Source organism: Psammomys obesus, unplaced genomic scaffold (assembly GCF_907164565.1).
Source record: "Psammomys obesus unplaced genomic scaffold, mPsaObe1.curated_primary_1811, whole genome shotgun sequence".
Classification (NCBI taxonomy): domain Eukaryota; kingdom Metazoa; phylum Chordata; class Mammalia; order Rodentia; family Muridae; genus Psammomys; species Psammomys obesus.
This window is the reverse complement of record NW_026594428.1, coordinates 14,443,674-14,507,907: the sequence shown is the minus strand read 5'-3', so window position 1 is coordinate 14,507,907 and position 64,234 is coordinate 14,443,674. Positions and strand designations below refer to the sequence as shown.

At 41.5% G+C, this 64,234-nt stretch overlaps 2 protein-coding genes across 3 annotated transcripts in view; one reads left to right on the top strand and one right to left on the bottom strand.

Annotated features, from left to right (window-relative positions):
• Positions 1-21,603: 21,603 nt before the first annotated feature.
• On the top strand, positions 21,604-46,317 carry Otulin (OTU deubiquitinase with linear linkage specificity). 2 transcript variants are annotated; one of them, XM_055619018.1, is made up of 7 exons: positions 21,604-21,851; positions 29,530-29,606; positions 33,010-33,104; positions 35,973-36,116; positions 40,736-40,861; positions 43,314-43,583; positions 45,772-46,317. In XM_055619018.1, the coding sequence occupies exons 1-7, from the start codon at positions 21,700-21,702 to the stop codon at positions 45,964-45,966; spliced, it is 1,059 nt and encodes a 352-aa protein (XP_055474993.1). In that variant the 5' UTR covers positions 21,604-21,699; the 3' UTR covers positions 45,967-46,317. The 2 variants fall into 2 exon arrangements, with proteins under 2 accessions (XP_055474993.1, XP_055474994.1); XM_055619019.1 differs by lacking the exon at positions 45,772-46,317 and adding an exon at positions 44,861-44,953.
• Positions 46,318-57,837: 11,520 nt separating this feature from the next.
• Positions 57,838-64,234, bottom strand: part of Ankh (ANKH inorganic pyrophosphate transport regulator) — a 138,715-nt gene continuing 132,318 nt past the window's right edge. The window contains exons 10-12 of the mRNA XM_055618989.1: positions 61,905-62,028; positions 61,282-61,381; positions 57,838-59,725 (exon numbers count right to left, since the gene is read on the bottom strand). Of these exons, the coding sequence (XP_055474964.1) occupies positions 59,612-59,725; positions 61,282-61,381; positions 61,905-62,028 (338 nt within the window). The 3' untranslated portion in view covers positions 57,838-59,611. The remainder of the gene's footprint in view (positions 59,726-61,281; positions 61,382-61,904; positions 62,029-64,234) is intronic.

Sequence of the window (64,234 nt, the reverse complement as noted above, 5' to 3'; positions counted from 1 at the left end):
TGTGTGTGTGTGTGTGTGTGTGTGTGTGTGTGTGTGTGTGTGTGTGTAATGAGCGCCCATGGAAACCAGAAGAGGGTAGATACCCTGGAGGTTATAGGCTATTGTGGGCTGTCCATTGTAGGTGATGGGAACCCACCTCAGGTCCTGTGCAAGAGAAGCAAGCTCAGAGGAGTTAAGCTCAGAGAACACACTTAACTGCTGACGTATTTCTCTATCTGTCTTATATACAGTTTCTCATTTTGATGTGGTAACTTTTACAGAAATATAAGCAATGTTATCTGGGGGATAGAATTAGCATATCTCTTATATTTTGTTGATGGGAACGGTCATATATAATTATACATAAAGAAGTTGAATCTGCAGTTTGGTTATTCAAACTCAGGATATAAAAGACTAAAGGCACAGCTGGTAATCTTTTTCATGTCCTTTAGAAACTTGGGAATTTGCATAAATCTGAAGCATGCCCAAGAGTCTCATTCTGGTAATAAAGGGTTTAAGTTTAATTAATCTTAGGCCTTGAGTATATCCAGGATACTTGTCTGTGTTTCTACTGTCACAAAAATATTTCCAGAAAAAAAAATTACCTAGTGACTTGTTCAAGAATTAAGTAACAAAAGCACTTCATTGATCACAGGTGATATTTTATATATGCTGTCTTATTTTATCATGTGTATGTAATCATTCACAAAGTTTTGGATGAGAAAATAATCCTAATAGAGGCCACAAGTAAATCTTGTTGTTTAAGTGAACTCCTGGCATATATTTGTTAAATAAATATATGAATGAGATTTTATAATAGATATTGTGTTTCCTAAGCATGTGCTCACAAAATGTACATAAGTCAATAATGACGACCATAACATGGAAGTTCTAAGAGGAAAAAAAAACATAATAAAATTTTCATTTTTGGAATACTTTAACAGGATTTGGTTAGCCATTCACATGCTTTTTCCAAGAGGACGGCAGTTGCTTGGGACCTGTCCGTGGTGCTGAAAAGGGATGAAAGATGTTCAAGGATGCCCTGAAACTGTGATGCATGTTTTCTTCTAGACCTCTGTTTCCAGTGACAACACTACAAATAAAAATTATTATTTGGTATATATTGTTTCTTTCTTAATAACTGGAAATAATTTAAGAATAACAGTTTCAGCAGTAGTTTGCATTACCAATGAATTAATTTTTTTTTTGTGAAATATATACCTCAGTAGACTTTAGTGAACTCATAAAGCTTTTGAGCTGTCATTTCTATCTAATTTTAGGATATTTTTACTACTAGAAAATAATTTTTATAACTATAAGTGGAAACTCAATATTTTTTTTCGTTTATCCTCTGATACTCATAGAACTACTTCCTATCTATGTAGATTTGTCTGTTCTGGATATATCATGTGGAGAGAATCATTCAATGTGGCCTTTCATGACTGGTTTCTTTCACAAATCATGTTTCAGGGATTGTATTTGGATTGATATGATTTGGGGCTTCACTACTTTTAATTGGCCAAGCGTTGTGTGATCACATTTTATTCATCTGGTCAGCAGTTGGTGGGCAGTTGAGTAGTTTCCACTGTTTGGTTGTAACTTTAACTGCTTCCATGAACATTCATGTGCAACTTCTTCTGCACATTAGTTTCAATATTTTAAAGTCTATGCGCAGGAGAAGAATTGTTGAGCTATATGATGCTTTTAACATCTAGTGTAATTCCCCCAAACCTCCCCCAAATAGCCATATCATTTTAGCTTTCTATTATCAAAGGATGAGGGCTTCAATTTTTCCACATCCTCACTGTGCTAGCTAGTTTTAACTGTCAGCAAGGCACAACCTATAATCAAATGAAAAAAGGCAAGTGGTGAATCATCTAGAACAGCTGGCCTGTAGGAGTGCCTATGGGAAGTTGTCTTGACTGAGAGCTGATGTATGAAGCCCCAGTCCAGGGTGGCTTGCATTCTTCCCTAGGTCAGATGCCAAAATACAAGTACAAGTGAGAATACAGTTAGTAAGCAGATGTAGTAGGCAGCCTGGGTACATTTGTTTCCTTCTACTTTGGGCTGTGAATGTGAGGTGACCTGTCGTCTCAAGCTCCTACCTCTGAACTTTCCTTCAGGATGTTACCTGGAATTACAAGCTAAATAAACCTTGTCCACCCCTATGTTGTTTTTTTTTTAATTTGGGTGGTTTTTGTTTGTTTGTTTGTTTTGAGACAGGGGGTGTGTGTGTGTGTGTGTGTGTGTGTGTGTGTGTGTGTGTTTGTGTGTGTGTGTGTGTGTGTGTGTGTGGTGTAGTCCTGGCTGTCCTGCAACTTACTCTGTACACCAGGCTGGTCTTGAACTCAAAGATCCACATGCCTCTGTCTTCCAAGTGCTGGGATTAAAGGTGTGCGCTACTACCACCTGGCTGATTTGGGTGTTTTTAACACAGCAGCAGAAAGGAAACTAAAACACATACCAATATTTGTGACTGCCTTCCTTACGTTGGACGACCTAACAAGTGTGAAGGTGTGTCTCATCTTGATTTTTATTTTACTTGCACTTCACTAATGACTATGATTTTGAGCACTTTTTTATTTTTGGTATTTACTGGCCATTTGTTATTTTTGTGGTGAGATGTCTGTTCAATCCCTTTACTCATTTTTAAAGTATTTGTTTTATCATTGTTAAAGTGAAAAAGCTTTTAACATAGGCTGGACACACCTTGCTTATCAGATATAGATTTCTCTACCATTTTATGGGGTTCTCTTTCTACTCTTTCATGGTGTGAAGGATCAATTTTTGCATCCTTCTTGAAATTTTCCAAATATCTGCTCCCTCAGTAACTGTTAAAGAGTTCATTAACCGAGTGTAAAAACAATTTCATGGCTCAGGAAGTGGTGCAGTCAGTGGAGTACTTGCTCAGAAAGCTCAAGGACCTGAACTTCTTCCTTAGCACCTAGATTAAAAGAGAGGCATGCTCAGCTGTGCACATCTGTAACCTGAGCACTGGGGAGGAGAGCCAGGAAAATCTCTTCGACTTGCTGGGCATCCAGGTTAGTTGAATCAGTGAAGTCCAGGTTTAATTTAAAATCCTTTCTAGAAAAAACAAAGGGGAGGTACTTTAGAAAAATACCTGACATTGACCTCTGACCTCCACTTACACATGCACACATATGGAAATGCACAAACATGCACACAAACAGGTATTCATGTAATTACTCCAATATCATTGCTTTGGATAGGCTGTTACAAAGCAGTGAGCTTAATTTGTAATTGGTGAATACTAAATGTAAGAAAATTCATAGTGGACTTATGGTAAATATGTACATTTGAGGCTAAGATGCGTTTGTAGCACATCTCTGTGCTTTGCTTTTGATTCTACTGAGCCTACTTGCTTCGCCACACAAAAAAATTTTATTTAAAATGAAAGTGAGGAATAAACAAAAACAGAAGCGTGAGGCTGTTTTATATGTGAAAATTTAAGTTTGTATTTTCATAATCTATTCTTTGGCAAGAAAATGTATTTATTTCACACACACACACACACACACACTTTTCAATGAAGAAAATTAAGAGTTATTCTGATCTAAATGAATGGCTGCATTGTAGAAGAATACAAATAAGCCCATATTTATCACCCTGCACAAAACTCAAGTCCAAGTGTATCAAAGACCTCAACATAAAACCAGATACACTGAACCTGATAGAACAGAAATTAGGGAATAACCTTAAACCCATTGGCACAGGAGACAACTTTCTGAACAGAGCACCAGCAGCTCAGGCTCTAAGATCAACAATTAATAAATGAGACCTTAAGAAACTGAAAAGCTTCTGCAAGGCAAAGGACACTGTCAGAAAGACAAAATGGCAGCCTACAGAATGTGAAAAGATCTTCACCAACCCTACATCAGACAGGGAACTGACATTCAAAATATATAAAGAGCTCAAGAAACTAGATATAAAAAAAAACAACAACAAATAATCCAATTAAAAATGGGTGACAGATCTAAACAGAATTCTCAGTTGAGGAATCTCAAATGACTGAGGAATACTTAAAGGAGTTTTCAATATCCTTAACTATCAGGTAAATGCAAGTCAAAACTGCATTGATATTCCATCTTACACCTGTCAGAATGGCTAAGGTCAAAACCACAAGGAACAACACATGCTGGCAAAGATGTGGAGCAAGGAGAACACACCTCCACTGCCGGTGAGAGTGAAAAGTAGTACAGGCACTATGGAAATCTATATGGTGGTCTCAGAAAATTGGGAACCAATCTACCTCAAGATCCAGCTATACCACTCTTGGGATACACCAAAAGAACAGTTCGTCCTACCACAAGGACGCTTGCTTAACCATATCCATAGCAGCTTTATACAGAATAGCCAGGAGCTGGAAGCAACATAGGTGTCCCTCAGCCGAAGACTAGATAAAGAAAATGTGGTATATTTACATAACCGAATGTTGCTCAGCTGTTGAAAAAAATGTCATCATGAAATCTGCACACAAATGGATGAGGCTAGAAAAATTATTCTGAAGCATGTAAACCAGACTCAGAAAGACAAACATGGTACATAGTCACTTACTGAGTGGATATTAGCTGTTAAGGAAAGAATAATCATGCTACAATCCACAAAACCAAAGAGGCTTAGTAACAACAGGGGCTCTAGGAGGGATGCATGGATCTCCCCTGGAAGGGAAAGTAGAATAAATTCTGTTGTTGGACTAAGAGCACGTGGAAATAGGAGGGATCAGACTGGGGAGGAGCGATGAAGAGAGAATACAGGGAAAGAGATGATTGGAATTGGAGAGCATTTGGAAGGCCATGTAAAAACTTCCTGGAATCTACATGTGTGACCCTAGTGAAGACTCTTGATCAGTGCTGGAATTTTTGTTGTTGTTTTCGCTTCATGGTAGGAAACTAAAAAACAAAACAAAACAAAACAAACAACAACAACAAAACGCTTTTTCTAGGCACTTTCTAATACAGAAAAAGATTTACCCTGGACTCTGCTAACTGCTGGGTTTTTAGAAACTAGCCCAGGAGAGGTCTTATGATGCCCCCTAGTGTCCAGGATTTGACTTACAAAGAGGTTATGTCTGTAGTCAGAAAAATAATTTATTCAAGGGAATTGCCATGAGCTAGTGAAGTCGAAAGTTATTTTAAGGTCATTTATTTAAAACTGGATATAACCGTTGTAAAGTAGAAAAATAAGTAGGTCTACTGCCAGAAGAGTCTGACCAGTTCAGGTCTGAACACAAAGGAACAGTGTACTAAAGATGCTTCATGAACTACAAAATTCTAGGCAAGTGTTTGGTAGTTATTATCTTACAAATCCTGGTCCAGATCTTTGACCCAGTGTTTCTGTGTCTCTGACTTAAGATGAAGGTGCTTCCCACCCTAACATGGAGAACTAAAAAAAAAAAAAAAAAAAAAAAAAGCTGCACTACTGAAGAGTGCCCAGTTGTTTGCATTTATTTTATCTCGGGGAGGGAACGGAACTGGCACGTGGGAGCCACTTCTGCTAACAAGCATTTGAATTTGGATCAACAGGTAAATTAGAAGCAGGATGGACACTGACATCTTTGCCTTGTTATGTCAGTCTTCTTTATTTTGGCTGAAGCCACATACATAAGTCATTGAGTAGCTGGTCTTTGCTACTTTGTGGGTTCTTCTTTTTCCATCCTTTGTCCCTCCAGTTTCATCCCCTATCACCAAATAGGAGAGAGAGAAGGAGAGAGAGGAGAGGTAGAGATAGAGATTCTTAAATCTCATTTCTTCCTTCTGGTTTCTTCTTTGAGCACAACTATCAACAAACCACCAACCAACCCTCTCAGGGCCCTAGCATTTATATAGCCTCTGAAAAGCTCCCAGAATTCCAAACATCACACAATAGCAGAAACTGTCTGCAGCTGGAAAAACAATGCCTCTGCTAGAGCATGAGGCAAATCATAGTCAGCTGCTATGGACAGTCTGGGAAAGCCCCATATCCCCATACCTGGGATTTTTTTTTTTTTAAAGAAACCAAATTCCAGAATTCTCACTACATCATTGGCCCTAACCCTTGTTCTTCAGTGACCTTGGATTATAAGAAGTATAAAGGCCCACAGGACAGAACCTTAGAGCCTCACCAGGATGAAAGCGGTAACTCCTGAGCATAAGGGTGCACCCCAGAGCAGTAGTCATCTCCTGAGAACCAGACTGAAGTTCTCAAGTGATGAAAGCCATAAGGGCTTCTCAGTTCTTAGAAAACTGGAAAACGAGGCTGCAATCAACCAACCACGCGTTTACCAGAACTGCTTAATTTGTCAGCTATGACCTCACATCTGAGCAGAACAGGAAGCAGAGAAGGGTGGATGATGGCACTCATCTGACATTTCTGCTCCTTTCCCTCTTTCATTCAGTCTACTCAACCTACTTTTAGGGTGGGCTAGAGTTCTGGCAGCTCTGAAAGAATAGGCTCAATTATCATTCCCAACACACACATTCAAGAGATGAGTAATGTTGAGTGGCAAAGGGAGAAAGTTAGGCCAGTGTCTTAGCGTTTCTATTGCTGCAATGAAACACCATGTCTGAAAAGCAAGCTGGGGAGAAAAGAGTTTATTCAGCTTGCACCTCAATATTACTGTTTATCACCAAAGGAAGTCCGAACAGGAACTCAAAGAAGGCAGAATCCTGGAGGTAGGAGGTGATGCAGAGGCCATGGTGATGCAGAGGGCTTGCTTCCCCTGGTTTTGTCAGATTGCTTTATTACAAAACCGGGGGACATCAGCCCAAGGATGGCACCACGAAAAATGGGCAGGGCCCTCCCTCATTGATTACTACTTTAAAATATGATTTACAGCTGGATTTCATGGAGGCATTTCCTCAATTGAAGCTCCTTCCTTTCTGATGCCTTTAGTTTGTGTCTAGTTGATACAAAACCAGCCAGCACAGTGACCATGGGATTAGAAGACAGATGAAAGGGTCTACTAACCTGTCTTTCTTCAGGTACCCACAGAAGCTTTGAATTTCAATGGAAAGGGGATTGAGGGAAGAGACGAGAGACATGTGTAATGGAGCCAGGGCTGGTTGCCTCGGTGATTCTTAGTTCTGGTCCTGAAAGGCTGTGTTAAGAAGTTTACTGTTTGAGGGGATAAAACTAGCTCTTGGAGAGTGATTGCTTTTGCCCAGGGTACAGCTTTAACCCTCATGGATAGTTCACCATATTTGGAGGATGGTGTGTGTTGGGAAAGGCTTGCTGTCCCAGGAGTCCAAGGTGACTTCAGTTTGGATCCATGGATGTGGGCCTTCATCTTTGAACTGTGATTAAATGGGCAGGATGGACAGATACTGAGGCTGAGGGATTGACACTCCAATGCAAGTGAAACCTGACCTAGCACAAGGGACCCCACAGAAGTTGAAGGCAGAGATGCCAGGTTTTGGTAGCCTTGCTTCCAACTGTTTGTGGGAATAAGATTTCAACCTTTAACTCATAGTTCATGTCAGTGTGTTGGGAAGAGAAAAACTTCCCAGTTCAGGACTGGGAGCATGTCAAAATTCTACCTGTGTTTCAGATACAGGTTCCTCAGATTTCACTAAAACATAAAGTTATTTCACTTTTTTGAGAAAACAATTTTTCAAAAGTCAGAATTTTTTTAAAAAATTAATAAAGATAGGATACATGGAGCATAAGGCAAAGATATGAAAGAAATCAGCATTGAATATATTTTTGATGAAAGAGATTAAAGAAAAATGTTTTATGTGAGAAGGAATTTTGTATGGTAAAATGAGATTTTGTTCTAAAGTAAAGAATTTTTACACACTGGAAATGAAATGTGAGGAAAACACTAGAAGATAAAAGTATTTCTTAAGGATTGTGAGAGATAAAAAACACAGTGTGTACTTAGCTATTTGTGGAGGTCACATCTCTAATCCTTTGGTGCTCAGGAAGCAGTCACAGGCAGATCTCTGTGACTTTAATCCTAGCCTGATTTACATAGTCAGGAAAGCCAGGGCTACATATCAAGACTTTGTTTTTATTAAATTTGGCATAATGAAAATTATTAGAAATTTCTTAGATCAAAGTTAAACATTAACATCAAGCTAAAACCTAACTTCCTGTCTAGTTAAGGTTGCTATAATGAAGCATCATGACCAAAAACAAGTTGGGGAGAAAAGGGTTTATGAGGCTTACACTTAGTCCTCTGAAGGAAGTCAGGACAGGAACTCAAGCACAGAAGGTACCTCAAGACAGGAGCTGATGCAGAGGACATGGAGAAGTGCTGCTTATTGGATTTTAAATCATGGCTTGCTCCACCTGCTTTCTTAGAGAGCCAGGACCACCTGCCCAGGGATGGCACCACCCACAATGGTCTGGCCTCTACTTACAAATCACTTATTAAGAAGATGCCCTACAGGTTTGCCTGCAGTCCAGTCTTATGGAAGCATTTTCTCAATCAAGGCTTCCTCCTCTCTCAACTCTAGCTTGTGTCAAGTTGACATTAAACTAGCCAGCACTCCTGCTACTTTAAGTGCTTACATTTTAACAACAGAAATAACAATAAAATCTGCCTTAGTGGTGTGGAAATATTAATATTTAATATTGATTCATATAATTATTAAGTCATATGTAAAATATATTAATTATTCTATTAGTATTAATTAAAGCTGGTTATTCATAAAAGAACAGTTATTCCTTTACCTGTCATTTTATAAATAAAAGACACAGAAATGTGTTAGATTTATTATAAGTCTCAAAACTAGAGCTGGACAGATATTAACCCTCTGAGCTATTTTGTCTGCTTCCCATCCAAAAACCCCATAGATACCTTTATGTTCCACTTGGGCTGTTCCTGTTTCAGAGCAAGCTGTTCTTGGCCATGTGCTTCTGATTATGCTAAGCCATGGCGACCTGCTTCTTCCGCCTTCCTCTCTCCTCCTCATGGTCCTTCCGGGAACCTTCACTCCACCTACATCTTTTACCATAGCCAGGCTTTAGTCAATCAGGGATAATTTGGGAGGCAAGGTTCTCACACCTTGTCATTTTGGATACATGAGAATTCACTTGTTGGACAGTAAGGATCTTGAGGTAAAGCAATTAACATTTGAATACAAACCCCAACAGAACAGGAATTCTGTTTTATCCTTTTACTGAATGATATGTTTATGATTAAATTTTGTCCAAATGATATTTTTTCTTTCAATTGGGTTGAAGTCTTCCCTTATCAGAACCATTCTTTAGCAGCAGAAATTTTCTGTTACAAAAAAACAATGCCTATCTGTGGCACTCCTGATAAATTACATAGTAATAGTGGACTATTTTAATAGAGAGATAGTCAAGCATATTTGTTAACATCTGGAATATGGTGTAGAATTTTCTTTACATCCCTGACCTGCGTTTAGTCTGAACTGGTGGTTAATTGAACAAATAGCATACTACACACACACAAACACACACACACACATACACATACATTTCTCTTAGTTTTCTAAATCTAAGAGCTATTCCACTTGAAAAACATCATTTACCTTTTCATAATTACTAGTAATTCAAGAAAAATAGAGACCTATATGAGCCATTTGTACTGAAGGGAAATATTAAGTTCTATAAGGAGAATTTTTAAAAGGATAATGAAATATTCAGAATTGGTAATGGTTAGAGTCCTTCCAAAGTCAGCTCCCAGAAAGTGACTGAACTCAGATTTCTGTCCACCTTACTTTGATACTATTAATTCTAAATCAAAACTGGGTCATTTTGTCAGTTTTTCAACCTAGATGTAAAGGACACCATCAAATACTTGTAGACACTTCTTGTGCTACAAGACCTCAAAAGACAAATTCTTGGATTCAAATTCTTCATCTCAAACTTGTGCTAACTTCTGAGGATATGTCCATGTGGACTTCAGAAATGCCGGGTGGTGCTCATCTTTCAACCAGTATTTTGACCATGGAGTACTCTGGTTCGCTGAACTCAAAACATGACATTTCTAATAACTCCCCCCAGTATTGCATTTTAAAAATTCTTTTATTTTTAAAGAGTCTAAAACTATCAGAGAAATTTAGAATTTAGTAAAATGATAGAAATAATATTGACCTGGCTTTAGGATGATGGTGTTAGGGCCTCTTATCATCATGTTTTTGTCATGAGTGTTGGTTTCTGCAGACTGCCTGACTTACTCAAAGAACACCTTCACAGTCTATTTATTTTTTATTTTGTTTTACTTTTTTTTTTTTTTTTTTTTTTTTGAGTTTTCAAGACAGGGTTTCTCTGTGCAGCTTTGGCTATCCAGGAAATTGCTCTATAGACCAGGCTGGTGTGGAACTCAGTGATCTGCCTTCCTCTGCCTCCTGAGTGCTGGGATTAAAGACATGTGCCACCATACCCAGGTCATCTTCATGTTCTAAAAAGACTCATTCTTTTTTACTACCAGTACAAACCAATTCTCATTAGTAAGTATAATTTGGAGAAAAGCCAGCTTTTAAATTTTCCAAATGGATCTTGGCAGTAACTTGACATTAAACCTAAACTCAGTGGTAAAATCAATAATCTTTCTTGCTAAGGAAAGAAGAACATTAAATAGGTCCAACCAGTTGGATTACCATGTTGCAATTGATGTTTAAGGGGCTAAGATAAAACAAATTAAAGGTTCTAGGAAGTCTTGCATTATGCTCATATTTCTGCCTATTATTGACTCTATTATTTCTGGTTTGAAAGAGCCAAAGTTTTACCCAAAAGAAATCTCTGATGACAATATAAATTTGTTTTTTCAATAAAATTGGCTTATTAGTCACTTTTCTGTTTTTATGATAGAACACCATGCATGACCAAGGCAACTTTCAGAAGGAAGGGTTTATTTTAATTTAGAATGAAAAGGGTAAGCGTCCATGATGGCTGAATAGAGACATAAAGGCAAGAGGAAGCCGACAGCTCACATCTTAAACCATAAGCACAAGCAGAGAAAGCAGGCTATAAATGGCATGAGTCTTTAACCTCTGAAAATGTTTCCTCAGTGACAAACTTCTTCTGGCAAAGCCATAGCTCCTAAACTTCTCCAAACAGCACACCCAGCTGGGGACGAGTATTCAATTACATGAGCCTATGAGGGGCATTCTCATTCAAACCACCAAAACTGGCAAAATACTCGAGACAAAAAGACCTCTCTGGAGGTATAGGTAGTGGGCTAGGAGTTTTAGGAGACTGAATCTGCTGGATATAATGAAGAAGACCATGGCTTAAAAGGGGACTCATGCTCAAAAACAGGAAGTATACAGAACATGCTATTTCAAAAAAGGAGCAAACTATACCAAAACAACTACATAACTTAAGAGCCCATGTTTACCAATTAAGTGAATTTGCAAAGTGGCTATGGCTCTTTCAGTTAGCTGCGCTTGGAAATATACCAAATATATTGGTTACTTTTGTGTTGCTGAGAGAAAGCGCCATGATCATGGTAACTTACAGATGAACTTATTTTGGCTTGTGATTCTGACTGGCAGGAGGCAACAGGCAGCAGGCATAGTGGCAGGCCCAGGAAGTTCACGTCTTTAATGACAGGCAGAAAGCAGAAAGGACTGGAAGGGGCAGGAGGCTCCTAATCTCAAGGCCTGCTTCCACTGAAAGACTTCCTCCAGCGAGATTGCACCGTGTGTAAACCTACCTAAACACTGCCATCCCCTGGGGACCCAGTGTTCCGGGGCCTGGGTCATTTCTCATTCAAACCATCATACCAGGCAATATTCATATTTTGCCAATAAATAGGTGAGTAATGTTACAAAAAAAAAATCTCCGTTGGATTCTTATTTCCCTTGGTGATTGTAAAATAAGAGATAAGATTTTAGAATCTTATCAAAAATAAAAAATCTACAATAAGATAATAGAATCCTGGTTTCCCACAAGTCTGGCCCATTACTAATAATTAGTAGGTGGGAAGTAAACTTCTTGTATGAAGAAATTTAAAATTACAGTTTGTTATTATCAGATTTTTTTGTTGTTATTGTTTGTTTTGTTTTGTTTTTTTGAAACTGGATTTCTCTCTGTGTAGACAGCCTTGGCTGTCCTGGAACTCTCTTTGTAGACCAGGCTGGCCTTGAACTCACAGATATTTGCCCTCTGCTTCCAGAGTGCTGGGCTTAAAGGCATGTACCACCACATCCAGCCTGATTTCTTTTGTAATGTGAATATGCGTTTACCTCAAATGTTGGAATTTGGCATAATAAACAAAATAATAGCAAAAATAAAACTATGAATTGCAAATAACAGCTACAATACTTTGACACTGGGACCTTCACAAAAATTCTAAGTAGACACTCCACTTGAGGTTATAGCTATAAAATCAAGCTGCCCAGAAGAAAACCTAAAATTAAAACAATAAGTTATTTCAAATACTCCAAGCATCCGTACAGCATTTAACAGAACATTAGCAGCTATAGAAATGGAAGAAACCAACAGCTAATCTGGTTAAACATTATGACCTTTGAAGGATGGTGATTAATGTGTTTTTCCCACTTCCACCTTCACTTTGTAGGCCATACTACATTTTCAACGTTTTAGCTTTAGGTATGACATTACCCAATCGACGTACAATTTATGCCAGATGAAACAGAGAGAGAGAGAGAGAGAGAGAGAGAGTCAGCCTCTGGGTCATGATGGCCATAATGATCAGTTTAAAGATCTCACTGGATATCTCTGCCTGTCCTGGAATTCAGAGAGATCTGCCTGCTTCTGCTTCCTGGGATTAAAGGTGTGCACCACCTTTGCCAGCTCAAGGACTTCTCAATGTCATAACCCTGATTTCCTTCTGGGGACTGCTTTTCTGGCTGCTCAGCTTTATCTTCATCAGATTCTAGGACTAAGCCTTCTCAGTGCTATGAGACATAAGGCAACATTTGTCCTTCCCATGTGAAAATATAATGCTTGTCCAAAAAGGGGAGGCATGCCTATGTTAAAGATTCTACAAGTCTGATCGACTGATTAGAATCCATGATTGTGGAGAGTTGGAATATCCCCGATTCAGACCAAATTACAACAGGTTGTTGTAGTTACCTGAACAGCCATTCATTGCTTATCTCTGAACAGTCTTTCAACTACCAGGTAAAACTTCAAATATGCTAACTTAGCAGATCACTAGTTTCCACCATGTCAGAAAGTAAGAACATTGTCAGCTAGCATCAGAAACCTGTTGCTGAGACTCCCTGCTTTGTTGCAATCTGCCTTTAGTATAGATGGAGAATGGCTTGACTTACAAAGTGTGTGTGTAGACCAAAGGCTAACTTCAAATGTACTTCCTTAAGGACTACCCATCTTAGCTTACTTGTTTGTTTGAGACAGAGGCCACTGGGATGTGGACTTGCTGATGAAGCTAGGCTGGACAGGCCGAAAGCCCCCAGGGATCCATCTCTGCCCCTCCAGTTGTATTTCAGGAAGCATAAACATGCACCTCCATGCCTACCTTTCCACTTGGGTTCTGGGCACTGAACTCAGATCCTCTCACTTCCATGGCCACCATATTATCAATGAAGCTATCTCCCCATGCTATGCCTTCTTTTGTTTTGATTATAAAAGTTAATGTAACCACTTACCTGTTGGAACATCTAATTTGGGGCACGTGAATTTTAGTTTTCAAGCTATGGTCATTCATATCTGACAGAATAAGCTGTATCTTATTCTCTTTGAGGGAATATATATTCAGCTATGTACTGATAAGGCAGTGGAACCATATTGTACTAACAACCCCCTTGCAACACACAACAATAGGAGTGAGGCTCTTGTTCATTCCATGTGTGTACAAAATGGGTTCCCAGTAGTTGACACCCAGAATGAGCTTTGTAAGGGTCTCTTCATTTATAAATACGATATAGACCTACTGCTGACATTATGACATCATAAGCATAATAATTGATTGTCTATTAAAAATTCTATAGACATCCCTAGATACTTAATTTTAAAACATGCAATTTATATGATATCATAAATGAATATTGGTATTTTTGTATTTGGAAAAATTTTATTACCTAAAATTTCTTGAAGGTTTTACTTATTGTAACAATGAATAGTGTACATTTCACCTAAACGACACACTGCAACCTTTCATAATTGCTACACACACATGAGAACCACTGACCTAATCCAAAGCTTCTTGAGAAGGTTAAGGTTAAGCAACAAAGATCTCCTCACCCTTATTTTCTTAGGAAATGGCTACAGTTTGCACCTCTAGCTTCTTCGGAGTTCTAGTGCACAGTATGAGTCATAAACTTCCTCACCACAGGAAACAAACGTCTCATCTTTAAAGGTACTGCATTGTGATACGGTTTTAGCTGGCTGGAGTTGCCCTTACACCCTCAGTGCTGTGGCCTGTAACCAAGACCAGGCTGACATTGTTTCTGGTAGGGGCTTTCTCCTTGATTTCAAGTGGAGACCACTCTGCTGTGTGTTCTCATGGCAGACAGAGTAAGCTCTGATGTCTTTTTCTCTTGTGGTAAGAGCAACAGCTTCATTGTATTACAGCCCCTGCACTGCCATACTTTCTAACCTCAGCTAAACTTCATTTCCTCCTCACACAGCCCTGCCTCTCAGCACAAAGTGTCAGGACGGTAGCATATGAATTCAGAGAGACACAATCCAGCCCGTGGCACATACTCAAATACAGGGGTAGGCAATTTCATTTTAAATTTTCAAATAAATCAAGATTATCTTCTGCTTGGATAACTTCTAGGAGGAAATTCTGTTTAGGTAGACTGGTTTAATGTTTTTAGAACCACAAGTCATGACTTACAATGGCATCATTCTCTCCTTTATATATGGAACTTTCATTTCACAATAAAATTAATTTCATTATGACCTATGCTTCTCCCAATAAAGACTCTTGGGGAAGTTTTGGGGTTTCCAAGTAAACCAATATTTTTGCAATGTATATTTTTAATTGAACACTTTCTTCTTACTTTTTCTCCTATATGATTTATTTCAGACTCAGAACTACAAAGGCACAAGTTTTTGTTTGGTCATTTAGTCCTGTTTATTTTCTTATATGAACATTCCATAATGCTGAAAAGGGAGGGGGCCTTTCAGATTAATGAACGGGAATTCCTAGAGCAGTTAATTTCTATGTGAAACTAAAAGTACTTCCTGTTAAGGATGAGTATTGTACATCAACCTGTGAAACAAGAATACACTGAAAAGTACCTTTTGGGTCAACACTTTAGATAGTAAAGTACAGAATACACTTAAGATCTATTTTTTCATTGCTGTGGCTTTGGGGAAGTCCATAGACTTCAAAAGAGAACTTTAACCTGGTTTTAAGAGTTAATGATATTGAAAAGGTGTGTGTGTGTGTGTGTGTGTGTGTGGGAGGGGGTTATGCATCCAATTCTTACAAAGTTAGAGAATTAAAAGCCAAAAGTGAGAACCTTGTAATGGCACAACAGTGTTATTTGTCAACAGTAATCATAAAGGTTGAAAACCTCAGTGAAAGATAACTTAAGATCTTTTACACATTAACTATTCTAAGCAAGGGTCCTCAAGTAGTTGGATTAATTGAAGGTGATTCTAAGTATTACCCACTAAGTAGTAACAAGTTATAATAGAAGCATGTTATCTACAGTTAATGCAATTCAAGGAGAATGCTGAAATTGGGGTCATGTCCAGCAGTGATGTTACACAGGCTTTTACTTATGATCACAGTATTTTTTAAATTATTTATTCACTTGGCAAAGAATAGGCTAGTTATTACATGTATAGAATTTTAAGATACTTTAAAATTACTTTAAATTTATTATATATGTGTGTGTGAAAATATGCTTGTGGAGCACATGTGGAACTCAGAGGACAACTTGTGGGGGTTGGTTCTCTCATTCCACCATATGGGTGCTGGGGATTGAACTCAGGTTATCAGATTGATGGCAGGTGACCTTAGCTGATGAGCCATCTTGCTGGTCCTAGCCTTTCTTCTCATGATGACTCATTTAGTCAAACACACATACAACCAATAGTTTTATAATAGTCAGTAAAAGATAAACTTATATCAGTTAAAAAAATTGTCCTTAACAATCATGCTGAAAAACCACATACATACTTTACACACACACAGAGAAGTAGTAGTATAGAAAAGGTGAAATGAAGTTGAAATAATTCACATTTAAGTTCTGAGCTTGGTGACTGAAATCCTAGCACTTTGGAGGTGGCGGCAGGACATTCCTTTCCAGGTCACCCTTGAGTTACACAGTGGAGTTTGAGTCTAGCCTGGGCTCCAACAAGTCCTCTCTCAAAAAGCCAAAAAATAAATAAGTAATTTAAATGAAATGCACAACAAGAACAATATAAATGGATAGGCTTCACTATTTTGGAAAGTTTTGGTTTTAAAATTTTATGGCACAGTGAGTTGAGTGTGACTTTTGAAAATATGACAGATGTGGGCCAGCAAGATGGCTTAGGGTTAATAAAGGTGTTTGCTTGTCACTGAGGACTAGACACCTAACATTGGTCCTTTGGGAGCTACATAAAGGCTGAGAGAATGGACTCCATTAAGTTGTTCTTTGACCTCCACGTACCTGTGTTTCCCTATACACACTACTATGTGCGTGCACACGCGCGCACACACACACACGCAAACAGTAAATAAAAATTAAAATGTAAAAATACAATAGAATCCAAGAGAAGCTTTTATTTACAAAAAAAAATGTATTTCACATAGTTCTCATAGGCTTTCCACCCATTTTGTTTTAATACTAAAATGTTCATGTTCACATGCGATGTTTACCATCATTAATGAACCAATATTTACACATAGAGTTCATGGTTTTCAGACTTCTCTTGTACAACTGGAAAGTCTTTTTGTGTTATATGGATACCATTGCATATTTAGTTGCTGTGCCCTTACACTACCTTTGGCTTTCTCAAATTTTTCCTTTTGATCATCTTGAGGAATTCTGTCAGTAGTTTCCTAGATTTATTTATTTTACTTTTATGTGTCTGAGAGTTTGCTTGCACAGATGTTAAATGTACCATGTGGGTGCAGTGCTGGAGGAAGCCAGAAGAGGGCTTTGATTCACTGGAGCTAGAGTTAAAGGTGGTTGTGAGCCATCATGTGGGTGCTGGGAAGCAAACCCAGGGCTTCTCCAAGAGCAGTGAGTGCTCTTCATTGCTGAGGCGTCTCTCCAGCCTGGTGAGATATTTTAGAGGATGCCCTTCTTCTAACTGTTGCCTGAATGACCCCCTCCCCCATCCTGTTACTCCGGGACTAAGGGTTTTGGGAAAGAAAGCCACAGAAGTGCAGCCAGATCATATCAACATTATTTACTGGCAAAATGACTTGTCACTGAGGTCAGACCACATAATGAACTGGCATCTATGTCCGAGTGCTCAGTTCTGACCAACATTCAGCATGAAACTAAAAACAGAGTAGTTTTCCACAGAGGATGTGGGGCTTTACTCCAAATGCTGAGTTTGTATTGTGATTCACCTGTGTGTGCCTGCCAGAGAGCAAACAGCATCTAAATCTGCCAGCATTACATCAAGCACAACTGGATTTGCTAGATCATATTACTCAAGTGGCACAGCGATATGCTTACTAGTCCAGACCTGCTGAGGTCTTCTCTTCTCCCACTGGGCACAGAGATTGCCCTCCCCACACCCTACTTTCTGTAGGAAGGGCCAGGTGCAACAACTGATCTTTCATTTTAGAAGTGACATCCAGACATCCACAAATTTCAGCTCCTTTCCCAACAATTCACTGAAATGGGAGTTTTGGGAGATGGTCCACATCCATGACATTGAAACAGTACCAATAGGTCTGGGGTGATTGCTACTGACAAGAACAGGAGAAACTGTTCAGGCAGTTTAGGAAGGGGCCTGGAAAAAGACAACTCGGCTTCTTGTCCTTGGCAAGCAGTTCAATTTTGGCCAGAAGCTGGGACTGCTAAAAGTAGTTCTGTCCTGGCTGGAGGCCAGGAATGCCAAAACAACTGAGGGGTCTTGGCTTATGTTCTGGTTTCTTACTTTTTTTTCTCCTTGTATATAATAGGGTGGTTCACTTTGTCAAGTTGGTACAATCTAGTATCTCCTGGGAAAAGAGTCTCAGTTACCGGCTGCCTAGATCATGCTGGTATATAAGAATGTTCAGGGGAATTGCCTTGACTATGCTAACACTATAGGGAAAGATATGCCTAAGTGAGGGCAATACCACCCCTTAAGTTTGGGTCCTGGATTGTATGAAATGTGATAAAGTAAGCTGAACACAGGTAAGCAAGCATTCATTCTTTCTCTACTTCTGAGGGTGTGGCTAGCTGCTTCAGTTTCCTGCTGACTTGACCATCCAGCAATGATGGAGAATTTTGGGCCAAAATAAACCTTCTCCCCTAAGTTTGTTTGTTTTGTTTCCTCTTTTTTCAGCAATGGGAATAAAACTAAGAGGAGTAGCAACGCAAGGAAAGAGATGTCCAGTAGCTATTTGTCCTGAAGGTGTGTCCCAAACTCCAACTGCACCAGGATGAATAAGCACATAAATAACTTATGGGTAGGCCAAGTGCCCTGATCAGCTGATTCCCCATGTTTCAACCCAACTTAGCCTTGCTAAGTTAGACCTCAGTGGCAGCCTTTCTTGGGATTCTCCTTTTGCTATATGAGTGCTGCTTTCTTCCTTTGTCTTGAATATATAACTCCTTTCTAATCTTCAGCCTTAAAGTCATTCTTTGAGTTTTCTGGAAACTGCTCAGCTTTGGGAGCCTTTGGTGACTGTTGGTTTTCCAGCATTCTAGCCCTCTGAGTTATGAATGCTTGAGATGAAACAGCCTCTGTTGAACTCGAGGATACCCCTCACTTTGCTCCCATTTCATTACTTCCTGCATATTTTCATCAGTGTAATGGAGAAGTATGAGATTGGTGGGAAGGAAAAGTGAACATGGAGGCTGCTATGGATTAGATTACAACACAGAGCTCAAGAGTTAATTGAGTTCCATTGGGGCAGTAAAGCTTCTTTCTGGTCTTGCTGGTTGAAAATAAACTCCTTCTGGCTTCCTTTTTTTTTTTTTTTTTTGTAGACCAGGCTGGCCCCAAATTCACAGAGATCCTCATGCCTCTGTGTCCCAGAGTGCTGGGATTACAGGCGTGTGACACCCCAACTGGCCATTTTCCTTTATTTCTAACAGGCATAGAGGGGGAAAAAAGCACTTCCTAAGCTCATGGTTAGCAATTGTTGATAGAAATATAAATGGAATGACCACATACTTGAGTTTGAGCCTTCAGTGTCATTGTCAAGGATCCACTTGTGTTCTGTAGATGCTAAATATGTGAGGAGGAAAGAGATATGGTAGGTAACACAACTGCTGCAAATTTCATGTCTCTGCCAGGACACTCATCTTTGCAATCCCTCCAAGAATGATGTTGCATCTGAGTTAGTTATCACCTGACTAGAATTTCCTACATTGCTCATCTCTTTTCTAAGCCTTTGGATACATTCTATGGTACATCCACGAAGTTCTCATTCTTCTACTTCCTTTAGCAGAAGGACTTCTGAGTGGATGAAGGTTAAGTAAGCCACGGAGTTTCGCTCAGGTCTTTCTCACAGTGGATCCCCAAACGAACCTTGTGGTTATTTTCCAAGTTTAACATAACAGAAAAAGATCTACTCTGTATCTAAACATACCATTAAGGTTTTTTGTTTTGTTTTGCCTTTGAAATAATAAAATACTGTATGCCCAATACAAACATATTTAGCATGGTAGAATTTTAGATATTTTCGTCTTGAGCCTTGTATTAGTTTCCTAGGATTGTTATAACAAAATACAACAAACTAGATGGCATACAACAAAAACTGAAAGTTTTGGAAGCCAGAAGTGTAATATTGCTGGCAGGGACAAGAGTTTTTTGATGGGTCTTTGGATAACCACTTTTTTTTTTTCTTCTTTTTTAGCTTCTGGTAACTTCTAGCATTTCTTAGCTTACAGCTGCATCCCTCCATCTTCCTCACATCCCTTATTCCCTCTGCCATTTATATGTCTCTGTAGCCTCTCCCCTCAGAACACCAGTCATTGTGCTCTACAGGACATCCTAATCCAGCATGACATCTCCTTAACTAATTTCACGTACAAAGATTCTTTCCTGGTAGTCACATTGTGAAGTTACAGGCATGAACTGGGTGACTTCTACAATCCCACTTCTTCAAAATCCACAACTAGTTTGCTTATAATTTTATGCTTTGAATTTCCAGCATGTGTGTTTCCTATATTTTAAAGAAAACAAAATTAAAAGCACACCTGTGAATTCTTTGTCTCCACAGACATTTTTTTCTGTAGTTTACCCTCTTATGTTAACATTTCTCTAAGTTTATCTGCCAGCTATCTTTACAAAGAAGGAAGAAAGAGATAGTTCATTCTAGAACCAAATAAATGTGAGGCACATGGTCTAGGAACATAAACTTGGGTTATCCCAAATGGAGGGTAACAGTTTCATAGTTTTTTTTTTTTTTTTTCATTTGTTTTTAAAAATAGAAACAGAATGAACAAAATAGCCAGTCAAAAGTACTTTGAAAATACGTCAGGTGATGGTAGAAATGTTTGCTATGGGTTTCAGGTGTCATCTGGTGACATTCTCCACTTTTGGGTTGGTAAAGTTAGGAATTTGCACATGTCAAGGATTTAGTTAATGTCCACAGCGAGGTTACCTCAGCACAGAGGTTGGCAATAAATGGCTATTAAGGAGAACTGAAGATAGCTCCAGACGGTGCAGCCTGTTCCTAATCTGTAACGCTGTAGCTGTCCTTAATCAAGGAAGTTTTAATCAGCCAATCAGCCTTGGAGGATGTCTAATACGAGTGTGCTCCCCGCCCCCTGATCATCAGTTGAGTCCTGTCCTTTAATATTTAACTGCAGGCAAAAGTGACCTTCCAAAATGATCTCAAGAGACCTCAACGAAGACCAAGTCCAAGCCTATCAAGCTAACTTGGCTTTTCATGATCTCACTTCCAATATCGTTCCATACAATCTACCCCTCCCTACCTACCCGTACTGCCCCTGAACCTCTTGCAGGCTTCTGAACTATCTCTGTCACGCCTTTGCTCCACACTCAGTTTCTGAGCTGGAGCCATCCCTATTCTCACTCACTTTGGCGTCTGCGCCTCCACTGTCAGATCTTGGAAGTCTGTTAATATCAGCCTTTTGTACTTATTCTTAAATAAAACTACCACATGAAATTATAACTCAAGATTACACACAGTGCTGCGCTTGCTCAACTGTGACCCCACAGCCGAGGCCAAGGCCAGGTGGGCTCTGGAGGCTGCGCTGCCACTCAGAAACAGGTGCCAGCCAGAGCTCTACAGGGACGGCGGGTGAAGTTCGGAACAGAGGGAGGTGCCATCCGGCATCCCAACTCACTGGGACCCTTCACTACCAGGACCTTCCATCTTCACACCTCCGCGCCGCGGGCCCCGACCAGCCTCTAGCACCCACTCCCCAGTCTGCACCGGAGGTGATAAGATGCGCCTGCAAGCCCGATCGGAACATGCGCAGTGCCCGCGCTGTGCACCCGCTTCAAGCGCTGCGGCTGAGTCCGCTCTGCGCAGGCGCACTCCCTCCATTTTCCCCGCCCCCTCCGTCACCCCGTCCGGTCGCCTCGCCTCCCGTCACGCCCCTCCCCGCAGGTCAAAGGTCGAGGGGCGGACCTCAGTGACACTCGCGGAAGTGCTCTGCGGACCTCGCGAGGCGCCGGGCAGCGCGGCCACGGCTCCGGGCGGCGGCACGGCAGGGCCCGGCGTGGCCGCGGATGAGTCGGGGAACCATGCCCCAGCCCGCAGCGTGGCCCGGAGCGAGCTGCGCGGAGACGCCGCCGCGCGAGGCAGGGGCCGCGGCGCGGGAGGGCGGGAAGAGGACGGCGGGCGCGCCGCCCGGGGCCGCGATGCGGTGTCCGGCCGAACAGTGAGTGAGCGGGGCGGGCGTGGGCGCCGGGCTGCGTGGGCTGGCCTCCTTGGGGCGACCGCGAGCAGTAGGAGACGGGTCTGACAGAGTCGGAGGACCAACCCTGTCACAGCTGGGTCACCCAGGCCGCCCCATTCCCGCTCTGACAGCTCACCACCTCTAAAGTTAGGAAAAGCTCTGGGAATTTGGAAAAGAAACCCGGAGAGGCTTAATGATCCTGTAGCTCTTTCCTCCAACCTCGCTGGAAGGAAGCCCCCAGCTCGCCCCTGTCACAGCCACACAACTGCCCCGCGACGTCTTTGCTCTGGGAAGACTAGTCACTTGAAGAGTTTCCCACCTGTTGGACAGACTTTGGCCACAGGCTGGCCCTCTCCTTTTACCCTGTCAGAGCCTGGCGAGACATGCCTTCCGCCCGCTGCTTTTAAACACACACACACACACACACAAATCAGTGCGGTTTTAGAGCAGTTCCTTATTGGGTAGGAAGAAAAACAGCGTTTAAGTTAGAAGCTTTTACACCGTGCAGGGTTTGGAGGTGTCTACTGAGCTCATAGGTCAGTTATATGTGCCTTTGAACTTACAAAATTAAAAGCTCAGGAAGTCAATTTGACTAATTTTTTTATTGACCCAAAAGATAAAGAATGGACTTTTAGAATTCTTTTAATTTTCTAAGAAAGGATCTTTTGAAGCCTTGTTAATGAAGATGTGATAAAATAGCTCATTTGCACAGTGCTTTGTGGTGGGGCTTTGAACGATTTCATTTAGCACCCCTATGTGATGGTAATGATTCGTGTAATGAGCTAATGGTTACTGGGAAAAGGTTTAGAGTAGGAGGCCTTAACCTTCTCCTGGAGCTAGGTTGGCAATTAGAGTTAGTGACATTGGGTGTTAGCTTTGGGACTTGGAGAGCTTTTAGCTCTTAATTTGGGTCAGCGTTCTCTAAGCTTCTGGCATAGTTGTTGGGTCTTCTGTAGTTAATGAATCTAGATATCCTTTCTTTTGCATGAAATGTCTTGATTCTTAAATAGGGACACTTATTTTTCTTCATGTTGAACTCCATATACAGGTTCGTGTGTGAATTGATCTCATCTATGTCTGCCTAGGTTAGAGATGTCTCTTGCCTCTGCTCTTCTTCCTGGTTCCTAGTTGATCCTGCTGACAGCCTTCCTATCCTGAGCCCTTCCCCAGATGCTGCGCCTTCTAAGTCCTGCACCTCATTGTTACCCTAGAAATTTCATATGTCTTGAAAATACCTGAACTTTTGAGGCCAGAACCACATTCCCAAGAATATGCACAGTTGCCTGGTAGGTTTTCTCATGTGGTGGTTCTCATGAATATCTTGGGAAATGGACCACAGAGGGAAGGAGTTTTCACCCTATTGCTAGTCAAAGCTGAAAGCCTAGGTTTGTCATCTCTTGAGGAAACACGTGCTGTGTAGATACAGCTTGTCCAGGGAGCCAGGGAGCCACAGGTAGATTTCAAGAGCAAGTTCTCACCCCACCCCCCTTCTTCCTGACCTCAGCAACACCAGACTTCTAGAGAAGCATGATTTATAAGGACAGCAAACTTTAACCCCCACCCTGTGTTTGTAATTTGTGGTTTTATTAGCTCAATTTCTTTTCTTTCTTTCTTTCTTTCTTTCTTTCTTTCTTTCTTTCTTTCTTTCTCTCTCTCTCTCTCTCTCTCTCTTTCTCTCTCTTTCTTTTTTAAACTGCCTCTGCTGCCTTTAATTACCTCATTCTCCTTTGACTCTTGAGGTGGGAAATGGGGGTAGGATAACTTGAAAATGTTACTGTTTAAGCATCACATAGCTTGCCTGTTTACCTCTCTGAATCAGCATTATATGAGTAGTTCAGTGGGTGGTTGGTTTCTCCCTGTGGGGCTTTCTTAGGGTCATGTATCGTAGAAACATTACATAGTTTACAGTATAATATGTGCACATGTGATATATGCAGCTCAATAGTTTTTGTGTAAATTTAAAATAATATTGTTAAAAGTGTGCTTTTAAAATCCATGTTAGGCCCTGGGGTCAGACCTTTCTTTCCACTCAGAATTATTGAAAATATTTGTACCTTAAAATAAGGAACACAATAAGACTAGATATGATTTGAGATAGTCTATGGAGTCATGTTTGCCACATTTAATGGGAAATTAATTATGAATACAAATCATAGGCAATCTCCTACAGCTGAATTATGTGTTTGGGATTTGAAGGGCATGATGGATGGCTCTGGTAGCCCAGGCTGTTCTGGCTTCTTTCTAATAAGCTCACTGCATGTCACACGGGAGAGAACCGGGGAAGAGGGACACACAAGCCACATGTATACACTGCTTACTGACCAAGCCTCAAGCATGGCTCACAGGACAACTTGGAGTACTATTTGAAGAGGCTTACATTAGACCTGATTAATTGGCTTCTGCAAGTTCTCTGGCTCTTCTCTCGTCTGCTCATTCCCTCATCCTTTCATGTTTGATTTCTGCTACATCTTTGGGGAACCTTTAGACAGGTATACCACACCAAAAGTGGTTAGGGGATTCACAGACTACCCCATGCACCTTCTCAGTCTACTTGAGGATGGAACTAGAGTGGAGTCTGGGATTCACGGTGGCTATGCTATGTGTGGAGGTATACAAGTAGTCTGTGAATCCCTGTGACATTGAGGGGAAGCTTTTGTTTCCAAGCTAAGGTACGGATTCTTAAAGGGTCTGTGAGTACCACCTGCTCTATAAATGTTAGGCTGTTTTCAGGGATTGCCCAGCCCACTTTTCTGGTGTTTTTCTGCCCTTGCCCAGCCTAGCTCCCAGAGAGGGGGGTGAGAATAGGCATAGTGGTGGCATACTAGTGCACTCCCTCTCCTTTCCTCACTCAGAGCCAACTTAAGGAATCATGTAGGATGTCTGCAAATCTCAATGTTGAAGGTGGCTATGTTGTCCCTAGCGCTTCTGGAAGTCACGTGGAGCAGCATGAGCTGGACATGGAAAGTCCACTTGTAGAAGGGGGTGGAATTTTGGCCTAGGTGCTGGTACTTTCCTGCATTTGCTGTATTGTTTTACCTCTTTCTGTAGTTGCTGAACAGTGGTAAAGGGCTAGGTTAAGTGGTCATGGTCTTTATTTTTCCTGTGTTTGTGTGGGAAGATGTGTTGGTGTCACATTGGTTGACTCTGTCTTACCAATACCGCCTGAGCCATTAGTCTCTGGGATAGGTGGAGTGAAGTATGAACTGCAGGGCTCCAGTTCAGACCTGAAAAGACCTGTGTCCTGGGTTCTTTTTCTTAGATTACTATTGCCTTGTCAAATGCTCAGTTGGTGAGTTAGGAAGATATTTTGAGGGCTGGAAAAATGGCTAATGGTTAAGAGTACTTGCTGCTCTTGTACAGGGTCTGGTTAAGTTTCTCAGCACCTACCCAGTGTGGCTCACAACATCGGTAACTCCAGTGCCAGAGGATCCTGCACCCTCTTCTGGCCTCAGGCACTAGGCATATATGTGGCATACAGGTGTGCTTTCAGGGAAACACTCATAAAATAGTAAAAATCAAAATACATATTTTTAAAACAAAAAAATCTTGTCTTGTGAGCTGTATATATAATTGATTGTTTTCATGTGTTGAATCAGAAATTGAAAATATGGCTTCACAGAAATCTGCTTCACTGAACTCTACCTTTAGTTTTATAGTTTTCTTGGAAATACTATAATTTGTTTGTACTAGTGAACATTTACAAACATGGATTTAGTGGTCCATTCCTGTAATGCTGGTACTACGAAGGTGAAGGCATAGGAGGATTAGGAATTCAAGGTGGGTCTTGTCTCAGCTTCATGAGACCATGTCTGAACCTCCTCCCAAAACGCACACACCTTAAAATTTGATATGGAAATCTCTGAGCAAAGTAAGAGGTACTAGTTATAATTTAGAAGTAGTTATAATTTAGGGTGCACTGGCTTACTCAGATTGGCATATTGGCTTCAAAATAAAATAGCTCATTAGAAAAAGGGTAAATAGTATTTAATGGGAACTTGAAAACAGATTATTTGAAAACACCATTTCAAATAATTCCATGGCGCTAAACTGGAAAATTTCTAGTTAGGAATTATTATCATTTTGGTTTTAAAATTAACTGCACAGTTTAAATATAACTAGTATGTCTGGACATTGAGTCAGTTTTATTTTCTAGCTGTCTTATTTTATAGGAGAGAAGCTTTGCTGTGGTGTTCATCTGAGCCTGTGGGGTTCATGGCCTCTGTTCTTTGCCAGAGTGGACACGTTTTTACAGTAAAAGTTGTCATCCTTTTAGAGCTGTCATCGTTATTGACTTTATCTTGATAATACCCCTTTCCTTGCATTGTTTTATTATCTTTCCTTTCCATTAAAAACAAAAAAAAGTCAGACCCCTAACTGCTTCACATTCCCAGCCTTAGCTATAATTTCCTTCTGTAGCTTTTTTTACCGTAATATTGTGACACTCAAAATATCAAGACAATAGAACAAAGCAAAGCTGAGTTTCAGCACCATGACAGAAGTTGAAGTAAAGCCATTTTATTTTATTATTTACAGTTCTAGGGAGTAAACTCCAGAGCCTTGGGCATACTAGGCAAGTGCTCCATCCTTAGAGCATTTTAAAATGTTTTAAAAAAATATTTATTTATCTTTATTTTATGTGCATTAGTGTGAAGGTGTCAGATCCCTTGGAATGGGCATTACAGACAGTTGTAAGCTGCCATGTGGGTGCTGGGAATTGAACCCAGGTCCTTTGGAAGAGCAGATAGTGCTCTTAACCACTGAGCTCATCTGTCCAGCCCCAGAGCATTTTAAAAATAATTTTATTTTCTCCCTTCCCTCTGCTTCTTCCTGATTGTCATAGGTGGGTGGATATTTCATTTGGGCTCTCACATGCTTTCCTTTCTGACTGTGTTGATCTTCATTACTTAAAATTGACATTTACCTGTTCTCCAAGGAGACACAGGTTTGGGTCATTTTTAACAGCCATTTTAACATTACAGCTCACCTTTGGTGGCCAAGAAAATGAACAAATACTGGTGCAAGGATCTGAGTGAAATCTCCCGTTGTTGAAGTTATCTGTAGATGCTGTGGGCTCCTGAGCAGCTTCTGCTTTGCCTTGCTTGTGAGAATTGTGTCCAGAGTCACTGCTTTTTATTTCCACCAATTCCCATGCTGTTTTGCCTTTCCTTTGCACTCAGCTCTCCTGTTTGTTTGTTTCAGTTCTTTTCTTATTGGCCCTTGTAGGAATTTATATTTGTAAAATGCTTATTTGGAGTGCCTCCTCTGGGCTCTGAGTTGTGATTATGCTTTTGCTTATTTTGTAAATTAAGAACAGAGAACCTAAGGGGAGCCAAATTTTCATGCAGCTAGCCACATAATTTGCCTGAAATGCAAATATATGACAGGCGGTTAGGACTTAGCTGGAAGAGGAACCACAGATCTTATAGATCTTACCAGCCTTTCACTGAAGCTGAGAAGACTGAGGGCAAGATTAGGGAAGTGTTGTCCAAACACAGCTTCTGAAAATTTAAGTATATTAAGAAAGTGATTTGTTTCAATGACTATTTTAGAGGATCAGAATTTCTGTGATAGGTATAATCGTTGGGTTTGACAGGAGGTATTATTAAATTTATGAGAGAAGAATGAAAACATGTTATCATATTTTATTTTTGGCCTTTGAGATCCGTTGTCCTCATGCATCTGTTTGCTTTTAACTTTGGCACAAGCTCTTTGGATGACAGCATGCCTGTTACTTGAAATGTCATTGCAACATATGATATTTGCTCTCTGGCTACCATACTGCTAACACATATCCATACCCACTAGGTATGGAGAAAACAAGGATCATTGGAACAATTGTTTATTAGTACTCCACATCAGTGGATATGTGAAAAATAATAGTAAGTAACTCTTAAGTACTCACTATTTTAAATACATCATTCTCACAACAGTCCTATGAAGTAAATACTCTAGTAACTGCTATACATAGACTCTGCCAGTCTTATTTGAATGCCCATAGTGACTGTTGCTCCCTGTAGAGGATGTGCCCACACAGCAAATGTCAGGATGTGTCAACAAAGAGGCAGTTCAGGATTCTAAACTGGACAAGAGAACACCTGTAGCAAATCACAGGTGTAAAAATGCAGGGCAGTTGTGTTTTAGTTTGGACTGAATTCTGGGTAGCAAGTAGGGGAATAATCAAAGCCATGATCCAGGGAAGTGGTGGGTAAGGATCATTCATATATATATATATATATATATATATATATGAATACACACACACACACACACACACACACACACACACACACACACACATACATACATACATATAAATGACGAGGTCTTTCTATACTCCAGGCTGGCCTTGATATCAAGATCTCCAGCCACAGCTTCTTGAATATTTGGATTATAAGCATGTACCACCACATCGGCAAGGTGCAGATGAAGACATTTGTTTTCCCATAGTTGGGAAACATTGGATGATTTCATGCGGTTCTTGTTAGTTTCCCTCTGTAGTTCACTCTCTTAGTACCCTTCTTCATCTGTCTCTCTTGATCTGTCTGCTAAGCCATGTCCAAGGATGAAGCGATTGGAAGCAGAAGTACCTTACTTATTTACTTGGTTCCTTATTTTGAGCCTGGTACCTTTTCCTTTCTGGATCCCATTGTGTTTGAAGCTCCTCCCTCCCCAATCTGCTGTGAGGATGGGGCACTATCGTGGGAAATACAGGGAGTTAGAAGTCTGTACACTCTGTATGTAGAATCTCCTGATTCTTAAGCTCAATGTGTTGATATTCCTTCAGAGGTACTTGCTTCTCCTAGTTCCTGAGCCTTGAACTTCCTCCTGGCTTACTAGCTTGCCTTGCATAGATGCCCCTCCAGAAGCCTCGGGCTTCCCTGCCTACACCATTTACCCCTCTGCTTCCTATTGGTCTTTCACATACATGTCTTTTGCTTTCAGGAAAGATAATTTGTATTCTTTTCCCTTTATTGTCAGTTTGGGGTTAATATTTATTTTCAAGGTGCTGGAATTAATACTAAAGCTGGAACATGCTGGGCAGCTCTAGGCAAGCCTCTAAATCTTCAAACAAATGGGGTGTTTTCAAAGTGGGAGCCATATTCATTAGGAAGCGATTATATTCTTGAAGTTGTTGATTAGTGGTAGACAATAAAGCTTGAGGGAACATAGCAGCATCTGGGTGGTTGATGATTGCTGGTGAGGGAATCCAGTTAGAAGCCTTGAGGATTTTTAGCTTTAGGGTTCTGTGATAATCAATTCTCTCTTTTCATGTCTTTAGAATAGTTGCTGTCATATTTGCTTGTAACATGTTATAAAGATCGACATTCTGTGTCAATGCTTCTATAGTGCTAGTCTGTCCTTAGAACATAGAATCATTCAGAGCCTCATTGATTAGGATGCATGCCAGTAGATTTTAGTTTAAATGGTCTTGGAGTCATGTATGGTAATGTATGAGTGGTCGCACTTAAAGGAAGCAATTCTGAAGTGGAAGAACATGTTGAGATAGACATGAGCATCCTAGGACCCATATTTTATTACAGTGGCATCCTATATGTGAAAACAGTTAAATTTTCATTTTGTAAGCTGCTATATATTGTCATACAATGGGAAATGTCAGTGCAACAAGAGTTTGAAAATATCTACTTTGGTGTGATTTCAGCGAGGAGGACATGTACCGTGCTGCAGATGAAATAGAAAAGGAGAAAGAATTGCTAATACATGAAAGAGGGATATCAGGTATGTTTGGAATTGTTTCGTTTGTAGACTTTCTTTGTGCATAGAAAATCCAGTTAGATTAGTATATCTGCTTTCATGAAATGCGGCATGTATTTCCTCTCATGCATACAGTCCTTTCTACATGAAATGCCCACTTTGTCAAAGTAGATTTAGGAAAGACTCTCCCTGCATCTCTTGACTCTGTCTACTCTCAGCTTGTTCCTTTAAATTCTTAGAAGAGTTTGGATGTGAATACATTCGTCATCTTCAATTGCAAGATGTTTTGAGAAGTTAGCTGTACACTATCCTTGAAGAAGGCCTTGTGCGTCTATTTAACTAGAGCCGAAGGACCGTGTGCTTGGTAGCACCAGTCATTGTGTGACTGTGCAGTCTGTGCTGTTCTGTCGGCCTTACTCGTCAGTCCCGCCAGTGCTTCTGGTGTGGACTTGGTGCTCCCCTGGCTTTTTGGTTAGTGGTGATCTTCTTTTGCAGGTAGGCCTGTGCAGAGGCTGAGTGGAAAGCTCCACAGAGTGTGTATGAATGTTACTACCTTTCTCACTGCTTGAATAATTCACATGTTCTGCTTTGAGAACTGGCTTCTATTTTCCTCATAGCTAACAAAAACACTATTGTAATTAGGATACATAGTGGTTTGATAGTGGTTTTTGATTTCTTCTTCAGAGCCGGTTAGCGCTTCCCTGTGTAGACAGCAGAGATATTTTATAATGGTCCTCCCTAGAACTTTATAGGATGCTCAGTCTCCATGGCTGTGTTGCTCCAAGTCACTCAGGGCACAGAATGCTGTTGGGTCTCATTTAGATATCAGGCTTTTCTGTGGTGTACCCATTGTTTGATAATGCTGTAGAATCTCCTGTTTTCCTCTTCCATTTTCTAGGCTGTGTTTTGGTTTGATTCTTTTCTGTCAAACATTGTTCCCCATACAGGCATCCAAGCTTTTTAGTGAGTCTTGCAAGGTGCAGCTTCAATCTAGCAGTACTCATCAATCTCAGTCCTGCTGAGTTTATTGCCCTTCCTGATTGTCCTGCCCTTATTGTCCTGTAGCAGCTCTGCCTCCTCCACAGCAGAGCACACACCAAGAGCAGTAAGAGAGTTGTTGTTCTAGTTGTGGGCGAAGAGACATCACTAGCTGGCTGAGCTCCACAATGGCTTTCCACACCCTGGCCTCCGATACAGCTTTGTGAATACAGTCCTGTTGGAATAATTTATGTATACACTACAGAGGCCATGTGCCCCTAAAACCCAAGTTATTTTCTACTAGACCTATTGTGGAAGAAATTTGAGATTCTAACCTAGTCTGTCTTCTGAGAGTCCCAGCTTCCTGGAGGAATCCCAGCTTTGTTTCCTATTATATTCGTCACTAACATGGTGCTTAAGGAGCAAAGCTTACTTATTTGTGTCTTCTTACCACTCTGGTTTTTACTTCCCTTATTTAATTTTTTTTATGGTTTTGCAATAGAAAAAGTCTTCTTCCTGGAAGCAGCAATAGAGCCTGTGTAGTTTATAGTTAGAAGGAAGGTATTGTACTCAGTGCACGGTGAGGTCAGGCACTGTGCCTTCGTCTCTCAGCCTAGTCAGCATGCGGGAACTGCTGGTATTCTTTCAGACACAGTAGCCCAGTGGAAGTCAGGCAACATTATGCTGTCGCTCTGCAAGTACTTCATTTTCCAAGCCTCTTGCCTCATACAGACTTCTGATTCAGGGCAGGATCAGGCTTCTAGCTTGGCTTCTGTTTATCATAAGACCCTTGGGCCAGCCCTACCTGTGATCTAAGATGGTAGGATTCCCCAGTCCTCCCCAGTGGTCAGGTCTTAGTGTGACTGGGAGTGAGGACAGCAGAGAGGAAGACAGGAAGGGAGACTTCCTGTCTGGAAGCACATTCTCTGCTGATAGCGTTCGTTCTTGCCAGGCTCACATCCCTCCCTGGCAAGAACTTATGGCCCTGAAAGGGTCCTGAGTGTGTATTAGCAGTTCTTGTTTGTGGGGGGGAGGTGAGTGGAAAGGCAGATTTATAGGAGTACTTCCTTATTCTGAGTAACCTCCTAACAAATATCTCTTGAATTTCAAAGATGAAGGGCCATTGTTTAACGGTTGGTTGTGCAACAGTAATATTTGTAGTCTCTTTCATTTCTAGGTTAATCATGATGTATTCCACACAGAAATGCAGCTGTGTTACCTGCATGGAGTATTTCTCCCTTTTTGTAAAAAGATTTATTTTTCTTTGACAAATGATAAGCAATGAGGCATTTTTTTGAATAGACAGTTTTTATAGTTTACTTACAAAACAAATTGCTCTCCCTAACTCTCAGGAGGTGTTGATGTTCCTTGTCTACTCTGGCTTCCACTGCGCTCTGGCTTGTAAGTGCTTGTGATCCATTCCTCTTCCTTCTTTACAGTGCACTGGGGCAGAATCTCTGTCCTCACTGTCTTCACATCCGTAGTCCTGGCACAGTGCTTGGCACGGTTAAGATCTTCACTGAGTGTTTGTTGAATTGGATGAAACACTTATTTCACGTAGAAGATACACAGGCTTTGTGTGTTCTGAAGTACTTCTGAGGTCTTCTCGTAAGATAGTGGGTATCTTATGGTCTATATCCGTAACAGTTTAAAAAAGAAGCCAAGATGAACCCAACATTTTTCCCAATTTTCCTCTTGAAATATCAAACTGTAATAGGCAAGCACACATCAAGAAGTCAAACTTCATCCATTAAATCAAGAAAATCTTACTTAAGGCCTTAGGTTTAATCTCAGGTACACACACATACACACACGAATAGGGGGAGAAGTGTATATAAATGCATTTTTAAAGAAACCTGTAACATTTGTTGGATGCTGAGTTGTAATTTTGGGGACATCAAAGGAAGTCTGCAAATTAACTAGCAGTGAGAACACTGATACTTTCTGATAGTCTTGGGGAAATAGCATATGTCACTTTTGTTAGTTGTTATCTCTGTCTGATAGATATAAAAAAATTACACATGGTGAAATTATTTTCTCATGCTTCATATGCTTGCCTCTGATTATTAAAGTATTCACAGACAGCTGTGGGTCAGATGAGTGTGAGCTGGGACACAGAAGCACCCCTCTGAGCACATGGAGAAGGGCTGCCACTTGACTCAGGATTTAAATGAACATCCTGACTAGGTGCTGTGTGGAGAATGGTCTGGAGGCTGTGGTGACAGGAAGACTCATTGAGAGACCACTCAATGGTTCCTAGAGCTAGCATGGTGGTGGCCTGGACTCCGGGGATTGGCAGCAGTGGGATTCAGGAGTTTTTTAAATGGAGAAAGTAAGGAGTGAAGAGTGGACTTCCCCTCCATCCTCAGTAAAGCAGTACCTTTATTTCCATTACTTTTTAGTCTATTATGTGTTTCGTTTTATTGTTGCCATTTTGATTTTTCAACAGAACCCAGGTTAAGTGTGGCTCCTGAAATGGATATTATGGACTACTGCAAAAAAGAATGGAGGGGAAATACTCAGAAAGCTACATGTATGAAAAAGGTACAGCCAAAGTGCACCTATTTGAGTTCTTCAAACCATCTGTCATAAGTTACATATCATATTATGTTTTTAGACATTGGTTGCGACAACTGCTATAATAAGACAATGCTGTAAATATTGGTGTTCTAAATTTAGAACTGAGGAAACAGACTGCAAAGATAAGGACTTGTTTGGAGTCATAGTATTAATATAGAAGCAGCATCAGTTCTTTAGTAACTTACTTTCTTTGAAGAACACATAACTGTTCTGTAGAGAGTTGAGTAAGCCATTAGTGGTTCTCTTTGAGACAGTTGGGAATGCCCATCTTAGCTGCTGTTGTAAAAGCCTCAAGGATAGGCAGGGGCGATTCTGCACCTCCTGCACATGCTGGCCAAGTCCTATGTGTAGACTCCCCTGTACTCTCTCTGTAGAAGGGTCTTGAGCCACTTCCTTCATTTAAAGTGTGCCGGGAGCTACTTTCACTTTGCTCCATTGCATGGACTGGCAACCCTAATATAGCCTCCGAGAGTGTGGGATGGTCCCAGCACTGCAGCATACCCTATGTGCTCGACCTACAGAATGTATCCCCATCCAACATTTCTTCTTAGCAGGGTAAACCCTGTGACGCTGCTTCTATTTGACCATTCCTGAGCTACAAAACTGGCAGTGACAAACTTCTACCATGTACAAGATTGTGTCTTCTGCTTATTTTTTTTTTTTTGGGGGGGGATTATTTACATTTTGAATTTGAATATAGTTCTTGTGTTTTGGAAATACTGACCAACCTTTTGTATTTTTATTATTTATTTGTATGTGTATGGGTATTTTGCCCTCATGTATGTGTTTATACCACATGTGTGCAGTATATGCAGAGGCCAGAGTTGTGTATTGGATTCCCTGAGGCTGGAGTATGATTGTGGGCCACCGTGTGGGTACGGAACCAGGAAGAACAGCCTTAGCCACTGAGCCATTTCTCCAGCCCATATTTGATAGAATTTGTTGGAATCATATTTGACAGGGTTTTAAAATTTTCAAAATTTAGTTAATTTCCCTCATAGCTTGTTTAATTTATTTCAGTTTTTTAGAAAATATTATTTGTCTTTCAGGGTTTACCTTAAGTTCACAAATGCCTTTTGTCCCCAGAAATCTGAAAGAAAATGTCAGCCTCAGCCTTAATTCTTGTAAATCAATATTCTCGGCCAAAATAGAATTCAGTCACAAGATACCTGGATTCTCAGTGCCTAAGTTGAAAGACTTACTTTTCAGAGGCTTTCTGCTGGCTATCAGCTACTTGGGGTTTCCAACTTTTTGCCCAGAATGCCACATTGAACCATGTGTATATTTTCTTACTTGTCCTAGAAATGCCTTCACTGACTAATAGTTTTATTCTGTTGCCTTAGTATCTTTTAAAGTTCTTTTTTAACAGTTGGCATATCCGAGTCCAATAATGAAGATACTCAGGTTACCCAAATATACCATTGTTTAGAACTTATGGGAAAATGATTTCTCCATGAGATTGGTTTCAGTAATCAAATCAAAACATCCCACTTAGGGGTGCAACTCTCTAAGAGCTGTGGTGTAATCTTGGCATTTCTACTGGCTGTTAACAACGTTGATTCTTGATTTTATTTTAGTCCCTATTTGCCAAATTTTTGTTTGTTTTCATTATTCTGTTGAAGGTGTTTATAAATCCACATTAATTTTTTAAAGAGTTAGCTTCATCTCTGAAGTAATAGACTTCATATGCAGTTATGGATCTATAAGACTGTAAGAAATCCGAAGCTTTTTTTTTTTTTTTTAATCACCTGATGATGTTGCTGTGGTGTGTGGGATTGTGGTGCATTACTGTAGTTTTTGTCATGATGCTGTTATGAACAAACTTGGACTGTCAGCCATGTAAAAGTATAGTGCATACAGTCATGAGGTCACAGCACTTGATAGCTAACTATCACTATTCTATGTAGAGCAGTGTGTGTCTTATGCCAGCAGCAACCTTATACAGCTCATGCTCACTTTATCTCTTGATTGTGTTGTTGTCTCATACTTGATCTCCTTTTTTTTCTCATTGTGGCTTGTTATCACACTTCCCCTGCTGACACTCAGCAAGAGAGTATATAACCCAAATATGTAGTAGGATATACCAACTAGGTTTGTGCAAGTGCACTTGATGAATGCACAATGATGACATTGCTTAGTGACATATTGTGAATGTATTATTATTACTAAGTGACTTATGCCTGCATGTATACACATACCTGTTGGAAATTCAGGATTTCTGTATGTTTTAAAATCTGGAGATAGAAATACTGCATGCCTCATCTGCTGTTCTTTTTATTAAAGCATTTGGGATCAATGAACCACAGATTAAACCAATCAGAATGTCACCAGTGAGTGTGTGAGTGAGTGCTCCCTCAGATGCTTAGGAAGGGATTTTGAGGATGACTAGTGCAGGTTCATTTTGTATGTCAGGTCTGCTGCATTTGTTAGATAGATCAGCAGTTCTCAACCTATGGGTCGCAACCCCCCTGGAGCTGGCATACCAGGTATCCTCCATGTCTGATACTTACATTACAATTCATAACAGGAGCAAAATTACAGTTATGAAGTAGCAAGGAAATAATTTTATGGTTGGGGGTCACCACAACATGAGGAACTGTATTAAAGGAAGGTTGAGAACCACTGTTATAGATGCTGAGATTTCATAAAGCATCACTATTTTAAAATTAATGGGGTTGTGATCAAAGATTGGAAATGTCTTACAAGAAAGACTGAACTGTTCTTTTCCATTTCCCAATGACTTAGGACCCCCCCTCCCCCTTAGGGATGAAACTTTTCTTGCTATCTCAAGCCAGTAACCACCATCTGAACTCTTTAATGTTTTCTCCCAAGGGCTATGAGGAAGTTTCTCAGAAATTCACTTCCATAAGGCGAGTCCGTGGTGATAATTACTGTGCACTGAGGGCCACACTGTTCCAGGCCATGAGCCAGCTAGCCAAGCTGCCCCCCTGGCTGCAGGACCCCGAGCTCATACTGGTATGTTGCTGCATGGATTTGTGGTGAGATGTTTCGTGAGACTTCTCTTTCCTGCTCTTGCTACCTGATGGTACTGTATGCAGCATGACTTCAGTGTATGGATTTATTGAATTTGCATGTGTAAGATGGTTTTATATTTTAAAAAATGACTAGAAATAACCAGTATTTTCCAGAAGAGAAAAATGACAAAACTTAATACAACTAAGCCAAATTAGAGACCAGATGTCTAAAATTCATTAAAAAACCCAGAGAAACAATTTGACTTTATATTAGTATTTCTATGAAGTAGATTATATAATTTTTATTAGGGTCTAGCCAGGGTTTTAGGTGCAGTTCAAAAATGAATACTCTTTCATGATGAGATGTTAGAGTTACATGGAGAGACCTTTCCTGGACCTGCTGTCTTTAGTGCTTTAAATCTGCCACATGATGGAGAGTTCCTGGGATCTGTGCCTCCAGGTGTCTCCATACAAAATGCTGACATTTTGTGTAGTGGTTTTTAAAAGGAAATTCTGGCACTATTTCACATGGCTTTGCTGTTGTTTATTTACATGTCAGATGAAGGTCTTTTGGGGGTGGGAATGGACAGTCTTAACTCTGTAGCCCAGGCTGGCTTCAAACCTGAGGTACTCCCTCTGTCTCAGTACCCTGCATGCTGGGATTACAGGTGTGAGCCAATATGCCTGGCTGATATAAACATGGCAATGATGTTACTTCTGTGTGGTCCAATACTTATCAGTGAGGACTACCTAGGAGTAGCAGGGTCACAGTGTCAGCTGCACTAACATGTGGCAGGTGTGATGAAGGAGTGACTGTATGCTGACTAACTCGTTCCTGCCACACTGGGGTTCTTACACAGCTATGGACTGTGTTTTCAACAGAGCCAGTAAATGAGTAAATGAGTGAATGTGTTCTACAGCTTATTACAAAGACATATAAGTGCTTTTTTATTTTTAGATGGTATTATTCTGAGAATACTTTGCCCACCCTACTTTAAAAAAAAAGTGTGTGCGTTCAAAATTATTATTAAGTCATATTGATACTTTTGAGCCTTTTCCTTTGTGGGACTCTTAGATTTCTGGGCTTATTCAACAAAAATTTAAATTTCTATATTTTTTTAAGAGCTGCTGATCCAAATAATGTCCTAAGTAATTAAATAAATAAATAAAGTGTACCCCAAAAGTAAAGCAACACCTCCTGCTAATGAGGTGCATTTGGATAAGATCATTACCATGTGGGAAACAGATGAGGTAAGCAAGGTGGGGTGGTGCATGCCTGTAATCCCAGCACTTTTGATGTGCGGGCAAAAGGTTTGTGACTTTTAGGCCAGCCTGGGAGATATATATATAGTGGCCTTTTCTCAAGAACTGTATAGCCCCCACCCCCAAAAAAAGTGGTGAATAGATAGATTGCATTTGATGTTGATCAGTATTAAAATGTGTTTGCTGTAGGAGTGATGAGGCTGTTGTGTGGTTTTCTGAGCCTAACTAGTAATGTACAAACAGCCATTAAATTCCCAGTGGCTGTGTTGTTTCCTCTTTCCCATAGCATCACATTTGCCTTTCTGAGGGCACGGGCACTGTGAATTCAGTGTTCACATTGACTGGATTTGTGTTTTGCTCAATCTCCACTGAAGAAATGGCTTTTGTTCTCATGCCCTCAGAAAATTAATGTGGTTTGGATCTCTCTTGACAGTTTGTTTTATTATTCCTAAGACTTGAGTGAAATGCCTGCCTCCAGCACTGCTTGAAGTACTAGGAGAGCAAGCAAGGATGTACAGATGCATGGTTGCACTGGAGATTTACTGAGTGAGCAAGGGTGCCTGCTTCCATTTGTAGACTGTGTGACCCTCACAGGATGCCGGGACATCAAAGGGGACATCTAGGCTCAGCAGTCCTCCTCACTTGAGACTGTTGCAGGGGACAGGCTTTTTCTACTGTGCTGCTGCTTAGCTTCTCCAACCTTGCTGTTCTTAGAAGCTGAGCTTTGTCCTCCTTGCCCCTCTTGACCTGCAGCTGTCCTGTTTATCCCTGCCTAGGCTTCCTGTTTGTTGGCGTCATTTCTGTCCAGATCTTGTCTTGACTGCAGGCAGATTATTTGACCCTAGCCCAGACCTAAAGAAAGCTGGCCAAAGCTGGGGTAGCTCTTCACCCACTGAAAAGGGACTATACTTTATATAGGGGCTTTTTAGTTTTTAAATGCACTGTAGTTTAAAAGATCTCTAAATTGCTGAGACCTGTGACAGTATTTGGTAGAGAAAGACACTAAAGGTCTTTGTGATTTCATTTTGGGGATGATGCTTTTGATACTTGCAGTTGTCATATTGTCAAGATCATAGATATTTGTTAGAACAGATCAGTCACAGATGATATTGTACTTAAGCTCTCTAGTGATCTTTAAACATCTACCATTATCATTTCTTGCATCAGTCTCTTCCTTCCTTCCTTCCTTCCTTCCTTCCTTCCTTCCTTCCTTCCTTCCTCCCTTCCTTTTTTCCTCCCTCCCTCCCTCCCTCCCTCCCTCCCTCCTTCCCTTCCCTTCCCTTCCCTTCCCTTCCCTTCCCTTCCCTTCCCTTCCCTTCCCTTCCCTTCCCTTTTCTCTCCATTCTTCCCTTCCTCTCTCTCTTGACAGTTTCTCTGTAGCCCTGACTATATTGGACCTTGGTCTTGTAGACCAGGCTGGCCTCAGACTCACATTCTCTTTCTTGCTTGCATCTCTTACTCCAACAGAAGGCAGGCCTGTGTACTTACTAGAAAGGAACAGTGATTTATGTGGACTCCATATGTGACCTGTGAAAGCATTTAAGTTATCTTCTTTTGAATAAATAAATCCAACTCCATTTCTAATAGTTTTTCTAATAGTTCCTTTAAATTTTTATTATTTGTATGTGTTTGTATGCCACAGTGACTGTATGGAGGTCAGAGGACAGCTTTGTGGAGTTTGCTTACCTTCTACATTTACGTGGGTTCCTGGGATTGAACTCAGGACAGCAGGTGTACATGGCCAGTGCTTTTCCACCACTGAGCTGTCTTATTGACCCTCTAATAACCTCCTAGTTTCTTTTCTATGTCTTATTTTTGGACTTTTCCCCCCAAGATTCCCGCATTTGGAAGTCTGTACTGGATAAACTTTTTCAACTGACTGATGAGTGAATGAAATGAGGAAATTAACTTGTTTATTCGGAAAGTAAACAACTTGACTGTTGTACCTATGTTTTAGATAACAGTCCAATGTGACAGAGTCCTCATTTGTTCTTCTGGGCTACCATTTATCTCCCTTTCCACCTTACACATCTTTGGGACAAGACAATATTTTCTGTTAGATTATAGTTCTTGGAGGCAGGTTGTAATTTCACTTTGTTGCCACTTGAGGGCACTTTAGATTCTGGTGATAAATCTGAAACTAAATTAAGAAATTGTCCATGGTTCAGCAGTACAGGACAGTGTGGGCACAGAGTAGGGCTGTTGCAGCTGTAGGGGAATGGTCACTTCTCATAGTAAGATGATGGTGTTTTTGCCCCTTGAGTGATGCACAGCACTGTCACTGTGGTTTTGATTTTTGGAGAGACAAAAGCCATCTTAGTTGTACATGATTATCATAGGCTGAGAAAGCACAGACAGACTTACTGTCTCAAAGTCTTAGGTTCCAGTGGAGCTGAATATGTCTCATTCTAAACTCTTTGTTACTGATAAACAAGTTCAGCATAGGACATTGGGGATATGATTTTTTTTTACTCTAGGAGTGAAATCTCTCTATTTCCAAAATTTTTAATTACGTGTGTGTGTGTGTGTGTGTACCTCTCCTGCTGAGCCATCTTACTGGACCCCAGAGGTGAAATCTTAGTGCAGTGTAGCCCAAGTCTATGGATTTCATCCTGACACACCCAGGATTGTTGGGAAGATTCAGTTTCTCATGCTGTAATCAATCTAATTGTGGCTCTCAGATTCCAGATTCTAATGGTATGTAGAAATAGGCCAGGAACAAGAACAAAAAATATAAGAACTATAATCATTACTTGTTGTCTGTCAATAAGTAAGAAAGGTACAGCTTCCTTATCCTCCCATTGCACCCTCCCATCTCAGTCATCTTTTCTATCTCATGGTGTTGATTGTGGGGCTAATACTGCTTAACAGATAACTCTTGTGCTTTTAGTGATCGTTTTTAAGAATCAGAAATTAGGTTTTACTGTCTATCAGGAAAAGGAGTATATAATCCATGTCTATCAGTCACCTTGCTGAGCCATAAACTAATGAGTGCTAAGGCTGCCAGTGTATCCAGAAGCCAGAGGTGGCTACTCTGAAGGCCCCATGTGGACACTTCCTTAGCTTTTCCTCACATTTGCATGTTATGTCCCTGCCTGTGGCTGGTGTCCTACAGGCTGCACTCCTGTGGATCTGAACTAAAAGCATTCAGCCTAGCAGCCCTCTCTGTGGCAATACTTTCTGAGTCTGTGACTTCCAGGTTCAGATTCTCCAACCTGAATCCATGCGATGGACTTGCAGGAATTAATTCTGGAAATAAAGTGGGTTTTATATGAAGGCTTGGTGCTGTCTTCCTTTTAGGTTGTGTCATAGATATCTTGCACTGTTGACAACTACCTCTGTTTCTTGATATTCCAGTTACCAGAAAAGCTGATAAACAAATATAGCTGGATCAAGCAGTGGAAACGTGGATGGAAATTTGATGGGAAGAGTGAGGACCTGGTTGAAAAAATTAAGGAGTCCCTGGTTCTGCTAAGGAAGAAGGTTTGATGCATGTAATTTTCTGTCTCTGATAAGTGCAAAGCTTTTTCTTTTGTTGGTCTAGCAGATTCAATTCTAGGCTCATTTATTTATTCATATTTATTTTTAAGTTTATAACAAATACTTTTTTGGTTCATGGTTCTCTTTAGGGGTCAGCATTTGCCGGTTTCAGACAAAATAATTTTGGGCTGGAGGAATTGTGTAGTCAGTAAAATACATGACAAGGAATTGATTTGTTTCCCCAGAACTAGTGTAAAAATACCAGATTTGCTGACATGTGATTGTAACCCCAACAATGGAGAGCGGGGTGCAAGAGGATCCCTGAGCCTCACTGGTCATCCAGTCTAGCCTAACTGATGAGTGTGAGACCCTAGTCTTTGCCTGTGTGCATATACATGTACATCCTTACACTGTGCACACATATACTTGCACATACATTGAAAAGAAAAATTTAAAAGATCATAAATTCCTCCCATGAAGTCTTTGTTAAAATGGAGAAACACCACCATTGTGTGTTCTTGGAGGTGAGAAACAAGTATCTCAGAGACCTTAATAAATTTAATTTTTATTCTGTCATATTCTTAAGTTTAAGGGTTATCATTTAGTTCATTTTCATTTTTAAAGATTTATTTTTTTATTTCTGTGTGTGTGTATTGGTGTGTGCGCATAAGTGCATGCACACACATGCATGTGGGTACCCGTGGACACTAGAAGAGGGTGTTGGATTCCTGGAGCTGCAGTTAGAGGTGGATGTGGACATCCTCTGCAAGAGAAGAAAGTGCTTTTAACCGTGAGCTATCTGTCCTATCTTTAGCCTATATTCATATTCTCAGTGACCACTCTGTGTCTATGAAGTTCTGTCCAGTTATTCTTATCCTTCAAGAGTCTACCCATATTCTTTGTATCAATAAGTGTCTTTTGAAACCATCCTGAGAGTTGTCTGAAACAGAGTTCACGGATAGGTTGATATTCTAATATGTTGTGGTGTATACAGTCCCGCCTTTCTGTGGTAGAGTGCCTGTTTGGAGTGGAGTGTAGCATTTAGGGGCTAGAAGCCTGCATCTCTCCAGCTGCTAGCCTGGTAGAGTGACGAAAGCAGGCTGCAGCTCTGACAGGGAGGGAGTGGTCAGTTTGTCAACTTAGTTGTAGGTGCAGTTTCTTTTTCATATTGTTTTAGGATCTGGTGAGAGTTAGTTTTGTTTTATTATGTCGACTTTAATTAGACCCTCCTTTCAGGAAATGTGTACATGATGCCAGTTTACAGTAAATTGGTCACTAGTAATCTGTCAGCAGCTGTCATACTTCTCTTTGCCATACTTGATGCTAAAAGTTACTTGGGTTGCTCTACCCAAAAAGTGGTATGGTTGTCTTGACCCCTTGTCTAGAGGAGAGAACTGCAGCCTGGAGGGTGACAGATCTTTTTTTTTTTTTTTTTTTTTTTTGGTTTTTTATTTTATTTTAATTTTTATTTTTAGTTACATTTTATTAACTCTGTATCCCAGCTATATCCCGCTCCCTCAGTCCCTCCCAATCCCACTCTCCCTCCCTCATCTCCTCCCTGCCCCTTTCCAAGTCCACTGCTTGGGGAGGACCTCCTCCCCTTTCATCTGACTCTGTTTTATCAGGTATCAAAAGCCAGATCTTAATTGTATCTTGACTCTGACTCTAGAGCCATGCTCCTTGCCAGCACCATAGCCTACTTCTAGAAGATACTGTATGTGTACATTATAGTGTAGCTATAAAGTACTGGAGAGAGTGCCATATAGTCATGGTCATTTCTCTCAGCTTTAAAGTCTAGACTGACATTTGAAAACAATGCTAATTAGTGCTTAAGTCATGAGGACTGGTGTTTATATTGACATCTCTTTCCATGGTAACTTAGCAGCACACATATTTATGTTTTCTTGTTCATTTGAAGAGTTTGCCTATTGTTTGAAAACCTTTATCTTTTTATTAGGAGTCAAGAATTCTTGATTGGATTTATTATTAGGCACTCATATATATTTTTAAGACATAGGGTTAATCAGTATTCAGGAGATCCATCAGTCTCTCTTGACAGTCTTCTGTTGGAGGCTTGTCTGTGTATGTCAGGGGTAACTTTCTGAAAGCTCCTCCATGTGTAGCAATCACAGCTGTGCATCACACCCTGACACATGTTTTCTGTCGGGTATCTCTGATTGTTGGTGTTGTCCTGTTGCTTGGAAAGTGAGAGTGAGCATTTCCACCCCCACCCCCATGCTTCCCCTTATGGTGGTGTACTTCTGTTTCACATTAACAAGGGAAGAAGCTAAATAAGGGCTTCATGTAGTTGTTTGAGGTGAGAACTTGAAGATCTTCACATTTGCATGTGGCTTATGGTCCCCTACTTTTGAAAATCATCTTGTAATCATGGCACAGAAGTATGCCAGGGATTTTCAGGACAAATTGTAATTGTGACACAACTTTCTTATTGCAGTGGGTGAGCCTGGCTGAAATGAAAACTGCTGAAGCAAGGCAGATAGCTTGTGATGAACTGTTCACCAATGAAGAAGAGGAGTACAGCCTCTATGAAGCTGTAAAGTTTCTAATGTTAAACAGAGCCATTGAACTGTATGATGATAAAGAGAAGGGAAAGGACGTCCCATTTTTCTCTGTGCTCTTGTTTGCTCGAGACACATCAAATGACCCTGAACAGCTACTGAGGAACCACCTAAACCAGGTGGGACACACTGGTGGCCTTGAACAGGTGAGTTGTACCTTCGGGAGTATTTTATCTTCGTGCTAGCCATCGAAGGGGTCTCACAGTTTGTAGGTCAGTTCAGTAGCGGCTTATCTAGGTGCTTCTGGGCCACTGCTTCGTGAGCTTGCAGTCATGGCATTTAAAGCTACAGCTTTGACTGGGGCTGGAGGGCTTTTCTTACTCGCCTGACTGTTGGCAGGAAATCTTTGTTCTTCATTGGTTGCCAGAGGACCATTCAATTCCTCACTGCACAGACCTCTCAACAGCCTCTCAGTGTAGAGTAAGCTGCACACTCTCGCTTATCCCATATTCTGTTTGTTATAAGCTAGTCACTAAATCTGTCACTTAATCAGGAGAGGGTGACATGTCAAAGACTTATGGACATAAGTTGTTACTCCTAGGATCCTAGTGGTCCTAGGATCACTTTTGCAAAGTGATGGATAAGGTTAGTTCTCTTTACTCTCTGGGAGGCTTAAATACTTTCTGAAATACATTTACATTCTGTGTAAATATATTTACTTACATGCGTGAGTGTGTGTGTGTGTGTGTGTGTGTGTGTGTGAATGAGTGATGAGCTAATGACTAAAGTAACATTAAGGCTCTGAATCTAACCTACTACCTTCTACTTGGACTACTGTGCCTACCTTCCCGAAAAGGCCCAAGTACCAGAACAGATGTTTCAAGGAATAGAGAGCCAAGTTGGGTTACTCTGAGTCTTTCTGGAAGATAGAAATCTATGAAACCTGTTCTGTTGTTTTGCTTAAAGTGTAAGATAACACAGAAGATTGGTTACTGCTAGGCCAGAAGTATTTATGGTTACTTAAAATAACTGTTTGTACTTAGAATGTAGGCTGTTCATATCTTCTGAACTGTAGCACAGATCTTGTGGCAGTCTAGGAGGACTTGTGCTACACGCTAGACTGAAGTTAGTCATTTCTGAGACACAGCAGGCTCTGCTGCAATGGTGAATCCTTTTTAAAACTGATCCTTTTGAAATGTAACTTAAACACCATTAACTCATCCTTTTAAACCACCAGTATAGTCTAATCTTAGACCATGTTGGAACTTCATAAAGAAATGCAATGCCTGTTAGCAATCTGGCTTTCTTTACTCCAGCCCTAGGCAGTCATCTAATTCTGGGTAAAGATCTACCTATACTGGACATTCTTAGTAAAGGAATCATACACTTTGCAGCATTTTGTGACTGCCTTTTTGATTTAGCATAATGTCTTAAAATCCATCCATGTTTTAGAATGTATTGGTACTTCATTCCTTTTTATTAGCAGGTAAACGGCATTGTACGACAATATCATATTTTACTTATTCATCAGTTTGGTGAGTATTTGGGTAGTTCCTGCTAATTGCTGTAAACATTTATTGAGAGTGTGTGTGTGTGTGTGTGTATGTGTGTGTGTGTGTGTGTGTGTGTGTGTAGACATGTGTACGTGCATGTATGTGTGTGTACATGTTACTCTTGGGTCCCAGAGCAGAATTGCTGTGGGCAGATGGTAGTGTTGTGATACTTTGAGGAACTACTGTACAGTTCTGAAATGTAGCTCAGTGCCAGAACACTTGCACAGCATGGACGAGGCCCTGCATTTGATCCCTTGAATTGCCAGAAGAGAAGCAGCTGCCCCACTCTACAGTCCCAGCAGCAGTTTATCAGTATCCCATTTTCATGTCTTCATGATGCTTTCACTGCCTTTTCAAAACTGAGGTGAATTTCACAGAACATAATTGAACCATTTGAAGTATGTGACTAATCGACAATTAGTATATTTTCAGTCTCTTTTATCACTCAGAAAGAAAAGTACTGCATTCATGTAACAGTCATCTTGTATATATTCCCATGAGCATGAAGTACTGGCTCATAGCTTTGGCTTGCTTTTCTCTAAGGGCTTATGATTTAATAAGGTTATTGCCCACTTATTTATCTTCTGTGGAAAAAATGCCTTCCAAATCCTTTGTTCAATTTTAAACTGGTATTTTATTATTTATGTTAGTACATTATAATAGTTATATACTCCAAGTATAAGTACTTTATTACCCTCCCTCTTGACTAGGTTTAAAGGGGAGGAGAAAAGTTAAGCTAAGCAACTGCCTCATTGTCTAGGATAACGGATGCCAGTTTGGTGCGAGGCCCCATCTTTCCCTGTGGGTCCCCTTAGAACACTCATTTGTTTTTCCTTCCCAGGTTGAAATGTTCCTACTTGCCTATGCTGTTTGCCATACCATCCGGGTGTACCGGCTGTCCAAGTATAACACCGAGGAGTTCATCACAGTTTATCCCACTGATCCCCCCAGGGACTGGCCAGTGGTGACCCTCATAGCTGAAGACGATCGGCACTATAACATCCCCGTCAGAGTGTGTGAAGAGACAAGTCTGTGAGAGACACACATATGAACAGCCAAGTGATGTGCACATGCAGCTCCTCCTCTGGGGACCTCAGGTCTGCAGATCTCCAAGGACAATCTAGGAGAACGCTTAGGCCTCTGGAGCCAGCTTTGGACTGTGATGTTCTGAAGACTACCTGCTGATAATGCAAATTAATTAGCCAAGTCTCCCCTCATTGTTCTCCCTGTTACACAGTGTGTTTCACTGGGGGCTTCAGCACGTGCCTTTAGAAGGTGCAAACTGTGTCTCTATAAGGCATTTGCTTTTGTGTTAGAGGAAACTGTTTGGAAGGGAATGTGTCTAATGAAAGTTCTGATGGTAAACTGGTTTTACTTCTCTTTTTAAGACAGTTTTGATTTTTATTCTTTTGTTGGGATGGTGGTGATGGGTCTCATGAGTGGGCTTCCTATGAGATATGCCTAAGTGGTAATGTCCTGGGTTAAATAGTTATGGTATCTTTTCATAGCTCATCTGCTTTTGGAGGGATGGGCAGTGAAATTAATACTATTTTAAGTAGATTATCTCTTAGAAGCCTAAGAACTGGGTCCTAGAGTAGACTTTGTGAAGGCTGGAAGAGGTACAGGTAAGAGTGCAGAGGACTCTAGACTTTGGGTTTTGAGGCTTGGTGCCCTGCACATGTGCTCTAGTGTTGGAGTTGTGGATCATTATAAGTTGTGGATTATTATTATTATTATTATTATTATTATTATTATTATTATTATTATTATTATGGTGCTATAGTCAGAACTGGGTTTATATCCACCTGTTTATAGAGTTGGAAATCAAAACTGTCAGAGGTGGGGCTGAGCTGGCCTCCTATGCCCCTTTCATGCTGTTGAAGATTTCTTGCACTGCTGAACCCATTTAACTCATTCTGTGACAGGATGGGAGACAGCCAACTATCTGGGATGGCTGATATTGCAAGTCAAAGCAGAAGCACGTGGTAAGCAAAAGTGTGATGGAGCTACCTGATTGGGCGGCTGAAAGGCAGCCATGCTGCGTTAGGTCTGTCTGTATGGCACAAGCCATGGTGCTGAATCAAGCAGAGGTGACTGGAGAGATGTGCTGAGCATCTTGGGGCCTTTGTTTCACTCAGAGGACATAGACTGTGGCCTTTGTTCATGGGGACCAGACACATCCTTCTTTAGGATTTTGTCTGTAACACCTGAATCAGTTCAACATTTGTTGGTGGTGTTATCCTGATGTGTTGAGCTTATTTTATGATTCTTAAAATCCTTAATTTGATTAGGTTTCATATAGATGTAAGCAACTTGTTTTGAGAAGAAAGACAACCCTTTAAAATACAAATTTTTGTTTTATTAAAAATTAAGTCTAGGTAAGAAAACTCAGGATATAAAAACCAATCAGATCCTTATAGTATTTCTTCCATTGCTTCAGGAGTAAAATCACCACATTTTGTTAACTATTTATTGAATAGAGTGCCGACATATCATATGCTGTTCTGAATGTGTGTGATGATGCCGAGAGGCTTTGTGGTTTCACTGTGAAATGCTGTGGAAGCACATAGCAGCAAGTTCATAATAATGACTTAGTGTTGACTTTGACACTTTATTTTGTTGCTTGTAATTAAATAGTTGCTTGTCATTCATGTTTGAACAGTTTTGGAAGCAGAACTTGAAATGTTTAGATAATTCCCAGCAGTAGTGATCTCTTGAGACTGACCATTGGGTGTCTATCACTGCTGATTTTAGTAATGCTCTTGGTACTACTCATGATTATCTACATTTTAAAGATAATTTTAGTAAACTTGAACTGGTTTTCTGGGGAACATTTTTATTTCTCATATTTCTTGTTCTTGTTTGGGATATTTTTGGATATAGTTTCCCTGTAGTATGTCCTATAGAATTAATGTTGGTTTTCAGGGTATTTTCAGATCTTCTTGCCCATTTTTGCTTGTTGAGGATGTGCAGCACCTGTTGGTTCACTCAGACATGGGCTTACGAAAACAGCATTAGTGCCCCTAACTTAGCATTTGGGTCTATGTGAGTGTGATCTGTCTGAGGTGGCCGCATCTCCTCCTGTGTGCATCAGGAAATCTTCTAAGCGCACAGGGAAGGATTCACCCTGTCTTCCTTTGTAGCTACCGGCGTTCGTTATACTGTAGAATGTCCAGCAATGTCTGATGAGCTTTCTCTTGAAGGAAGATGGCATTGCATGTCCTTTTGTTTATTTTTCCCTCCTAGTTTTAGGACTTACCAAGTAAGGTCTCAGACCATATACAGTGATAGAACTTGTGTTGGAAGAGCATGTATTGTTCTTACTTTAATTTAGTTGATTGGTCTTGACTTTTTCAGACATTCTCTGTTTGCCGCCATACTAGGTGAATTTCCACCATACATTTGTGAGTTTTATGTGCTTAGGTTTTTTTTTTTTTAATCCCTTTGTGGCTCTGTGCTATTTTTCCTGTCCCCTCCCAGTCACCATATGTGCTGTGTACCTAAGAAGTATTAGTCTTGTTTTTACAGTTCTTCTAGATGTTTTGAGGTGATGTAGCACTAACAATGAACCTCTAATGGTCAACACAGGTGCAGGACTGACACACTGCTGTGTTGTCTTATGGTATAAATGTTTAATTTGATCTGTTTCTTATTTTTTTTTCTTAAGCAGTAATTTGCAGGTATTCCCCTTTGAAGGCCAGAGAATATTTTTAGAAGCACAAACCATTGAGTAATCTTGCTTGTAGGTACACATAAAATAGATAGCTTTGTTTTAATACCTGTTGTTTCTTTAAAAAGCAGTAACTGCAGTAGAAACAGAAAATCTTCATCTGTGTGCAGTTCATTTGAAAGAAACACCAGATCCCCAGTTTGGCAAAGGCAGAGCACAATGTCAGTTTAGAGTATTAAGATGGTCTAAGGAACTGTGAGAAGTGAGCTGAAGGATGAACTGGCTTTCAGAATAGAAAAGATGATGTATGTCTTAGTTGCTTTCCTGTTGCTGTAATAAAAAAGGTCTGACAAAAACAATGTGAGGGGAAAAGGTTTTATTTTAGCTCACTGTTCAAGGATGTCCATTATGGCAGGGAAGTCAGGTAGCAGGACCTTGAAGTAGCTAGTCACATGACATCCACAGTCAGGAACAGAAAGCAGTGAATGCATGCTGTTGCCTAGTTCCCTTTTTCATTTATATAGGCCTAGATCCCAGCCAGGACGAGGTGCCACCACAGTGAATGGATGCTCTCTCCACCGTCAGGGCAGTCAAGATAATCTGCAGGTATACTCAAGATGTTCATTTCCCATGTGACGCTAGACTCTTGCGCTGGGAATTAACACTTAGCTACCACATTATATAAAAACAAAAGCAGTAGACACCGAACAAACATATGCTTAAATTACAAAAGAATAAAACTAAATGAATGTGAAGAGTTAATGAGAATATATTCTATCAATTCCTGTCTCCAAATTTAAGTCTCTTATTCTAAAGTAAGTGTACTACTTAACACCTAACTATTTTAGGACAGTGTGTGTCATCTTTTTAGAAGAATAGGGGTCTGGTACTTAGCTGCACAGCAGGTTAGTGGTGTGTGAGTAAGGACATTCAGAAGCCATGAAAAGCACCAAAGTCAGCTGCTTAGTATATAGTTCTATACCCTCCTGCTGGTTTTTCCTAAGTCAGGATGGCTTGACAATGATCAGGAAAAGGCTCTGCCTGCAGTATACATACAGCATTCTTCTCTGTATATGTCCTATAGCCGTACAGCTTAGGAACTAACCATTCTAAGATGGAAGCAACCTGACCAGGTGATTGTGATTTTTCACAGTAAATAGAAACTTAGCTATTAGAGGAGATAGAATGAGCCATTTTTTTTTTTTTTAAATTCAAAATGAATGTCCTTCAAGTTTGGCAACATTAATTGGATTGGCTGTCACATCTAGGCCATTTATTAGATGTGTCTGTTTTAGGCCTCAACAGTATCTGTAGTTCTGCATTTTGAATACTTACAAGAACATGTTGGGACGGTAATTGAGGAAGAAACTGACTCAGGTTAATATCTTGATTTATTGGGTTTAGTTTTTTATCAGGAAGTAAATTGTTGAAACATAAGTTAGTACAAGAAAAGGACATTGAGCTGAAAATATCTAGTCTTGGTCATCATTTTTTCTAGTAACCATGGGTGCTTGAGCCTTAATTTTGAACCTCAAAATAAAATTTTGTGATTAATTTTAGTTTTTATGTATCTACTGAGAATTGCCTTGATATGCATTCACATAAATGATGCTGAAAATGTGTTAGTCCTGTGAGGACGCAGCAGGCAGCACGATGCTGTGACTTCAGAGCAGCCAAGCTGAATGTGTGTAATGACCTCCCTTAATTTCCATTCTGTTTATGAAAAGGCTTTGTCTTGCTTTCCTATCTTGTAGCAGCTTGGAGAGGATGGCTGCCCAGCTTTAGATTCTGCCCGTGGGGAAGGTCTTTTCCTTCCCGGGGGATTATCATGACAGGAGACTATACTATGAACCTCTTGTACTCTTGCCGCCTTGATCAGAAAAGCCTGCTCTTAGCACACTATGACATGGCAATGTCGGTCAGATATTCACTGCCCTGAAAAACATAACCCTAAGCTGTGCGCGGTTTGGGGTCTTGCTTCCTATATGAGAACTCATCTCAGATGCCTGGCTCACAGGGTAAGGGGTTCCTGTCACCTGTCGTGTCTCTTGTCTTCACTGTTAAGAGGTCAAGCCTGCTCTAGGTCTTGGCTTCTGATTCCTTTGACATACTCAGATGCCAAGGATTGTGAAACACCTAAAAATAAACTTAGAAAACAAAACCCAGAAGCCTGCCCTGTTGCTGTGGTTAAATTCTGCTCTTAGGGACCTGTGCTTAAACTTCCAGCATCTTATTGTAGGCCTGTGTTGTGCTGAGGCCAACTCCTTGCTGCCTCTGTGGGCAGAAGGATTGAGATTTGGCGTGTTACTGGGCAGTGCTGAAATTAGCTGAGATGAAGTGATGAGTGTAGTGCCTATAGGTCCATATTTCTGGCCAAGGGTCTACGGTGAACAAGATGAGCAGCTTAGGTAAGTCACTGACCCTGAACCCTTCTCTGTTTTGACCCTGTAGTCTGTATTAGGCAGCGGGGTAGACCCTGAGCTGCTAGCACACCACAGATTTGGAGAAAGATGCTCTCCACTCTCCAGCAGTAAGCCTTAATGAGTTTGCTGACGAGAGACCTGCTCTGCACAGAACATGTTTCATTTGTGCTGACTATCTAGAAGTGAGATAGCAGGAACTACTGTAGGATTGTCACAGAGAAAGAGAAAGGTAATGGGGACCAGGGAGTTACTCTTTTTTTCAGTTGCATGCCTCCTGACCTTTTAGGAATGGAGAAAGAGCAAGCCAGTGGAGATCTTGCTTAGCTGAGGAACTAATAGGTTTTGTAGCCCTCAAAAGGCATGAGCAGTCTCTTTTACCAACAGGCAACAAAACCTTTTCTACCTTGAGTAAGAATCTACAACTCTTTGTTGAGCTCTGGCTCTCTAAAGTTGGGATCTGAGGAAGGAGGCAAGAGATAGAGCCAAGATCTTATAACATGTACTGCCCTTAACCAGCCTCACCCCTGGGCCTGGCCAAGGCTGAGCTCACGGTTTCTAATTGGGGTACATTCAGAGACCCCACTATCTCTCACCTTGTTTCCAGTTCATGGCCTCTCATGGACCGCTGCCTTGATGTGCTAATGCTTTCTTCTTGTTAGCTCCTCAGAATCCATTGACACCCAGTGGTGTGATAATGGAGCAGCCTAAAGATGACCCTTTCTTTCCAACTAGCCTAGTTACTGACATGGCCAGAACTGAGCCAAATGAAGATCTTTGCTACACAGTCCCGTCATGCTTGCCATCTGCCAGGCTGGACAGTGCGCTGGCATGAAGAAACCATCTCTATGAATTCTTTTTTGTCATTTCGTGCCCTCATGGACATGAAGTGTCAGTACAAGCTTTGTAGGCACCCAGGGCTAGAGGAGAAGGGCCAGCCCAGGAAAATAACATGCTTACCAGCCTAATAAATTCCAGAAATTTCTCTTTAGTATATAAAGGAAGGGGTACGGGATTGGATGTGCCAGCAATGGATGTGCAAGTTGGAGAACACAAAATACTAGTTCATAACATCCCAGTCCTGAGGACTCATGAGAAGAGTCTTAGACTGTTCTAAAGCCTTCTCTGGAATCTAGCCCACACCTTGCCTGATGACCCAGGTGCTGGAAGGAGGGAACTGACTCCTACAAGTTGTTCTTTGGTGATGCTCCTTCCAAATCACTTAAATTCACACCAATTTGAAAATTAATACATTTTAAGACAAAAAGTAAGAATCCTGGGGAGTAACAGGAGAAGGATGAAATACGCAAGTGCTTGCCTGCCTTCCTCCACTGAGTGCTGCCTGTGATGATGTCAGAAGAGAAGTCAGAGAGGGTGGTTGACTCCCCATGTGTCCTAAGCTGAGCCACACAGGAAGGGGCGAAGGGAAAGTTAGCAGGAGGGGACAAGGTTAGTGGGACCTTGACTGTGTGTGTATACACATAGGTGATGCATGAAACTCATCTAGACAGGGATGTCATGGAAATGGGGGAGTAGTGCAGTGCCATTCTTCCCCAAGAAAAGCAACTGTTACTTGGGCCAATGCATCTTCATATTGTTTTTAAGACAGGTACTGAGCTAACCTTACTCTAGCTGGATATAAACACACATCTGTCCCACATACCTTTGTAGAAGCAAAGAATGTGACCTCTTAGGATTTCAGAAATGCAATGGATATAATAACCTGTGTCTATAATCAGCATTTAGAAAGCAGAGGCAGGAGGATTATGAATTTCAAGCCATCCTCAGTTAACAAGACTGTACTGTATTTCAAAAGGCAAAACAAGAAAGCAAAGAAAAGCAAGTACAACTCACAGCATATACAGAATAGAAGATGTAAAACTTCCAACCTCTTTCCAATCTTTTTTTTTTTTTTTTTAGACAGGGTTTCTCTCTACAGCCCTGGTTGTCCTGGAATTTACTCTGTAGACCAGGCTGACCTGGAACTCAGATCCACCTGCCTCTGCCTCTTGAGTGTTGGGATTAAAGGTGTGCACCACCATGGCCCAGCTGAAAACCTCCAGTCTTAAGCAAAGCAGTAGGATGTTTGTAGCCAAAATGCCACATGGGTATGTGATATTAATAAAACACTAACACATGAGGAATTTGAAAAACTCATCTTTTAGGTTATGATGTCACATTTTGAAAAGCAGGGCTTTTCCTCCAAAGGCTACAGATAAGACTTCAGATGGCAGTAGCTACAGGTTTTCTCAGACCTGACCAACATTGGGATTTTCATATCGTGAGTAAGGCAGAGAAGTTGGAGGAGGGGTCAAAGAAGACTCTCAGTGTGCCTGAAGTGGTGGGAAGTAAAAACCATGATAAGCAGAAAGAAACTTACTCATCAATGTTATGGGCAAAAATACCCCAAACCTTAAAACAAAAAGACATGGATGTCAAAAATAACAAAACTCACATCAGTTAAATACCTAAGCAGGACTATTTAACTGCGACCTCTTTTATACTGACTTCTTTATGACAGGATTCAACAAGGAAATGGAAGCTGCAGTTTGCTGTGAAACTGAAGAGCTATAAGCTGACAGTCACAGTGCACGTGGAGGAATGACTCCCAGTGGACTTACTTTCATAGAGCAGGGAAATATGGATTGCTATCAATGGTCTCACCTTAGAAATGAGGACATTTCCCATTGTCAGACTGCGTACTGCATTCTAAAACTGGATCATAAATAAAATCAACATCAGGCCAGCAAGGAGCCTAGACTTTGAGTGGGTAGTGCCCAGAGGCTAGAAGTATGGAAGGTCCTGCCACGGGCCTCAGGCCTCCAGGTTGGAATCTTTTCTTCAGTGCGTGAGTGAGTGTGCTGGTATTGGACAGAATTTCTTGTGTGTCTTGTCAGCTTTCTGAAGCTTGGACACATTAGTCCTAACAGCTCTAGACACTCACCTTAGTAAGAGCAAAGCACAACATATCATCGAGAACAAGGAACAAGGTTCTTGCCTTCATACACCCTGTAGATGTGGTGCCCTGGGTAATGAGCCTGCGTCATAGAACACTGCTGACACTGTGTAGTGCTAGTTCCTGTGATGTGGACTCTGCTTTCAGAATCTGGTTCATGCACAGCTGGGTCTTAGAAGTTCAGAGCCTTATACTGCAGGGAACCAGAGTTCTCCAGCTCCAAACGCTCCGTATCCTGGACTGACTTTTATAGTAATCACCACTGTGCATGACACTGACTTTCCATGAAATTATATACTGTATAACAACTGATACTGATGAGGGTGTAGAAATGGCTTTCTTTTTCTCTGCTGATTAAGGAATTAAAAGCAGGACAGTTTGAAAGTCAAAACCAAAGTTTACTCGAAGAACAAAGGCCTGTAGTACCCTGTTGGGGTTCTTAGTCTCATTAATAACAATTTTATTAAAACGGATCAAGTGGAAGCTCGAGGACAATTTCATACGAGTTTTAAAAGAAAAACCCGAGAGCAAGCAAGCTGTAAATCTCAGTAGTTGCCTAGAGGGGAAAGGGGAAGAGAGGGGAAAAAAAAAGTTGGACACTGCAGCAGGCAGCTACATGGTGTGTGTGTGGGGGGGGGGGGGGGGGAGCTTTAGAAAAAAAATCAAGGAATCTCGGAGTACTAGAAAAAGCACACCTACCTGCTTGCCAGCATTTTAAAGGAGACAGAAGAAAGAAAAATGAAACGTTGTACCTTTTGGAGTGAGGCTGAGCTAAACCCCACAGTAGCTTGTGCTATGGGTCAGGAACTCTGGAAGTAAAAGTATAATATATCATTACAATTTTTTATTTTGCCTGTCTCTTTGGCATGGCTGAAGGTGCTTCCACCTTCCTCGTGTGGTCTCTTGGCCAGGTGGTTGGCATGCTGGATCGTAGAATGCTTCGTGTTGGGTAACTTATATGTTTGGCTTCCACTCAGGCCTGACATTTTTATCCTCTTGACCTGAAGGAGCAGTTTTCTCTTAATGAGACTTTATTGCTGCCGTGTTCGAATCATTTTCAGCTGTTCTGGCCTCATCTCCTTTCTTCTTGTACATTAAGGAACTTTTGTTTCTGGAGTGAGAAAGCTCCCAGTTCTTGTGTGTTGTTTCAACATGAATACTGGTTGATGTTTGTTTCTATGGAGTGGATGTCAAGTCTTGCTAGTAAAGGGCACTTGTAGTTACACGGCCTAGCTGAAAAAAGGTGTTGTAGGAAAACGTTCATTAAATCTATCTGTTAGTTTCTACTGTATGAAAACGTCCATGAAGTATTTCCATGTGTCTGAAAGCCAACTCTAAGTGGATCTCCCCTGGTCGGTTTTGACAGACTCTGGTTGATGTATTACTGAAATTCTTAAAGGTACTAGTTACAATGCTGGCACTACTTGTGCTTGGTAGAGAATTTTTTTTTTTTTTTTTTAATTATCTAGTTGCTTTTCCCAGAAGGGAGCCACATCAGTTAACCTTCCATCTTGTGGGGGAAAATGAAGTTTAAAGTCTCTTTGTCGTCTCATCATTTTCCCCTTTGAGATCAGACAGTAAACTATGCAGTAGTTTTGTTTCCTGGCTTCTAAGTGGAGTTTGGGTTGTTTTGATTACAGACCTGTTTCTGTCCTGTTTAGCTTTGCTGTGTTAATTTTAGTCACCAGCCTTTGAATGAGCAGGCGACCCAGGCCTTTTCTTACGTTTTTCTTCAGATTTCTACTACATCCTGTTTCATGTGTGGTTAAGTCAGCTGATGAGTCACCTGATGTTTTGCTGCTTAGAGTTGACAGAAATAGAGGTTCAGAATAACCACACGGAGAAGTAGCTCTCATGGTTTCCAAATATGTTGCTCAAAGCCATGCTTTATGATGCTTCAGATACTTTTTACAAAAGAGCCTGTGTGAGGGGCGTGTGGAAAGGCAGGTCACCTCACTTGCTAGGTCCTATCAGAGACAACGTTATACTTTTGGGTATAAGCGTGTGGGGCAAGATTGAGCACACCCCTCTGCTGGTGGTGCACGGAAGTTTTCATTCTAAGTTTGGTAGTTAGCTTTCTTGCAATACCCTAGGGTCAGACGCTTGGGCACTCCAAACCAGCATGTGATGTTCTGGTCACCACACTGTATTCAAAGCTTTACTGAAACAGAAAAAGAAAAAAAAGTACAAGGAAACATTTCTCAAGGTAAAATAATTAATTACAAGAGGCCCGATGTGGTGGCGCACACCTTTGATCCCAGCACTCAGGAAGCAGAGGCAGGTGGATCTCTGCGAGTGCAAGGTCATCGTGGCCGTCATAGTGTGTGTCAGGATAGCCAGGGCTATGTACAGAGACCCTGCCTCAAAAAACTAAAACTAAATGAGTAATTACAAGAATATCAGTTTCTCCTATTTTGTAGCACACATCTCACTCTTGCTTCATGTTGCTGAATCTGGAACAAAGTTCCTTGCCTTCTGCCTATTTCAGTGGAAAATATCCCTATACAGAATAGCTAGGAGGTCGGGAGCACTGGGAGCTGGAAGTATAGTTCTGTAGTGTGTTTGTTTCCTCTCCAGAACAGGCACACACACGCCCCACTCACGCCTACACGAAAGGAGTGACTGAATATTCACTTTAAAGATAAAGTGGAGTATCTGTTCCCATGATGAGGATCACTGTCTCCGTCCTGCCAGATCCTGAAGGGAGCTGCACTGCAATAGTGCACTTAGAGTCAGTGGAGTTTAAAGCGCCATAACTATTGCAGTCTAAAGTTGCTCATTCTCCTGGTCACAGCATCAAGAGTTTTCATTTCTGAGGCCCTCCGAGAACATTTCCAAGTCAAACCATCAGTGAATGCCAAGAACCAGATGGTCCCAAATAGGAGAAGAGTATCTGTGATGCAAGAGAAGCCCAACACAGGCCACAAGGAGAGGCTGACTAGCTTTTGCCCACAGATACAAACAGGTGGCCTTTCCAGTGAAAGGATCCTTGGTGACAACTTTCCTGCCAGCCTCAGGCCTCGCCCACTCCCCCAGCCCTGCAGTGGGTAAGCTTTGTCCTTCATGAGTCATAGCAGTCCTCTGTTTACTCAGTTCCCAGGCCCTTTGGACAGGCCCTGTGTGCCAGGACCCAGTAAACAAGGGCAGAGCAAAGGGTGTGCACTTAGAATGACCCCCTGTCGTCCCTCAGAAAAACAGTCCTTTCTGCTTCCTGAGAGAACACCCTCACTAGAAAGGCTTCATTTGAGCCATCCCAACTCACTTCTCAGTATTTTGATGGAAAGCTGCCTCGTGCCCTTGCAACCTTAGGTTGTATTTGTCTTCACTTAGCCTCGAGGGAGCCATAGCTGCTCTTACCACAGTCCTTTTCTGTTTGTCAGCTGAGTTAACTGTTTACAAATAACAGTCCACTGGTGAGGCAGAGAGGCTGCCTTTTATGCACTTGGAGAGTGGAGAAAGTGACCCCCTTCCCAAGTCCAGGCGATGGAATTCTTGGTTCGAACAGAACTATATGCCAGTTCAGAGTTCTGCCTTAGGATGTCATGTGACCACACAGGCCAAATGAACGTGATGTGTGGAAGAGCCTTCCCTGCATGGCGAAGATCTGAACAAAATCTGTAAAAACGCAGGTCCATTGCTAAAGAATGGGCCTCCCACTGCGGTTTAACTTCTCGGGAAATCTAATACAGCTTGAAGGCCCTCTCATCTTGGTCAAATAACATGGCTTTGGACTTAAAGCTACATTCCCTAATTGCACAGTGAAGAATCACCACTAGCTGTTCTGAATTTAGAGGGAAAGGATTTTGTTTTTGCAGTTTGATATTTAAGCTCCAACCCCAGAAGCATGAAAATAGCCACACATTTTAAAAAATACTGCTGTTTAATTTTCTAGTCATGTACTTTAAAAAGCCAATACAATTAAGACTTTTAGTTATCTTCTCAGATCTGCCCCTGAAATTACCCACAAGCAGCTACAGAAGCACACAGGACCTGCTCCCATGGTGGGCACATATGAAGGGCATTGGGTATCCAGAAATGGGAATGCAAGCCTGTGTAGCTGACAGGCAACCTTTGCCTTTGCAGTCTTAACATTAGGATTACACAACAGGGAAAAAAATAAACACAAGAGGCCTGCCTTTTTGTTTCCCTTTTTCCCTTTGCCCTTCCAACTTTTACTTGTCTATACTAGTGGACCCATTTTCTCCCTAGGTTGCCCATCACGTAATATTTTCTTGGCATTACAGGCCCTTACATTCATACATAAAGGACTTGTAAAACTGGTGTAAGTAACATACAACGGTCACTGGTACAACATAAGTGAGCTGTAGGTGTGTGGAGGACGCAGGCCATCACTGAATTGTATTAGAGACATTTTATTGAAAATGCGAAAATAGGAAATGTATTATAGCCTAAAATAAATTACATAACATATACAGCATATATTTATATCTTTAAAATATTTGTTTTGTTTAGGTTCTTTCAGTCTAGTTATTTTGTCTAAATCAGGAATTTAGTGTACTGTACCCATAATTTTTTTTAAAGGAAAAAACCCGCTTTCCAAAACTTAGAAAAATATACTGCACTAAATGGATTTCCAATGCATTATTTCAGGGGTATCACATAGTGACTTTGATACTGTCTATAAAATGTCTTGCTTTATGGTGTGGAGGGGAGTGCCGTAGGACATTCAGTTACCTGCCCTGCAGAGCTGTGACTGAGAGCGGCAGAAACAGGGAACACATCTAAATCAGAAGTTACAGACAAGAACCTGGCATTAGAATGCTAGATTACAACTTAAAGCTCTGCTCACTGGAAAAAAACGAAATGGACAGTTAGAACGCTCCACTTCTCTCATTCTAGTGCCATCTTCAGGGAAGGCAAGTGGAAAGCACGCCTTCAGGGAAAGTCATGCGGAAGGATGCTAACGTTTGGAGCCCCACTTCTGTGACAACTCTGAAAAGTCAGCTCATGTATATACACTGTAGGGTGCGGCAACTCAGTGAAACCAGGAAAACAATGTGAGATGCTGATGATCAAGTCAGTTTGTGACTCTGACCCAATTTCTACAGGTTAAATTTCCATTAGGTTGGCCCAGTGTGGCCACCAACTCTTCCTCTAGGAGCCCACCGGTGTGTATGCCGTAGATAGTTCATGACTCCAGAGCGAGAGGGGGTGCAATGGCCAGCAGGTCACATCTCTTACAGCCACAGTATTGGGGAGCAAGTCAAAAGAGGCTGAACTTCAACTTGTTGATTCGTAGGAGGCAAACATGAACAGGAAAGAGTCTGTGGCCCAAGAGGGAATGACACAACCCAAGTCCTTTGGTTCCAAAGTGGAGATTGTCCAAGGGAGTAAAAGGTCGACCAAGATGGGGCTCTATCTTTTGGGTTTTTATGAAGCAGGGTCATGAAGTCAGCGGTTCTGTGTTTACAAAGTGACAGTAAAGACCTTTCTTTAGGTCCCCGCATCAGTGAGCATACCCAGTATGCTAGAGAATTTATACGAAACCTTTAAATCAAGGCCTCTTTCATAACCAAAAATAAAAATTAAAAAAACAGAAAACAGCTTGATGGGAGGAGGAAAGAGATGACACTGTTGTCTTGACTGTCCCTGCAGTGCCCCTGGTGGCCTGTGCTTACTCATTCTCTTCTCTCATTTCTACGATGTCTGTCACCTCCTCTGTTGGAGGCATGTCAGTCATTGCCGAGTCTTCCCCCTCCGTGGCTGACTCATTCTCCATCTTCTTTTTCTAGATAAAAGGAGAAACATCAGAGTGGGGATGTGGACAGGGGACACCACAGCAGCACTGTGAGCAGGGAGGATGCTGTATGGTTGGGTGTCCCAATCCAGGCTGAATCTAGTTCAATATATTCCTTTCACTGTGGTTGTTCACATCCTTGTTGTGTGCCCCTCCCCTGCTAAAGCCCCACGCTTTGAGTTTTGTGTTCTTGGCCAGGCCTAGAACACCATGACACCCTGTCATTGGTGGGTGTCCCCTACCCAGACAGATCTGGGTTCACTATGTCCTGCTCATTGCACATCCTGATTCCTGGTGGCCTTACTGCCATTCTGCTGCGTCCTTGCAGAAAGTGGCTTCTCAGCAATCAGCCACCACTAGTCCTCTTCAGATCCATGCAGACCTTGTGTTCTCCATGCTCTGAGTAGCAGATCAAAGTAGAAGGCTGCCTTCTACAAGGGCCTCTTCCAGTGCTTCCCTTTCAGGACCTGTCTCTCATTAGTGAGAGACACTATTATGTCTCCTGTGGATCCTCTCATGCCTCTTGGACTGGTTTAAATGTAATGTTCACCTTCTTCCTTGTTTTCCTTGAGTCCTATCTGTCATAGAAGACCGGGATCTCAGGCCCACATTTCCAATGTGTGGCAGTGGGGGGTAGGGGCACAAGAAGGCATGAGGTAGACTGTCCACTGCAGGGAGTCATCCTCTCTGTGGCAGGGGCCTCACACTGCTTTCCCAGCTACTCACTCTTTACTCTCCTGGCCAGCTCAGCCTTTCACACACCCGTCATCCTTCATCATGGCCCTTTCTCAGGGACAACTTGGTTTCGACTTAATTGACCCAAGCAAAATCAACCAGAAGACTCCTGATCTTGGCTGCCCATGCCCTTTGGTATGCACTTGGCCAACTGGCTATGCTGTCCCTTTTCCCACTAGTGTCCCATTCATTGGGCCAGTCCCCAAAGCAAACACTTCGCTGAACTTTACCCCATCTTAACTGGTTTTCTGAAGTTTACTTTTATAGTTCTCTTCCCTTTACTTACAGTCTTCAACATTTTCGCCCTTTTCTCCTGAACCCCAAGGCCATGAGGTGCATGGGCAAGGTCCCCAGTCCAGTCCCCTCACTCTTCACCCTTCACAGTGAATTCCATCATCATTCCTGGCTCTCCGGACTGCCTCCCTGGTCTCTTCTTAACAGTTTTGTTGGTTTCTTTGCACCCTGCCCCCAGCCTAAAGATATACCCATCAAGGCTCTACCTTTGGCTCCTTCCATCTCCACTTGTATCCACTCTCTGGCTAATCATCTTAGTGAATAAGATGGAGCTTCTGACCCCAGAGAACTCATAAATCATGGAGAGGAAAGAAATACACAGCATGCAGTTTGAAAATGCTGCCTTTAGGGCAGACTAACTCTGAGCTTTCAGGCTGAGGGTCTGTAATGAAGTGGGTATGGTGTGGAAGGTGTAGGCCCACCAGGATTAGAACAGATTTCCTGAAATAGAGCGAAATTATTTGTGAGGGCAGAGAGAGGTGCTGCTTATCCCTAAAGCTGTTAACGTAGTTTCTTACCTGTTTCCGATAGACATAGCATGCTGCAATGGCAACCATGGTAGATTCTCCCACAAACCCTGCTAGAAGGGAGCCCACACCTAGTGTGGCTCCATGGACCCTGGAAATGCGAACACAGGTATTTTGCATGTTAAAACCAAGTTATGACATAATTAAGTTGGTGACAAATTCAGTCGATATTGCTTAAACCCAAGAATACTGCAGAGCAGTGAGGGATGGAGCAATAGTTTCCTCCAACCCCTGGCCTCAGGGCAGTACCTACTGACCTCTGAGGTAGACCTGTGTAACTCAGGGCTGAGCTCGTATTCCATTAGTATCATCTCAGCCTGTGTCCCTCTCACTAGAGATGGGGAGTTCTGAGGGCAGGGCCTTTCTGCCTCCTGTTGGTTTGCACATTCCTCATCACAGGAGGTGAGGCCTTGATTCCAGGAATCACCTGTTTCCAGGCTAGTGTGGATCTCATAGGCTCACTGATGTGAGCAGAGAAACATCCTTTTGAATTCCCAGCTCTAATAGGCTTGGGGATTTCACTTGGTTATGCAGATTTTAATGCTCTACACAGAATACTTTAGTGGCAAAGGCCTCAAAGCAACATATATATGCCAAATGCTGTAAACACATACCCCAGGTAAGGCAGGACCACGAGGCTGGTGATGAGGACGATGATCCGAAGCACAGAGCTGGGTGCTAGGACAAAGGTTTTCTTAAGTGTCATCAACCATCCAGTAAGGTGGGCTCTCACAGTCACTGAGAGGAGAGAAGGACTTATCAGCTGTATGGCCTGCTTCCACTCTGCCTCGTCCAACCCTTTGCTGCTGGCCCAGGACAGCAATTCTAAAAGCTGGCAGGAACTGCCAGCCTAGCTGCTATGACCCAGGGCTGGTCACTCATCTTCCTGTGGCGGTCGATCCCTACTTTCGAACCTAACTGGGGTCAGGCCCCATTCCTACCCAGCTTCCTGCCTCCTCAGTCCTGTGTCTAGGTGGCCAGCTGCAGGCAGCTGCTGCCTTACTGCTCCATGATAACGATCATTCTGGTCGGCCTGGCTGTTCCCAGGATGTCCTTGCCGGGTCCTGCTACTCTTTCCCCTTTCTCTCTCTAACCACCCTCCTCTAGAGGGAAAGCTTTGAGAAAAGGGACAATGTTGCTGCTGGGTGAACAGAAAAGCTGGGACCAGAAGCTGTCACGCTTCTACTGTCTTAGGGAACAGAGGGGATGGGAACAGTGGAGAAATGAGAATGACCTCATCCCTATTTCCCACCATGCCTTCCAGAGCCAACCTTGACCATCCTTAGCCATTTTTTTTCTCCCTCCTGTCACGGTGCCACTGCTCACTCACTATGTTTTGACTGCACAATGACAGGCACATAGTTCCCATTCTCACTCCTGTGCATGCAGACTGAGTGTGTAGGAGGGCCCAGGTGGATAGTGCATGCGCTATGAGAGGTGTAGCTGTGCAGAGCACTGACCTTTGCCCTGGTTGGTAAGAAGCACCCTGACCCCTCTGCGCAATGCAAGTAAAGTCTCCTGGAGAAGATAAGCTTGCTCTGGGGTAACACTCACTCCCCAGGGATGAAAAGGAAATATAGATGAGGCTCATCTTCTTCTCTTAGGGAAAAGATAGCTCCACTTCTAATTAGTCCATGGAGAGGACAAGAGTCGTAGTGTGTGCTGATCTGGTGGCCCAAACCTAATGCTGCCAAGACCCAGTGGGACCTGACAGCTGTTGAGGAGACTGAAGATACCCAAGAAGACCTCACCACCACCCCAGAGACCCCTGGTCTCTTCTCTGCTTGTTTGGGCTCTCTAGCCCTTTTCATATCACCACTGTGGAAAATGAAACCCACATGGCTGATCTCCAACTGCAGCCTTCTCCAGCTGCCACCAGCTTCTTAGAGCTCAGCTCACCCAGTGTTTACCCAACACGGGCCGCACACCAGCCCTAGGCTGTTTTTTGTCAATTCCTTTACTTCTGCCCCAGCCCGGAAGGTGACAGCCTTAAGAACTGGCCTCCAGAAGCTTCTGGGTCTCTGTAGGGGCTGCTTGTTCCCAACATGGGGCTGGAAGGTATGCCATTGGCCCTGGGAGATATATATTGAAATGGATCGCCCCACAACTCCCAGATCTTCCTCAAATTTCCACCCACCCAAACCCACATTATTTCTCTATAAAAAATAATAATTAAAAAATTAAGTAAGGGGTCTGGAGAGATGGCTCAGAGGTTGAGAGCACTGGCTGTTCTTCCAAAGGTCCCGAGTTCAATTTCCAGCAACCACATGGTGGCTCATAACCATATATAAGGAGATATGGTGCCCTCTTCTGGCCTCTAGGCACACATGCAGGCAGAATACTGTATAAATAATAAACAAATCTTTAAAAAATAATGAAGTAAGATAAAAATTTAAAACTAGGACATAAAAACAAAGATCATGGCTTCTCTTAACCTAAATGTGAACTTATACACCCTGGCTTCTAACTTAATAGTTCAGGTAGGTTATTTCCTTCCCCTCTTGTTCAATATGCCTTTATTTTGCTGTGGATTGGGCCTAGCATTTAGCTACACCGCCAGCCTTGTATATATTTTGACTAGTTGCCATGAACTCAGTATAGTTTAAGGGAGCAGAAGCAAACATACGAACAGAAGCAAATGCCTCTGTAAGTGATTGGCTCCTGTGGCCCCATTCCTGCTACCCATAGGCACCCCTCTTACCAGCTTAGATTACCTCTAGACAAGGTACACACTTATGGAACACAGATAAACACTTGTGATGGCGTCAGCTGCACCCTAATCACTCACCCACAGCTTGCTTTTCTCATGCATTGTCTCATTCTTGAATACTATCCCTCGTAATACAGAGTCTGTGGTGATGTTTCCCTCTGGTGTGTGGTTTGACATTGTCCTTTCTGGCCATGAGCCATTTGGACCATGTCTTTGGTTCTAAGTGTCTTTTTA

Bases quoted from the DNA above. Each gene is read 5' to 3' on its own strand.
- Otulin (XM_055619018.1), top strand. From the start codon at position 21,700: ATGAGTCGGGGAACCATGCCCCAGCCCGCAGCGTGGCCCGGAGCGAGC. The intron at 21,852-29,529 runs GTGAGTGAGCGG...GTGTGATTTCAG, and splicing joins ATGCGGTGTCCGGCCGAACA to CGAGGAGGACATGTACCGTG. The intron at 43,584-45,771 runs GTGAGTTGTACC...TTTCCTTCCCAG, and splicing joins ACACTGGTGGCCTTGAACAG to GTTGAAATGTTCCTACTTGC.